Below are 60948 nucleotides of genomic sequence, written 5' to 3' on the forward strand. Positions count from 1 at the left end.
AAGATGGCCGGAGGAAATGGTTGAACCACCCCTAAAAGCCTAGGAGAAGTTCGAGACTGAGATTCAAGAATGGGCTATGACTCAACCAAGGATGTCGCGTTGGCTTACAACCAATATGCCTACCAGATGTGCGCTTTCACGCCTTGCTTAACTTCTCGTTTTGTGTGAACTCTAGCCAACTCGACCTAGTGAGAGTCATGTCAAAGTGGCAGAAAAAGGCTGACAAGTAAGCAACTCAAGCCCCTAGTAGTTGAACCACTCCTAAGACCATAGGAGTGGTCGGTGGACCACCCAACGCCAACCTCTGTTTTATTTTACTTTTTACAATGACATTTAAGATAAAATTTGCACTTTCATAATGACCATATCGAAAAAAATAACTGAATTTTGTACGAAGTGAGTTATTTGTTACACGACCGTAAAACAAAAAATTATTTACCAATTTTGAAAACCCCAAAATTAAAATATCCATTATAAGTATACGAGAAGTTCACACAATGTTGTATTATAAAGTGTTAAGTTTATAAGTAAAAGGAACAAAAGTGTTGGCATCAAAGTTTAAAAGCGTGCTGTAAAAGTGTTGATCTTTTGAAAGCTTTGACAGGGAAAGGAAAACATACAAACAAAAGCAAAACACGCTTTCCTTAATTAACCTTTCTCTACTTCCCACCCACTGTCGCCCGCGGAATGCATGCCCGTCTCCTAATTTCTACTCTTTTTATTTTTCAATAAATGAACAATTATTTCAAAAAATTTAAGTTGATAATAAATAGGACTGTTTTAATTAAAATAAGAAATAAAAGCCTCAACTCCTCTACTTTTATATTAAATTGCCACTTATCTCAAGAATTTAAATTAAAAATAATAAATTTAATTATTTAATTAATATATATATATTTTTTTAATTAAAACTAAGCAAAGGCTGCAACATGCATAAGTAAAAATAAATAAATAAATAAATTATAACGCTTTTAGTGGTTTTCAAGTAAACGTTAAAATTTTGAAATATTTGATAACCACTAAGAAAATGATTTTGTGTTTTTGGTTTAGAAATTGTTTAGAAAAAAAATGTTTGAAGAAACTTCACTTTAGACTCCTGAATTACAACGCGTTTTGATAAGATCCCTTAAATTTTAAAAACTCTCAATTTAATCCCTTGAACTTTTAATTTGATTCAATTGACTTCTTCCGTCAGTTTTTAAACTTTAGAAGTGATAAAATGATGTTTATACCCCTAATTTTTTTATAATATTTTAAATTTACTCTTAATTTCAAATTAAAAAGTTAAAAAATGAAAATCGAAGGGTAATTTAGTATTTTTAGGCATTTTTGTTAAAAGTTAATGGCTAGAACTAATGGAGATTGGAGAGGGTAAATTAATTGAAACTGAAAGTTTATAAGTATAAATTGAAAGTTTTTAAATTTTAAAAATTTTTTTTCTAAATGCATAATAATTCAAGAGCGTAAAGTATCTTTTAAAAATAAGCCCTCAGATTCGAATCCACTTGTTGGTATTGGGGTATGGGGCTCGATTTTTGAGGTAGTGTTTTTCTTTTGTGACAAAGTGAAGGAAGAAGATATATATATAATGGCACAAATTTAGACTGATTTTGCGGTGGCACTTCCCTTGAAGATGGGATGGATGGATGGGTGGGTCTGGTGTGGATAGTTGTATGATGAGTGTGAGGGTTTTAGTCAAGCCCATTGTTTAACTACTACACAGTCGACAATCAATCATGTCCCAATCTTGCAGCCAATCTCGCTGTCATTCTTACAGTGCCAGCCATGAGCCAACATTGGTGATGCCGCCCCCTTTCTTGTCTATCAAGTTTTCTAAAAAAAACACATTCTTTTTTCAATATCATTAACAGATTTAAAAGAATCTCTTACAAAAATATGTGTTTTCGTGGCAGTTTTATAAAGATAAATGTTATGTACTGTATCATACGCTTACGTGACAATGATCATTAATTCTTAGAATACTTATTAGCTATTAAATCAATCATTATTAAAAAATAAAAAATGAATAAGAGTTGATAGACCTTGTCACATTAGTCTAGTAAGATGAATGTGTTGTATGTAATATTACTCAATTGATGATATGACAGTGCTCATCGACCCTTAAATTAACTTCTGTTAAAAGAAAAAGGAAAAAAAAAAATCTGAAGATTGATGAACACTGTCACATTAGTAGGATTTTCGTACGAAAATGTAACTATGAGAGTGAAAGTGTGTATATCATTTACATTTTCCATTTAGAGAAAAAAAGAAGACCCCACAGTAATTATTATATACCACCGCTCCCCATTTTCAGCACTTAAATACGTAATTCGTGTATCTTTATCAAGCCACAAGTTGACAGGCAAAGCACATAAAAGCAAGCAAAAGGGCAAACAAACCCCAAAGGGGAAATACACAGAAAGCAAAACAAAAGCAAAGCAAAAATATCTGAAAAAGGTCATCTCAATTCTCATTTCTCACCCACACCCACAAATAATGGAGGAAGAGGAAGACATCCTCCCACCATTTTGGCTGCAGAACACCAACAATCTCCGCCCCCGCCGCCGCCGCTCCTCCTCCCTCTTCCTCAACTCCGGTCTGCTTCTTGTACTCTTGCTGGTCATCGCCCTTTTCTTCATCTTCGTCCTACTCCCTTCCTTTCTCTCTTTCTCCTCGCAAATCTTTAGACCCCATCTGGTGAAGAAGAGCTGGGATTCCCTAAATCTAGTCCTTGTTCTTTTCGCCATTGCCTGCGCCTTCCTCAATGGTAACCACAACAACGAAGATCGAAGCGTTTCAAATGCATCGCAAGAGGCTAACAAGTCAAACCCTTCGACACCGCATCCATGGTACGAGTATACTGATCGGACGGCTGGCTACAACACCACCACAAACAGGTTAAGGAGCAGCAGTTCCTACCCGGATCTACGTCAACAGTCTGCATGGGTGGCTGAAGATGAGCGGTGGCGATTTTGCGACGACACCCACATCAGCAATTACCGCTTTCCGGGCTCGGATCAGCTTCATCACCGCCAGCCATGGCAGGAGCCTCAAGAAGAAGACTCGGAGATGAAGACGAACACGAACACGAACACTATAGCTGTGGATACTTTCGACGGCGGCAGAGAGGAAGTTTCATCATATTCGCCTCCTCCGGCTCCTTCGCCACCGTTTCCGCCGCCACAATCCACGCCGGCGCGGCCGAAGTCGGTTAAGCGCATGGCAAAGAGAAGATCATATCAAGCTCTTGGGCACCTCGAAAAGACTGAAAATGAAAGCCAACCTCCGCCTCCGCCTCCGCCTCCACCAGCGCCGGTGTTTCAACAGGCAGAGCAGAAGAGTTACGGCGAAAGGAACGAGAAGAAGAGATCACCAGGAGCAAAGAGAAGATCATATCAAGCTCTTGAGCACCACGAAAAGACTGAAAATGAAAGCCAACCTCCGCCTCCGCCTCCACCAGCGCCGGTGTTTCAACAGGCAGAGCAGAAGAGTTACGGCGAAAGGAACGAGAAGAAGAGATCACCAGGAGCAAAGAGAAGATCATATCAAGCTCTTGGGCACCACGAAAAGACTGAAAATGAAAGCCAACCTCCGCCTCCACCACCGCCTCCGCCTCCACCACCGCCGGTGTTTCAACAGGCGGAGGAAAAGAGTTACGGCGAAAGGAACGAGAAGAAGAGATCACCAGGAAGCTCCGCTACCAAAGATTTCTTGATCTCGTTGACGGGGAAGAGGAAGAAGCGAAGGCAAAAGAGCGTCGAAAACCTCGACTCTATTCTAAATTCTCAACCCGCTTCGTCCCTTCCTTTATCGCCTCCGCCACCTCCTCCGCCGCTGCCTCCTCCGCCTTCTTCAGTCTTTCACAACCTGTTCTCTTCCAAGAAGACGAAGACCAAGAAGGTTCATTCAGTTCCACCACCACCACCACCACCACCACCACCACCGCCAGCGCCAGCGCTGCCACCACGAGCTAAGACGGCGCGTAAGCCCCCATTGCCAGCAAAGACAAGCAGTTTCGACGAAAACGTGAGATCCGGGAACGAGTCGCCGCTGATTCCGGTACCACCGCCGCCGCCACCATTCAAAATGCCGGCATGGAAGTTCGTGGAGCAAGGCGACTTCGTTAGGATCCAAAGCAGTACTAGTTCGCGTAGCGGTTCTCCAGATCGGTTGGATGAGACGGACGGCGGAGATCCATCGACGTCGACGCCGATGTTCTGTCCGAGCCCCGACGTCGACAACAAAGCCGATCGCTTCATTGCAATGTTTAGAGCAAAGCTCAAATTGGAGAAGATGAATTCTATCAAGCAGAAGCGAGTCCCAGATACACACACTGTCGGCGGAGGAGCCGCTCCAAGTTAGATCGCCATGGGTTTTTTTTTTTTTTTTTTTTTTTTTTTTTTTTTTTTAATTCTATTTTTCTGTTCAGTATTGACATTTGAATCTGATTATACATACATAGGCAGATACCAAGTTTAATTTTTTTTTTTTTTTCCTTTTTTCATGGAGTTGGAAACAATGTATTTGTTATAGAAGGGAAGTTTGTATATTATTGTTGTTAGAATGTTTTATATTCTCTTTTATTTTATGTTTTTTTTAGGATTTAGTAAGTATTTTTCTTATTAAGTTATTTATCTTTCATTTATTATTGTAATCAAACCTCTTGATTTGATTACCATATTTATATTATTATTATTATATAAATAAGGACATTTTGTATTATATAAATTACAAACTCGCATTAGGTTTCATTTAAAAAAAAAAAAAAATCGCCCTTTTTTTAAGGACATAAATTTTCTCCAAATCAGTTTAGAGAAAATATCTTTCAACCCATTTAAAATAGTGTCAAGTGTCTATAAACATTTAAAACGCACATTAAATTTTTAACGTCATTAATAGCAGTTTACTAAGTTAGACTAACGTTTTTAATATTTATAAACACTTGACACTATTTTAAATAGGTTAGAGAATATTTCTTCCAGGCAAATTTTTGTCATTTTTTTAAATGTTTTATATAAAATTCTACTTGTCAGAATTTGTATTTGTACCAAAGCAAACCATTACCAAACCAAAGGTGCATGACTTTGTTTGGCAAAGCCTTTTCATTGGACAGTTGATATAAATGAATATAAAAAAAAAAAAAAAAATGTAAAAATGTTTGGTATAAAAAAGTAAAAAAATTTTATTTTATAGTGACTTTTTTTTTTAAAATAATAATAAAAAATAAATAATGTGATATAAAAAATAAAAAAAATACAAATATTTTTATGTTAATTTTTTTTTTTAGAAATAATGATAAATAGTAATAAAAGAAAAGGAAAGGATTGCCAAACAAAACCCACGGTGTTTGTTATTTTTGGAAGAAAAAGGGGAATGAATAGGAATACGTGTATGTGTTTGGAGTTTAGCTGCCTTTGGCGTCTTCTTGCGCAAGAGAGAGAGAGAGAGAGTGAGTTGGCAATTAGCATGTGACAGATAAGTAGAAGAGGCGAGCGGGAGAAGTAGCAGTTGGCTCTTTGTCGGCATCTGAAAGATATTTGTTTAAGGTAATGGAGAAGTAATGTTTTATATATATATATAGGGGGCACAGCTGGGCACACACGTTTATGTCATGCAGTTTTGATGTGATAAACCACTGTATGATATGATTAACTTAAGTTAAACTAATTATAGGACATAGAGCGGTTTTAGGAATACTGAGGAGGAACTTGGGAAATTATAATTTGGCTTATTATGTTGGTTTCACTTTAAGGTTTATCAAATTTTAACACGACTTGCAAATTCAACATAAATTCAATACGAAATTAATAAAATAAGGCTAAGAAATCTAAACAAGCCACTCCCTACAGCCGCCATGAGGTAGTTACTACTCTCAAAGGCCTAGAAGGTGGCTAAAGTGCCCAAAAAGCTTTGAGGGTAGTTGAATAGCCAAAATAGAGGTGGCTATCACCCCGTAATTTTTTTTTTAATTATTTTATTATTCATTTTAAAAGTTTTTAATTTTTTTTTATTGGGCCATATGCACGTGACATGTTGTGATTGGTTTGATGTGAAAATCCATTAGTTTTATTAACGAACAATGAACGAAGGTACCATCTCTGTAATTAGCTATAAACGAAATATCATCTATCATACAAAATAAAACTTAGGTGAAAAAAAGAAAAATCGTTAAAAACCCAAATATTAAAAGGGCACTTAACCCTAAATAGATTAGGTTAGAGACTTATACAGTTGGCTAATATGATATTATATGACAATTAAGGCTATCAATTTTTTATACAACCCACAAATCCGTCTCAAAATTAGCGAGTTATAATAGAAAGGTCTTAACACATTTAACTAAATAGATCGGTTACTCATATTTCTACATAACTTGAACACGAAATGTCAACCCCAATGGCACCAGCAACATATTGATACCAGGTTGGTACCTGTTCATGGTCCTACTAAGTTGACTTCTTTAAATGCAACATGCAGTGTCAATAGCTCATAAGTCTAAGAAAATCAAGCTCTGGAATCAAATGAAAAGCTATGCTTTGCTGTGAGCCAATCGTTTGAGTAGGTCTTGTAGAGATTGCTCGCGCTTTATGTTCTCGACCCACCTCGCTTTGATTCTGACTCGCTCAATGCTTCTTTTCAAATTCATACCAAAAGAAGGATGCATACGGCTTCCAAAAAACTCTTCTATCTCATCAGCCTTTTCATTGCTGCAAAACTGCCACATGACAAAACTCAGGGAGTGAGCCATTTGTTGTTAGGATCACTAATGGATACCTTAAACAAATACCATAAATGTGTCGTACACCAACATTGTTTAATCAATTCCATCACTCAACTGAGCACCGAGTGTCAAAGAAATTCAGCAGTTTAACCTTTTTTTTTTTTGTAAAGTCCACTTAACCCCCTCAAACTACCACTCCAATGACAATTTACCCCCTAAACTATCAATTGCGACAATTTACTCTACCAAACTACCAAAACAATGACATTGTACCCATAATTTTAACAAAATGATAAAATTACCCTTACTAAAATAAAAACAAAAAGGCTAAAATTTATTTATTTATTTATTCAAAATTTTAAGGGTATTTTTATCTTATTGAAAATTTTATAGGAGTAATTTCATTATTTTGCTAGCATGGGAGACATTGTCATTGTTTTGGTAGTTTGGGGGATAAATTGTCGCAATTGATAGTTTGTGGAGTAGATTGTCATTGGAGTGGTATTGTGGACTTCACCCTTTTTTTTTTCTTTGAGTGGACTCCAAACTCACCCATTCTAACTTACAAGTGGCTTAGGGCTTGTTTGGAAACACTTTTTGTCCAAGTTTTTATACTTTCTAGCGAAAAAGCAAAACCATAAATAGTTTTGCCAAAAGAACCCTTATGTAATCATATCAGAACATATTTTCAACCAAAAAACAAAAAGCACCCACTAAAAAGTTCTGCCATATGAACCCTTAAACACTCATCTTCCACTGTACTCGTTTCTTGGACATAATTGAGTAATTTGAGGATGGTTCTTTTGCTGGTGAAGAACTTCGTCATAAAAATACAACCTAACTTGTTGAGGTGATCTTTTAACTAATGAATATGCCCTTGAGAAGTCTCAAATTATAAATCTTAAATATTTTATTGCTATGTGGTAATCACCCTGAAAAGCTATATAATACGTGTTAGTTTTAATATTTTGTTTGAAATTGCGTTAGAGAGCTTAAAAAGTACTTTTAGTACCTAAAAAGTTGTGTCAAACAAAAAACTGGCATGTTTGGTAAAAGACTCCAAAAGTTTTTATTTTTTATTTTTTTGACTTTTTTTACTCTAAAAATGACCAAAACGCACTTCTGACAAAAACTTAAAATTGAAACATTTGCCAAAAAGGTCTTTTTGATTTAAAAGCTCGATTTTTTAAATATAATCCCAAACATGTCGTATTGTCCATGCTTTACTGAAGTCAGGGTATAGGTGGACATAGGCAACAAGACTGCTGCCCACCAAAGCTTGACAGGTCCAACTGTGATGCATCTAAAGTACTATTTGTGAGGCCAAACTGCATATGTCAAAATATGATAGTGGACAAATCAAGGTACATAGAACTTCTCTTTACCTAGTCAACCAATGAATCACAGCAAACTGCATTTGTAAATATAGACTAGAGATGCAGGACATGTACTACTGCTATTTAACCAGGATGAATTACTTACCAAAGTGACAATGTTGGTAATGAAATAGTGCATTAGCATTCCAGCACCATATTTGTTGAAGATCAATTCCCAATTCTCCTGCATTTATCATCAAACATAAGACTCACATATCATAAAATTTAAAGCGAAACCTTCCTGATTGATAGATGACATTTAATGTTAAATTAGTCTCTTTCTTAACTCCTATTTGTAGTACTTTCCCGACTATGTCACCAATTGAACATACTCCCAATTATTTCCTCAACACAATACGATAGTAATAGTCAAAAAGTACAAATCAACATGCCGATGTTACCCAGGAACTGCATACCTTCAACCATCTCCATGCTACTTCACGGCCTTCTGAGCTTATCCCGCCAAGCACGTAAATAATATCTTGATGTCGAACCTGAAAGGATAGTGAGATATAGCAACAGTAAGACCGGCATGGAAGATGAGGCTGTTAAGAACCATAAGTTAGTATTCACAGTCAATACCTCATCAGACAACATAAAATTCAGAGCCTCAAGGACTATAGTAGGGTCTGGACAAGATGCAATATGGCCTGCATAAGGCCAAAATGAATGAATTAAATCTAAATGGCTTTCACCGAAAAAAGAGACACAGGATAGTGGATTGTCGAGCTACGCATTTGAGCTCAAATGTTATTAAATCTTACGTAAAACTGGTTCCTTCTCTTGCACTGTATCAGCTTCTCTATAAATATTCAACAGGGAATCAAACCCGTTCCTGTTTGTGGTGTTAGTGTTCAGAATGACAGCAACATAAGCAGCCTGCAGAGCATATAGCACATCTGCATATCAACTTTGAATAGGCCCCTATAAATGAGCTAGTGATTTAGATATACGGGTAAAACTAAGTACCTTTCTAGTGTCAGCTGAAAGGAGTGGAGTATTTCTATCATTCAGTAAAGTCTGAAAGCGTCGTATTGCTTCCTTGTGAGTTTTATCATGGCTGAAAGTAGCCAAGGCAAGAAAGACTCTTCCTCTCAATAGTGCACTTAAATGACTCTCTCCAGATATTGATTCCCAGCCTGATTTTCTGCATAAAGAACAAAAAAATTGATATTTAAGTGTACCGAGAAGCTTAATCACTCTGTTATGCAGTACCAGTAAATAAAATATGACAGTAATGTGATTGTAATGCCAAGGAGACTGCAAAACACCATAAAGATGAAGATACTTATTTTGACAGATAGGTACTCAGTTTGATTGCCATTATATGCACAATTGCAAGATAACCAAAGGAAAGTTCTTTTCAATTTTTCCATGTTGTTTGTCATTTTGCATAATACACCTTGTAGCACAAATTTTGGAAGATATACACCATGCTAGTTCACTCTAGCATACATCCAACCTACTATCTCACCCCTAACCAAGAAACTCGCATAAAGATTAACAAACTCATCTCCACTCAAGTAAACAATCATGAAAAAGAGGTTGGAATGAAGATGGCCATCAGTATATTAAAAATGTATGGTGATTGTTCTTACTCGGAAGAAAACAGGAGGAGATTAATGAAAAATTGTTTCAACTCATTCACCAAATCTGGGATGGCATCACCCGAGATCTTCACAACTTCATAACACACCTGTTGTGTATATCACTTTATAAGTTCTGATAACTATTTGGTGTAAATGGTAATGTTATCAAGTTACAGAAGTTATTCTTACATCAATGAGTTTCGATACCACAATATAATCAAGCTCTTTTCTGTATACATCCATCAAGGAAAGCAATGACGAGAGTGGTTCTTTGCAAGCTTCACAAAGTGCATACATATCATCTAAAACGCCTGAAAAATGAGACTTAAAAGGAGTTATATGCTATTTGACTGTGAATAGAATTAATATTGGCATAAAATCAAGAGGAACCATCTACGAAAGCAACTGCTTATAAAAAGAGGAAATATGTGGTCTTAATATGCTATTTGGTTGATTCATTCGTAGTTAAAAGTAACTGAAATATATAGTGAGAAAATGTCTTAAGTTAGCTGCGTCCTTTTCGTACTGTCATGGGGATGCTTCCTTGCTGTGGTGTGCACCCGCCGAACAAGGGACCTACCTAAGTCAGAAATTAATCATAGTTCACCCTGGTGATTGGTTGTCAATGAACATAGCATGCCTAATGCACCAGTATAAGATCAGTTAATTTAATGTTGGACATGGTACACACCAAATTTATCTATTGCTGACAAGTAATTGCTCTCTACAGCTTTCCTAAGCTGAGCTGCAAGCTCATCTTCATATTTTACCCTGTAGAAACCACTCTGATCAGTATTGACTTTGACCCATAAATGTTCATCACATGTCTCTCTATTCTTTTCCTTGATTGAGCTTGAATTTTCGTCTGAAGAATGAACCAGTTCAGATATATCCAATTCTCTAAACTTTGTTTCCAAAAGGAAAGTCTTGCGCCTGTTGTATGAGCCAATGGACAAAGTTACTGGAATAATCCATAGTCTGTCATCATGAGAACCAGATGAAAGTAATTGCAACTGCAGATCCTAAAACTGTGTCAGATTTCCACAGATAATAAAGATGGTAAAAGATAAAGACTACATTGTACTCTAGGCTTCAAATGCATGCATGTTTTCTTGCTAATAAATGATTAGACCTGTTCAAATTCCAAAATATTGTCTTTGGATTTTACAGAAACAACTGGATATCCTTTTTGCTTTGTCCAAGCATCCATCATTGAGTTTACTTGAACGCCAGATTCCTCTGAAAGAATGCTCCATAAATCTTCAGTCTCCGTATTTTTTCCAGCAAATCTTCTCATGTATGAACTTAAGGATTTCTGGTTTCAACAAGAAGTCACAGCATTAAAGATGTAACTTAAATCAAGGTTAATTTCTATCAACTTGTTACACAGTAAAATGATCACATTCAAGAAGCACAAGTTAAAATGGCTGCATTCTGTAAGACACGCTCCATCCCTTCAGCCATTTTTGTTCATAAATTTATGTGCTTAATATTTTGATTAAAGGAAAATGTTTACGATAACAATTTCGTTGTATAACAAAACTGTGGCGCAATATAGACTCCGGGGATGACTAAGATTCTTATTTTCCTCTAGCTCCAAGAAAACGAGAGACGTACCCATTATTGACAATGATCAGGGGAATAAGTGATCAAAGAAAGCTTCCACAATAAACTGGGGCAAAGAAAGAAACTAACTCTGATTTCTAATACATTATTAAATACCTAAAATGTAGAGTTTCTACCCAGAAAAAGATAAGGAAATACATGGCAAAATTATCCTGCTTAAGACCCTAAGTAACAGAAGGATTTTGAGTCAACCCACTGATCAAAGACAGTAGTATTACTGACATAAAATATGATCAGAAAAGAACAAAACAGTCTCGGGGCTTACAAAGTGGCAGACATCTTGCAAAAAAATGACGTTAAACCATAAATGCCAAATAGTAGTTAACTGTGAATTTTCCAGGAAATGCTTATGAAATAATAATAATGAGACCCACGTAGAAGACTTACTATGAAACTATGGAATCATTATCTGGTCATGCATACAAAATTCACCTGACTCTGTAAATTAAGAACAAGAAGTCACACCTGGAACATATGATCACCAAGAAAACCCTGCAACATTCTTATGACAGCAGATCCCTTTTTGTAGCTGATATCATCAAATACCTCAATTATGGAACGAGCATGGTGTACCTTCACCTGAAAATATGCCAATCAGTATGTGAAGGATAAAACTGAATTGCATAGTGAAGTTGTGCTTAATATAGCATATTGCCTAAAAAAGTTTCTCGATTAGAGTAAGTCATAATTAGGAATTAATAAGATAGAATAAGTATTGGTGCTTCAATTTGGAGATGGATTATAAAATTTCAATAACTGTCACCTCCTTCTGCTAGATACTGCTCCACACCCACAAATGCACACACAGACACACATTCAGTTCACTATGTGTCAATACCTTTACTTTGGTGACATTCGGTGCAGTGTTTGAAAATTGAGTGCAAAATGCAAATTTCAGAAGCAGTTTTTCTATTATAAAATGCTATTTCTCATAGTTGATTTATCAATGTATTCACAAATAAGTTATGCATGTTTGATGTGTTACCAGAAAACTCTAGTACAAGTATTGACTATTATTTACCTCAATTGGATGTGATTGTTCCAGTGCATCCATACATAGGCCATCGGTTGTTAGTTCTAGAAATTGAGTCCAAATTTTCCATTCTGGAAACATACTGTCAACGGCCATATAACTTACCTGGAAATTTAAGATCGAATAGAGATACCAAAATCACAAGAATTCAATTTAGTTCAATACTTAGCAAGTGGAGGCTGCAATATAAGACAACATAAATTTACCCATGTTGCAAATCCCTCATTAAGCCATAAATGAGTCCACCATTCCATTGTTACCAGATTCCCAAACCATTGATGAGCTACTTCATGAGATACAACAATTGCATTCTGAAAAAACAAGAATATGATTTAAAGAACATATACAACTATTAATGAGATAAATGAAGAATCATATATTTCAGATTATTATGATTTCTATTGAAATTGATTTCTTGCTTGTTTCCAGATTTTTCCTATTGCCTTTGCCATATATATCCTTTAATGGGTTGGTTGCAGTCAAGCAATTATCATGTGTTGTGATTTATGAAAGGGGAAAAGAATTATTATATATATACAAAAACAGGCTTTAATTTCCATTTCTGGACAAACAGTAGCTGCTAGGCCTCATAGTCGATCGATAATTTTTAGGTAGCATCATAATGCAAAAGTGAAAAATCAAGCTAAAGGCATGTTTAGATATGTAACTTACGCGTTGCTTCCTGGCAGCTGTAGAAAGCAAATCATCGTAAAGTAGCTCATTTTCACGGTATGTGATCAAACCATAGTTCTCCATAGCCCCACCAGAAAATTCAGGGACGGCAACCATATCTAGTTTTGGAAGTGGGTAAGGAGTTGCAAAGTACCTAAATGATGCCATAAGCAGGTTTGAGTAGCATTGTCACCACAGAGAACATAAACAGTCTTCTCCCAAACTAAAAAAGAGAGAATGTTTAGTAATCTTTTTTGATTATTTGTCACCTATTCTATATTGTATACACTGTTCTGTTTTGTGGGAGCTGGGACCTTTATGGTTTAAGGAGGATGGGGACTCTGTAGTATTAGGCAAGCTTTTTATGGGGAAACCTGTGAGGAAAGAAATGCAAGTGTTTCTGGTATTCACTTTGGGTGCAATCATATAGTTCAGAGGCGCTAAATTGCTCCTTTATGTTTTTCCATTCGCTTGAGAGGGAAAAAACAAAAAAGAGGAAAGGGAAAAAGAAATCCTTTCTGTTTTGGCATAGAAGAAAGTATTGAAAAGTTAACCCTCCCTTGAACATCAGCGTAGACCAAACTCTATAGTTTTGAGATATGTTGTTTTCCTCCCTCATTTCTTACTTGTATGTTAAACTATGTCATGATGGATTTTAATTTTAATTTATTGATCTATGTAACCACAAGATTGAAGAACATAGAAGGTAAAACCTCCTCACGACCAAGAAAAAGAACAGTGAAATTACTTGGTATATAAATCGAGCGCCTTAACAGCAACATCTAAAGCAAACTTCCCTTTATCACTCTTTCCAACAGGGCAATATACATGAACCTTAATCCCTGCATGAGATCAGTTATATTACAAGGAAAAAATAAATGTGAATGAACCCCTGCCATACATGCTTACCATCAACTGTTGTTTCTTCAATATGATCAAACACACCAACAACAAAAGCCACCAAATAAGTTGACATGATTGGAGATTCCTCAAAATAAACAGTCTTAATGTTTCCATTAGGCTTTTCATCAGTTATTGGCATATTAGACAATGCTGTCAACTCTGCTGGCACATCTAGTTTTATCTTGAAGGTGGCCTGTAAAGAATGACAGGGCAATAAAGAACAAATCTCAGTTTCAAGGAAAATTAAATCACATAGAAGAACACAAATATGTGATTATGAACTCACGAGGACTTCACTCATTATTCATTAACACAACTATGTCATTACCATCAAAACATAAGCACAACCTATCACATATTTCTTTCATAGTGAATCAACATTAGTATCATTTTTCATTAAAACAAATCATCAAAGTATCTTCTACAATTTTTGCCACGACTAAGAGTGATGCAGACCAGTTTACTCATGGCTTCATGTAGTCCAGCAAATTGAAACCAAGTAGAATAGCCAGAGTAAAACGGTCATATCCTTTAGTTCCAAAATCAAATGAAGGCGAGCTTCATGGCATTGGAAAGCTGATTGAAAGGAGCCACAATTTTTGTATTTTATAAAAAAAAAAATTCCAATTCTAATGTTTACTAGGTTAAAATGAGCTGTCAATAGAAGTCCGAAAATTTGGTGCAAGACTCTCGCTTGAGTGAGATTGTGACAGAATTTTCATCCGAGAGATCGCTTGACCTTCACTTGAGCAAGTTGCTATGATTGGGAAACCCAAGAGTTCGCTTGACCTTCGCTCAAGCGAAGATTGCGATTAGTCGTGGGACTAAAACTTCGCTCGACCTTCACTCAAACGAGTTTTGCTCTTTTTAATTAAGGCTAGTTATGTAATAAGGACGGTCTAGTCAGCTAGTTGTTGTCTTTTCTCTGTTTTATCAATAAGAATACTCTTGAGAGAGTTTTTCCTTAGTTTTCCGATAATTCTTAAAAGTTTTCTAGGATTTATATAAGGGTTGTTAGTTATTGTGCTTGCATATTCTGCTTCCCATTATGCCATGTTGTATCAAAAAGTTCTATTGTACCTGTTGTTTCTAATTTGGTCCTCTCTTGCATGGGAAGTTAGTAGTTTAGTAGGAATAAATCTTAACAGGGTTGGAATAAAATCCTTGGTTATTTGAATTTGCGTAAACTAGTATATTTGAATTTATGTAAACCTTTGCAACCCTAATTGAGTTATAGTTGTATAAGGATACTAGGAGTTTTAGTAGAGTTGCATTTGGTCTTTGAAAGGGTTGACTATAAAACCTTATTATTGCTTAATGAAAATCATAGTGGAGTCTTATTGAATCTTGCATGATTATAGGAGGACCAGTTTTCTCAAAGTAGTCAAAAAAACTATTCTTATCCTAATTTTCTTCTATCTTAAAAGTAAATATAGGATCAAAACAGAGGTCATATTCCGGGACCATATCAACTGTCCATTAATGTAACGCCATGAGTATCACGCATTTATAAATAAGTAATACTATTTAGTAGACTCATATACAATTGTCATACAGGATAACATGACAGTAAATCATAGTGGAGTTTTATTCAATTATGCATTATTATAGGAGAACCCACTCCCTTGAAGTAGCCAGAAAAATATTCTTACCCCTAATTTTCTTCCATTGGAAAGTAATATAGGATCAAAACCCAATCATCTTCCAGGACCATATCAACAATGTCACTTAATATAGTGTTTCCAAGCGCTAAAATAAGTAAAACAACAAATTATATCAAGGGTAAAAGGACATTCTCAATTATGTTTACCTTAAGCGCAGGTTCATCCCAGCAAGGAAAGCACCTCCTTGCTTCGACAGCTTCAAATTGAGTAACTGCCATGTTCTTCTTCACTCCTCCATCCACATAAGTACTGTAAAAAAAAAAAAAAAAAAGTTAATTCTTTAACATGAATATACGCAAGAAAAACACCTGTCCGTTCATCTCCATAATTCTTAGCGTGTCTGATCATTCTCACTACACACTAGTAACTTAAAATTGAAAATTTTCGCTTTCTTCTTTCTTTTCCCCGATATTCTCAGCTCCCAAACAAGGGAAAAGCTGCACTTATGGACACATACTAGTATCTTATGAAGAAGCTTGCTGAAAATAAGCCATGTCAATTTCAATCACCAAAAAAAAAAAAAAAAAAGAGCCCACCATCTATAGAAACCCTTCAAGTGCTCGTTAAGGGCCGCAGAAAACTCAATCCCCAGAACTCCTTCACCAACACCAAGCACTTGATCAAAGACCAGCACGAGTGTCTCATCATCGCCGTCCAAAACAACATCACACGGCCGATACGTCTGATAAGATAATAAAATCAACGGCCCACGAGTGACGACCATGATGGAGTGAGCAAGGCAAGAGGCAGTTACTTACTTGGTTGTGAGAGCTGCTGGTGTACCAGACTCGGTGGATGACAAGCTCGAGAGTATTCAGGACGAGGAACTTTGTGTCTTCGAGGATGTTAAGGTTGACTTGCACGGTGCCGGAGAAAGTGCATTCCGACAGGTCGGTTTTGAGAGAAATATCATAACGTTTTGGGATTGCGAACTCCGGTAGCCTTGCTTGGCCTTTGAATTGCTTCGTCTCCATTTTCTCCAAAACTCCAATTTCTCTTCTGGGAGAATGGAGATGCTGTTTTGGAGTTATATGGAATTCGGAGATGCATTTCCCAACACCGCAACACGTGCTTACCTTAATTTGAAAGCTGGTTCTTTGTCGCTTTCTACTATGTTTGTACGGATAAGGTTTCTATATTTGTCGCTGTTGTTTTGAGAAAGTCAATGAGTTTGAGAGTTGAAAAGGATGTGTGAAAGCGAAACTTAAGCCTTGTCGCCTTCTAGCAAAATAATTATCTTCTAAGCTTTTAGAAATTATAATTTTATTTCACAGTTATCTTATAAAATTTATAACATTGATAGAAAAGTTCCGATCGATTTTTGAACCTTTTTTTTAATTTTTTTTTTACAATAACTAATTTAAATTGATTTTTTTTACAATAACTAATTCTAAAGTTTATTAGAATTAGTCAGTATTTTAAAATAGTTATGAAATAAAAATGATTATATTCCATTTCTTTTCACAAAAAGAAAAGAATAATATTAGATACTAGATTTTTATTTTAGAATTATTTCACAATCATAATGTAGTAATTCCAACTAATCTTTTTATAACAAAATTTAATCTAAACTTTTAAGTTAAAAAGCGTTTTTTTAGCAAAAATTTTATTTTTAACTTTTTGACAAAAGTGCGTTTTTGTCATTTTTAGAATAAAAAATTAAATAAGTACTTTTGAAATTTTTTATTAAACATTTCAGATTTTATTTAGTACAACTTTTTAGGTACTAAAAATATTTTTTAAGCTATCTAACACAATCCCTTATAATCACAAAGATTCAATTTAGAGTTAATCTTTTTAGCTTCCCAGAATCAGCTCAGCATCCACCAACTCTTGAGGTAGCAAAGGCCACGTCATATACTTTTTTTAAAAAAAAATAAAAAATAAAAATTCTTAGGTTGGAAAACTCTATCTTCCCCATTTCTCTTTCGCATTTCGTCGCCGCCTCCTCCTGTTCATCTCTATTTTCCTCTTTTTCCTTACACAAATCTCTTCCCCTCTCTCTTTCTCCTCTTTCCTCTTCCCTCTCCCCTCACCGACAGCTGGCATCCGGAGACCACGAAGGTGAGCCACCCACATCTCCGATGACAAGCTACATCGGTCAAAATATAAAAATGCCGAATCTCGTCTCAATCATCATTTGTCAAGGCTATTCGGAGTTCCCAAATTTTTGTGACAACAAGCCAACTATATGAACTGATATAGGGTTTCGGTCACCAAAAAGCCGGAAGGTGGACTATATAGGGTTTTGGTCACCAAAAAGCAGGAAGCTAGACAATAGGGTTTTGACGCATTAGCACCAAAGGTGATACTATCCCTAAAGGGTTCACCTTCCACCCTTAGGTTTTAGTTTTGAATCCAGAAACGAGTTGTGAGACATTAGCAACTACTAGTCACCAAAAAGCCTACCTGGAAACACTGGAGATTGGTCGACGATGGTGGGAGGGGGACGAGCTCATCTTCGCCAAAGGGATTTTCTAGATGCTGGTTCTTTTTTGCCATCGTCGGAGTGAGAGAGAGTGAGCAAGGGAGGGAGAGCGGTGGTTTCGATTTTAGGGAGTGAGGGGGAAATTTTAGGGATTTTGGTTTGGAGGAAAGATAGAAGTAATAGGGGGAGGCGGCGATGATGGGGAAGAGAGGAAAAAGAATTTTTGACCTAATTTTTTTTTTTGTTGGAAAACTTCACTTACCTCTACAAACTTTTGCGCTTTTTACAGACCCCACCCCCCCCCCCCCCCCCTCTCAAAATTGTTCAAAAACTCTTACTTTGATGTATCCAACTTTTGTTTCCTTGCACTTTGCCCCTTCTGTTATGATTTTCTGTTAAATCTTAACGGAGGGGTGTGAAATTCCAATCTTGCCCTTATTTTTTTTAATATAATAATTATAATATTTGGAGAAACTTCACTTACCCCTCCTAAACTACGAACCTTTTGCAAACACCTCCTAATCTTCAAAGTCTCTCACTTTTATGTATCAAATTTTTGTTTTGTTTCAGTTACCACATTCTGTTAGGATTTTCTGTTAAATCCTATTGGAGGAGTGTGAAATTTCTAAAATGCCCTTATTTTTATTAAAAAATAATTTTTTATTAAAAAAAACTCTTGACCCATGGGTTCATCGGTGTTCCACCTACTCCTTACACTTTCACAAATTAGAGTAGTACTGCATTCTAACAGTTTAAAAGACCTCAGGTGATCCATGAAGGGTCACTTTTAAAAAAAAATATATATAATAATTATAATAATAATAATTTTTTATTTAAAAATTTTAGAGGTATAAAGGTTTTTTATTCATTCTACAATTTGATTTAACTCCAATATCTAATGGTATGGGGTATTCCCGAGACTTTGAAGATTCAAGGATATTTGCAAAAGACGCGTAAGTTCAAGGGGGATGAGTGAAGTTTTTCCTAAATTTTTTATTTATAAATAAGGGTAAGTTTGAAAATTTAAAAAAATTTAGGGGTATAAAGGTCTTTTTACTCATTGGACCGTTTAATTTAACTGCAAAATCCTAACGGAAGGGAGAAAGTGAAAGGAAATCGAAATTAGATACATCAAAGTGAGAGTCTTTAAACAATGAGGGGAGGGGTGTCTGCAAAAAGCTCGAAAGTTTAAAAAGAGTAAGTAAAATTCCCCTTTTTTTTTTAAGTCAAGTCACCACGTCAATGTTGGTGGACGCTGGGCTGACTCTGGGGAGCCGAATATCACAACTCTTCAATTTATATCTATCAAATTAGAAAGGGAATTCATTTTTATCTTTTTATATACTTGAGATGTTCAATGATTGAATCAAAGTGAGTTTATCCAAGTTTGGCTCATTCGACAAATGAACCGAAATTTCTATCAAATTTGCTTCAGTTAATAAAGAAACTGAACTTGAATCAAGTTTATACAAGTCAAACTCGAGTTGTTTATCAACAATTCGGTTCATTTACGGTAATCTCTCATTGCATAGTGCTGCCTAGGATCAAAGCGATTAACAATTTGGTTAATTCATAGTTTTAACTCACATATGCAACTAGTAGGCCATAAAGGCGAGAAAAATGGACGGGCATAAAAGTGAATCAGTGATAAGCTTTCCTGAGTTTATGAAGTTTACTCGAAGAATTAACTAAACAATCCCAACAAAGAGCAGTATTCAGATTTTGTAAGTGATGTTGGCCAAAATGAATCAGCACCTGATCATTGGTTTCTTGCAGATCTGAATCCAGCTATCCACAGGTAGAATAATAGCGAATCCATTTCCTGCAAGTCGAGATATTTCAGTTTCTAAACTCACACGAAGTCTATTGTCAAATCCGTACCCATTACAGCATCTTTGTAACTGAAGCAAGAAACTGCACAGTTCCTACTATGCAGTTTTATAATACCTGTTAATCAGAACATCTAAGACCAAATTATCTTCCTTACAAAGAGGAAATAAATATGTACCTGCCAACTTCAGACAGCCTCGCTCATCTTGAGAGGTATTCTAATCGCCAAGAGGCAGTAACTTTCGTAGATTTTGTACAACCCATGTGGCACTCCAAGAAATATATATGTGCATTAACACGCAGCGGCAACTTCAGAAATACATCCCTGAATGGCAGTCAAACAGGACCCAGAACGCAAGACGCCAGCAGCGTGATTGGCCAGACAGAGGCTACGGCTGCTTCCTTCCCACAATGTCCTTCCTTGAGTGCTGGAGATGTAAACAATTGCACTGGAAAAGAACGGGAACTGGGTTGATCTATTTTATCCCTAGAGTTGTTATGAATTAGCCCATTCAGGGTGCACAGCCACACCTCTGCAATTGAGCTTACTTTGGGCTAATAACAGAGAAGGAGATCATAATGTGATTGTGAACATAGAATATTTCCTACAAATTGTACTGCTACTTGTAGAAATGTGCTTCAAGAGCAAAGTCCAAACTGAACTGATTTCATTAAAAGTGAGCAAAATTTAAGATAACAGGCCATCAAAGTCACTCCTTAAATGTAGCTCTCACATTTGTATACATTTAAGTTGTTTGATTCCAACCAGTCAAATCAAAGCTAGAAGACAACTAGAAATGCTCATAATGCTGAAAAAAGCAAAATAACAAAGCAAGCAAGTCAGAAGCAAAAATATACGAGTCCAAAATAAGCAGCACATAGAACGCAGGTAAACACTTAAAAGCTCGCCAACAGAAATGTTGTCGAATTCAAATGACAATTCACTTGTCCAAAGTTGAAAATGCTGCCGTACAAATGAACTCCTTCCTACCAAAGCTCACAAAGGATGAAAAACATGTTTTTCCCCAAGCATATTCCCTTGTCCTATAGCCAAGCATCCAAGAAGAAGAGCAAATAAACTAACAACACTAATGCCACTAAAACCAAATCAGCGGAAGACAAAATGCATGAGCAAAACTTACAACGCCACAATCAGGCCTAATACTTGGGCGCCTTACTCAGAAGATACTTCTTCAAAACATCCATAACTGAGCCGAAATCCGCCTTAACATGAACGGGTGGGTTGGCAAACCTGCAAGCTATGTCCTTGATATCCTTGGAGTGATAATCAATCTTCGACTGTGTAAACTTCAACCCATGCGCCGTGCTCACCACCACGGTCCGATCGGTCGGCCCTATCACCCCACTCTTCCTAAGCTTAATCAAGGCCGTCAAAGCCACCCCAGTATGAGGACATATAAACATCCCGGTCGAATCTGCCTGCGCCATTGCGTCCATCAACTCCTCCTCTGTCGCCTCCTCCACAATCCCGTTCGAATTCTTGAGCGCATACACTGCTCTATCGATCGAAACTGGATCACCAATTTGAATGGCGGACGCAAAGGTGGTGTTAGCCTTTATGGACTTGAATTCTTTCCACCCTGACTTGTAGTGCAAGTAAAGCGGGTTCGCATTCGCCGCTTGAGCACAAACAAGCCTGGGAATCCTATCAACAAGGCCTAATTCTTTACACATATGGAACCCTTTGTAAAATGCATATATATTTCCGAGATTTCCTCCCGGAACTATGACCCAATCGGGTACTTCCCAATCAAACTGTTGCAAGATCTCAATAGCAGCGGTTTTTTGACCCTCTAGTCTCAAACTATTCAACGAATTCGCTAAATAAATGGGTAATTCGGAGGTTACCTCACGAATCAGATGCATGCAGCCGTCGAAATCGGTGTCGAGACTCAAAACGAAAGCGCCATTGGCGATGGGTTGAACCAACTGGGCAATCGAGATTCGATTTGCGGGCAAGAAGACGATGGATGGGATTCCGGCGGAAGCGCAGTAGGCAGAGAGAGCGGCGGAGGTGTCTCCGGTGGAGGCGCAGCCAACGCCCACGACGGGGCGGTTCATTTTGCGGAGGCGATTGACCTGGCTGACCAAGACGGTCATGCCCAGATCCTTGAAACTCCCGGTGTGGCTGATCCCGCAGTGCTTGACCCAGAGCTCGCTCATGCCCAGGAACTGTTTGCCGAAACGCTCGGCCCAGAAGAGGTTGGAGTTGCCCTCGAAGGCGCTGACGATGTCGTCGCTGTCGATCTCCGGGAGAACCCACTCCTTCTTGGACCAGACGCCGGATCCGTAGGGCCACGTGGTCTTGCCCACGCGGGAGTCAAAGAGATCGCGCCAGTACTTGCCGTCGTAGTTTTTTAACGCGTCCATGTCGTGCTGGACGTCGAGGAGGCCGCCGGATTGAGAGCGGTAGACGATCTCATCGAGGGAGTAGGACTCGGTGGAGGAGGAAGGGTCTGCGTTGAAGGGGACATACTTGGCAGAGAAGCGGTGGGAGTGGGTAGGGTTGTTGCGGCGGGCCTCGTCGCGGATGTTCTCGTCGGCGGGGCGGCGGGGCTTGGAGACTATGGGCTGCGGTGGGGTTGGTTGAGAGGCAGATGGGGTTGATTGAGCGGAGGCTTTGATTGCAAAGAAATGGGGCTTTAGAGGCGTGTGGGTTTTGGGCTGGAGGGAGAAGAGAGGGGGCGATTGGAAGAGAGAGGAGGAAGCCATTGGATTGAGATGGCTGAACAGGAGATTTTGGTGACCTTTTATTTCTCTTGTTATTGCACTTCGAGTTTTATAGGGAGGGTTTAAGCCATAAGGGGGCGTGGTGACTCTTGTCGTCGCTTGGTTGGTAACGGTTATAAAACTAATTTCTGTTTCCAAATTCAAAAATACTTTTTTTTTTTTTTTTTTTTTTTTCTATTAACAAATAATTAGGCCTTGTTTGGATGACACTTTTTTTGGATTTGTTTTGAAATTAGGTTTTTTCGATTTTGTAAAAATTTTTGGATCAAATTTCTGGAATGCAAAAATTTGCATGTTGACCATGAAGTACAATTTTCATTTTGAAATCCTCATTTTATGTGAATTCCAAAATTGTAGGTATCATTAAATGACAATTATTGGGTCCTGATTTTCACCCAAGTGTTCAATTATGTTGTCCGAACATGTTTCAAAGAAATGATTACCGAAGATCAACTTCGGCTTTGAAAAACTAGCAAACCATTACTTCATGCATGCTGTTGAGTGAGAAATTGTTTTTCTTTTTTTTAAGCAAAAATGTAAACTATCAAGCAAATAAAATGTCCATGCATACGTTTTGATATATTTTTGTTTTTTCTAACAATGACTAATAAATGCATTTTGCTTTCAATTGGGTGAGGTTAGGAAAGATTGCATTTGATAACGATCTATTTTGAGGCAAGTTTTTGCTATGTCATGTATTTTGCTCCTCAAAAAAGTAGCTCAATCGGTTGGGACCACACTTAATAAAGTGGAGATTACTAGTTCAAATCCTTCTCCCCCCTCTTGTTAAGACATGTCAAAAAAAAAAAAAAAAAACAAAACAAAAAAAAATACTAAGGGGTAATTACCTTTTGCCCCATTAACTATAGCGTCATAAAAATTTCTATTTCATCAGTCAAAGGGGTTAAAATTGACGGTCAACAATCATGTGCAAGTCATGTGCAATTCTAATTTTTTTTTTCCCACTTTTGCCCTTATTTTAAATAATAGGTAACTTTTTCAATAATTATTTTGCCTATTTTACTTAGATATGGCATGGAGCGGATATGGGGTTACTTGTGCAGCCAAATTTGAATAGGTGGTCATCTTCTTCGATTGCATTATCACCACCATTCCCGTCTTGTTTTATTGTTCCATGTCAAGTGGAGTAAAAAAGTTGGTCACAGATTTGACAAGTGAGATTTGGAGTAAAACAGTAAGGAATATTGGAGTAAAAAAGGTTCGTCTGAGCTGAGATGGGATTTGATTTGATTCATTTATTGTGAATTGTCCCATTTGATGCCAGAAATCAGATCAAATCTTCATGCAGGGGGCATTGAAATTGCCATCCATTTCGAGTCTTTAATGGGTAAAGCTTCCACAGCCGTCAGGTTTTGATATTCTCCAAATTGGTGTAAACTCATCACATTCTTCAATGCTTTATTGATTGATGATCTTGACAATCCGCAAAAGCAGGAAAATGTGTAAACTCATAATCTTATATTTTAAATAAATAAATAATTCCTCCCTTATTATATTGTTCAACTTGATATGTTGGTTGATTTTTTATACATTCAGTATTGAATCTGAAACTTCTATGTCTCATATTGCTTGGCGTAATGTCATAGTTATTATTTTTTTTTTCAAATCTACATGCAAGCTTAATGAAAACAAAAAAATAAAAAAAATAAAAAAAAATACCAATTGTAGCACAACTACATCAATCATATTGAGACACATTTCAATTACAATTAAAAATTAAATTATAAAAACAGCGAAATAAAAACAAAGGGGTGGTCCCTTCCTTGTTTGGCAAGCACTTTTTTTTTTTTTTCTTTCCCTTTTTCAAATCCAAATTTTATGATTTTGTAAATTATTCTGTTTAATATTTCTAAGTAAAAATAAGTTTACAATGCGCTTGGTCATGGTGACTCCCACTACACGTTACACTAACGGTCAAAAACCATTCCCCTTATTTTTCGTTAAGGAGCTAACATTGTGGAAATAGATATACACATAATACAACAAATAGGCAACCATCTTCAATAGATTTTCAAACAATGGTGCGCCCGAGCTACATATAATATCAAACCATGCATTACCGTGATCCTACTAAAAAGAGATCAATTACCAAAAAAAAAGAAATTATCCTTCCAGCAAATTTAACAGCAAACGACATATAAGTTTAACAGCAAAAGACTAGCAACAACCAGTTCCCATTAATGCAATGCCACCAAAACGCACTTCAAGCAAATAAGAGCACTAATATTAGGAGTACTCCTAGGCAACATAAATAACACAAGATCGAACCAACACAGCATCGTACTGCAGTATTGAGCCACTGGTTGCCCAATGCACCGCTATTACCATGTTCACCCTCTTCTAAGACATCAGCCGACGGTGTTGATACATTTTCCAACTCATCTTCCCAATCTACTCGCCCTTGCTGGGACGTGGGTGGCGGCAAATTTTGTAGTAGCTCATCTTCCCAATGGAAACTACCTCGATGATTCTGCAAGAACACCAATTGAGCATGGATATAATACCAATGTATTAAAAAAATAAATATAAGCATATTAATAGTTGAAGCAAAAACATTGCATACCTTGTAAAGGGGACACTTGTAAAATCGCCTCATGTAGTTTCTGTCGGTCCTAGAAACGAGTAGTTTCATCGGTCTAGCACCACATGGACATTGCATCTCAAGCTCCATAACTAATTTATTTAACACATTCATAAAGCCAACTAAAATGACATACATGTACAATATAAGGAGTACGACCAGATTGCGGAATACAAGAACAATTATTAAAATGGCATAGATATAGGTATGAGACCACAAGTTTTGATAATTATACATAGCAATCACCAAAATGACAGTCATATATGTGTCCGCAGATGGCATAATTATACATAGCAAATACCAAAATAACGTATGCCATCCATAGCGAGCATGTTGGCACACACAAAAGTAGTTTAGCACAAGTAAATGTGCTATAATGGCGAGTCATACAAAGAAATAGTCTCATTACACAACACATACCATAAACTAATAAACGGTACTGTAGGTATCGTAACAAAACATGAACTATATCACCATAGTTCCATTGCAATACCCAACACCACGTCAATTCGGCCCATGCCTATTATCCCACATCAACTGCGCAATTTGGTCCCTAGTGTTTGCCATGTTCAAAGCAGAAGCATCAGAAAAGTCATAGTGGTTGGGGTAATCAGCACCATCGCCAAGAATCACAGGAGGGGCATGTTCAAAGAACATATCATTCCGGTCAGCTTGTCGGATGAAGTTGTGTAGTGTGCAGCATGCATTGACTACAAGGGGCTGGCGACAGACTTTGTACTTAGGCATGCCGTTCAAAACATGGAAGCGTGTTTTCAGCACTCCAAAGCATCGTTCAATCACCATACGGAGTGAGGAATGTCGGTAGTTGAACAATTCCTTGAACCCCTGCGGATCCCCACCATTACGGAAATCTTGTAGGTGATATCTCTCCCCACGATAGGGCGGAAGATAACCCATATAGCATGGAAACCCCGAATCAACCAAGTAGTAGTGATCTGAAAATTACCATGCAATACGTGTCATGATTGAGACCAAAGTTTAAAACATAAACATAGTTAATAGAGTTGGTTCGTGTAGTGAAGAATGCTCACCTTCAGGCGCTGTAGGAAATTCATTTTCAGGTCTCGTTATAGCATCGTAGAAGACCCTCGAGTCATTAGCGATTCCCTCCCACCCGGTATGTGTGAACATCATGTCGAAGTCACATGCGCACACCACATTTTGAGACACGACCCCCTTCCTCCCCCTGAAGGCATTTTGTTTCTGCGCCGGGACCCAAGCTTTGATATGGGTGCCATCAATAGCTCCAACACAATTCTACCATACCAGTAATTGTCAATCAGTGTAATGATAAAGTATGGCCCCAAAGTCAAGCATATAATTGAAATTACATATTACTATTGTTTCATACCTGAAACCAGGGGTAATATTTTGGATTTTCTTGGATGTATGGGTGCACACCGTCAACATTCTTGCCCAAGTTGCATAAAGCCCTCATGACACACTTGAAATGGCGTGAAATGGTCTCGGTGGAGTGTTGGAACCTGTCTGCCGCAACCCTCATCCCTTGGCGGTGCCTAACTATCAAGCAAAATATGGTTAGCAATTCTTCCACACTAACAGTGCGAGTATCTTGTATGTAGTTCACCCTAAGGACATCTGCTAAGGAGATAAAAGTATCTCTTTTCATGCGAAATAGCTCGTAGCAAGTGCCCGGATGCCCATGTAATACCTCATGCACGAATGCAGCACCCGTGAGGGCTGACGTGCGCTGGGGTATCCTGTCCACTTCGTTTTCTTCATCACACAAAGACTCAATGTGAAGCAAATTCAAGAACATCTCCTCAAACCAGTCATCGTCATCCATGACATGGTCAACAGCACCATAGAAAACAAAATTTGGGACATTTGGGTTCATCCTGTTTGGAAAATGTATAAAATGGCAACGTCAAACACAAATGATTGTAATTACATGGTCATTACCAAATATTTTGCCATTTTTAATATTGTTGTTATCTCTCTTTTTTTGTTTTTTTTTTTCCCCCTCTGCACAGTAAGGAGATAGAACAATTTATTAGTGCAAGTATGGTTCTTTCAAATACAACAAACGGTCGGTGTTCCCTTTTGATTGGTGGTATGTCGTGGATTTGTGTTAGTCGGTACTGTTATATCTATCAAGTGACCCACAATTAAATTAAATTATTAAATAATAGTATGTAGTAAGTCATAATGTGACTTGTAACATTAATTTTTGAAAAATATATAATAAGTTATTATTTTATGAATAAATTAATACATAAAAAATTTCTTGAACCGAATTCTTAGACAAAACAGTTGTATGCTCGTCAAATGATCAGTGTAAGTATTGATTATTCAATATTGGGTACAGATGGTTTAACCCATTTTACACAATTTCTTAACTATTCTCATTTTAACACGAGTTAAGGTAATTACAACAATTAAATAAAGTAAAAAAACAAAAAAAATTGAATTAGGTTTTGTAGTGCGAATATAATCGTTAACTTTTTGTTCTTGAACAATTTTTTTAGGTAAAAAGTAATCCTAACAAATGAATATCAAAATAAATTTTTTGATATTGTTATAATATTAATATTAATTAAATAACTTAATTTATTATTTGTTTAGTATTTTTTTGGGGGGGTGGGTGGGTGGTGAACATTGATTTCATGCTATTAACACGTGTTGGGCGTTACGGGTTTAGACAATAATTTTATTTTCCCGTCTTGTAAAATGGGCAATGTAAACACAAGGTGAAGTATACTTTGCCAACTCCTATGAACTTCAACTATTGTGTGGTCATTTAACATGTCTACCTACTAAAATAGTGGAATACAACAAAATCTATTGCAAAGTAGAACTCAAAACAATCACAATCAAAAGCTTAATTTCAAACCACGTATTTATATTAATTTTGGTACTTGGATATTCAATAAGTGTTAATTAGATAAATTTTTTAAAGTGTTTTGCATATCTTTTATTATATATTGTCAATTTTCGTTTTTAAAAATCACAAATATTTTTTTTTTTTGGGTTTTTTAAACGAAGGTAGCAAATCTTTCTTTTTTCTGTTTTTAAGAATTTCTATAAAATTTAAGATATTTTAACATATATACACTTAAGATTATTGATACATTACTCCGTAGCTACAGCCTTAAACTAACGCTTATATTGTTTTAAGCATAAATTAACTAACTCTAGAAATTGAGATACAAATAGGCAAAGTAAACACAAGGTGAAGTATACTTTGCCTACTCCTATGAACTTCAACTATTGTGTGGTCATTTAACATGTCTACCTACTAAAATAGTGGAATACAACAAAATCTATTGCAAAGTAGAACTCAAAACAATCATAATCAAAAGCTTTTAATTTCAAACCACGTATTTATATTAATTTTGGTACTTGGATATTCAATAAGTGTTAATTAGATAAATTTTTTAAAACGTTTTGCATATCTTTTATTATATATTGTCAATTTTCGTTTTTAAAAATCACAAATATTTTTTTTTTTGGGTTTTTTAAACGAAGGTAGCAAATCTTTCTTTTTTCTGTTTTTAAGAATTTCTATTAAATTTAAGATATTTTAACATATATACACTTAAGATTATTGATACATTACTCCGTAGCTAAAGTCTTAATATAACTCTTATATTGTTTTAGATAACTCTTATATTGTTTTAAGCATAAATTAACTAACTCTAGAAATTGAGATACAAGGGATAAAATAAAATGAGAAATTTGAACACAAAGTGAAGTATATTTTGCTCTTCCTATGAACTTCAACTATTTGGGTGGTAATTTGTGTTTAGCTCTTATATTGTTAAATAGGCATAATTCCTATGAACTTGACATATTCCTAATTTGTGTTTAACTCTTACATTGTTTTAAGCATAAACTAAGTCTACAAATTGAGATACAAGGGAGAAAATAATCATTACCAGACAACAATGTTCATTCTAATATTAATATAATGTACTAGAAGATAGAAGGATACAAGTATTATTAACAATAATCATAGGATTTCCAACCAGACAAACTAGCAAACCATAACAAATGGAGAAAGTTGAAGATAAAACAGGAGGTAAACAAGAAGCAGGGTATAGAAGATAAATCAAACATGTCACATTAGTTAAGTGCAAGAAGTTCAAGCAAATATAAAAAAGGTGCCAGTGGCACTAATATTACATGCCAATTGTTCTTGGAAATAAGCAAATATAAAGGTGCCAGTGGCACTAATATTACATGCCAATTGTTCTTGGAAATAAGCAAATATAAAAAAGTGCCAGTGGCACTAATATTACATGCCAATTGTTCTTGGAAATAAGCAAATATAAAAAAGTGCCAGTGGCACTAATATTACATGCCAATTGTTCTTGGAAAATAACATAATTAAACAAGCCAACAAACCCATAGAAACATGCTGAAAAAACAAACAATGCCATAAGTAGCATTACAAACGGTCCAACACTGGACTATGCAGTCAGCATGCATACAAACTTAAACCACAAGCCTAACATAGTTACAGCTTCTCAATCCAAGCCTTCTTCCTTTCTGGAGGTAGTGCAATAAAACCATTACGGACATTCTCATCCCTAAAGAGCTCAAATGCCCTAAAATACCTATCATCATCTAGGTTGGGGGCAATCTCATCCAACATGCCAATGGCCCTACTCATGCCATTGGAAAAAGATGCACCACTACCCCCAGCACCTGCACTACCTTCCCCACTACTCATTCGCAGTTGATCTTGTAACAAGATTTCTTTCTTCAAACGGCTAACCTCGGTAAACTCTTTTAATGCATCACTACGAAGAGAATCTATATGAGATTTACCCTTACCTTTCCTCTTGTGTTCTGTGCTAGGCCCAGAACTATCAACTGGACGCTTACCACATCCGTTACCCCCAATGACTATACCCCTATTTTGAGGAGGAGGTTGGCCACTCCCCTGACTCGAACCACCCACAGAACCAAGAAAATCCCCACTCACACTGTTATCAACAGCCGCATTGGTTTCTTGACTAACATGCATTCCAAACCGCAAGAGTTGCTCATTCAACTCGTCCTCTTCGTCACTACTCGGTGGTGTCCTAGCGGATGAATGGCGGAGGACCCCAGTGGCTGTTGAGCCATTGAAGAGTAGACCCAACATTTCGTAGTTTGGACAGCCCTTCCTTCGAAAACGACTAGCTTTTGGCTTGATCTAGGACAGACGAAAAAATAAAAAATAAGAACGCTTCTGTGTGACCTAAAATTAGAGTGTGGGAACTGATATATTAGGCAAGGGTTACCGAACTTTACCCTAAGATACTGCTGCCACTGGGTCTCCGTACCCTGGACTGTGTTTGATACTGGGTCCCAACCAAATCCAGTTCTGTGCTGGAGGAGGTCGGAGAAGTCACGGTGGTTCATCCTAAGTCTGGAAAATTTAGTCCGACACTGTACGACAGTGTAGGTCCAACCGGTCATTGTAGAAAGCTGGGAAGCTATAGGCGACCACAAGTTCATATTAACTGACCCATTCACTATTCTCCCCGTATTGGACAATTCGACCAACATTTGCACAAACATACGTTCAAACTCAGGAGACCAAAGTGATGGGTCCTCGCCTTCTGCGGGTTCCATCTATGCATAAATATACCAACGTAAAAAAAAAAAAATGTTCATGTCTACATCTTATGAAGAATTGCATTTCACTGCCAAACAAAAAAAAAAAAAATCCGAATAGCTCGTGTGAGGCATACCTTACGCCTTTTGTAGGAGATGGGTGTCTCTGGATCCCGAGATCGCTTGCTACTCCTTGTCCAATACGCCTGCACAAATATAGGTCACAGTGTGTGTAAATGATATAGAAACTAAACAAATTGAACGAAAAAGAGCATAGAAATTGAGAGGGAGTAAGATTATAACCTTCCAAGACCGTGTCTTTGAAGGGGTGCCCGTGTCCGTAGATGCTGAAATGATACAAGGTCGCCGTTGCTTACGAGGTGACTGCGGAATAATTGTAACGGAGTAGCTATCGGAGGATTTCACAGACCCCTCTGAAGAAAGGTCTATGAAGATGGCCTTCTGCATGTCGTTGTGGAGGAGGATTATATGGACGGGTGATTACTATTCACATATCAGCTCAGCTCCAGGGAAAGTGTACTAGGTATTGATGAGGACCCCATTAGCGCGCGGCTCGGGGTGGAAGAAGTTGAGGGCATACGTACTGCAGAGGACGCTGGAGAAGACGGGTGTAATTGCCCATTGAAAAAATGCATCGCAGCTCTGGTTTGTGGAGATAAGCCAAAATGGTTCAGACAATGGGTAAACAGATCAACGATGATTGAAAGGGCACGTTGTGCTCACATATCTTGTATGGACGGCCCACATTTGTTCAAAAAAAAATGGACGGTCTGATGAGCATGCACAAATCAAGATGCCACTAGACATACGCGGTTCGCAATTCACGCAATGGGTGTGATTCGGTGTGGTGTAGGTGCATGGCAAAAGTCTGCGCGAATAGATCACATACGTTTGTTAGGCACAAGTTACATGATGGGTGAGGTGGCGTCCATCCACGAGTCGATGGTCAAGAATTTCATCCCTTTACCGTGAGTGCAAGTCCATCCTAAAATTCTCTAACTCTGAAAACGGACGGTCAGATGAGGTTTGAAAGAAATCGGACGATGCTCAGCTAATGTTGGAATTCCCGCACATCAGTTGTGCTTTTCGTTGGATTCGCCAGCTTTCACGGCAACCAATGCATGGAGAACGTGCGTTGGTTGCCGTTGTAAATCTTGCAGTGGATTTTGTTCAAGCTTCTATTAACTTTTGACAGCAGTGGCGCATGATTCCATGGGTTGGGATTTGAATGGAATTACAAGGACCTGCCACATGTCACCCTTAGCATTACCGAATACCGACTGACGGTTAGGATTAAAGTACCTTTTTTCTTACAGATGCATCTTGTCTCCCAAGCCGAGTTCAGCGTGACATTGGGTACAGGTGATTTTAATTCATTGTTGCAGAGCCGCCTGACCAAATTTTGATCTTCACGCCAAGTAGTAAATCAGCTGCAGTGGGTTGGTGTGTCGGTGCGTGTGAGTCGGTGGGCAGTAATTATTGGGCCTTGTTTCTGAACCCCTGTAGGTACTGTAGAGCACTGGCCTTAAAATCAGGGCTGGTCGTGCTTGGGGTTCGAGTGTGCGAACGGGCCGGTTTTGGAATTTGGACCTGGATCAAATTTCGGAATTAAATTCCAGTTGGGTTTTGAGACGAACGGGCTAAACACCAAATCTGCATGGGTTTTTTAAAATTTTCAAAACAAAAACAAAATCTGGCCCATCCAAACAAGGCCTAAACATTTGGTATTTGGTAAAGTTCACGTAGTACCATCTAATTGAACAATATTTATTTCAAAATTTTAATTACAACGATGTCTCACCTAAATTTCAACCAAATTACCAACGTCCTTTCCGTCAAATAAAACCATCAATGCCTAAAGACATGTGTATAGTAATCCTTTCTTTGAAATATTCAAGGCTATTTAAGGTTTGACTCGGCGAGACGGTTAATACAAGATGGCATGAGAGACCCTCATGGGGGAGTCCATCCCTCCCTCCCCCTCCCCCTCCCCCTCCCCTTTTTTTTTTGTTCTTTTTTTCATTTTCTTCGCTATGGTTTAATTTTGGAACTCAGCAGCAGTGTTTAGATTCAGCAATAGCAGCAACCGTCCCTTCCACCTCTTCTTTTGGCTTCTCCTCACGCTTGGATTTTGTTGATATTTTGCTGAGAAACTTAAATCGACTCCTTGTGTTGCCGATTTACTCTTTTGCTGCCGGCCCAAGCCCGTTCGCGCCACTACACACTTCTTTCTGGTGCTACTGTGGCTTGTAGATACTAGACTTTTTCTCTCTTCTTTTTGGCACGCACCGGATGTGGTTTGTGCGAGCCAAAGTGTGGATCGTGTGGATCTCACACACCAAGTTTCCTCTGCCATTTTCTTGCTGGATCTTGCCATTTATGGTAGTTTTCTTTGTTTTGTTGTGTTATCCTAGCCTTTGTACTGAGCAGGAATCATTTCGATGTGAGGGGTTTGTCTCATGGCCGAGTCAATAAATCTTTTTTTTTAGGGATAAGATCTACTCATGTATTCATACATAGTAGGGGTGTCAATGCGCCTTATAATATATTTTTATAATTATAATTATAATAATATTTATACATATAACATAATCAATTGATCATTAAATCACAATTTGAGTATTAATATATTATTACTATAATTTATATGATTATATCACATGATCAATTGATCATTAAATAATTTGATTATATAATAACAAATTATACATATATAATATGACATAACTCATAAGTCATAAGTATGCAAGTTCATACTAATACAACAATTAAGTATCTAGAAACTTAGTTTCAATGTATGTTATAAACTTATAAGTCCATATATGTTATAAATTATAATTATACATAATACATATATGCAATTATGCATATTGAATAATATAAATATATAAGACCAATACTTAATCATATGATTTAATAACAATTCAAATACTTATTAAAGTTAATCATATTATTAATGTACAATGATAATGTGATTTGTAAAAATGTATTATAATTATAATTTATTTGATTATATAATAACAAATTATACATATATAATATGACATAACTTATAAGTCATAAGTATGCAAGTTCATACTAATACAACAATTAAGTATCTAGAGACTTAGTTCAAATGTATGTTATAAACTTATATCCATACATGTTATAAATTATAATTATACATTATACATATATGCAATTATGCATGTTGAATAATATAAATGTATAAGATCAATACTTTTTTTTTTTTTTTGATGAAATTTCACAAACATAAAGCTTTTAAACCTGTGAAAAATCATAGCCAAAAGCTATGAATGTTAAAAAGTCATAAAAATGACTTTAAGTTTCCGCTAATCCATGTATAATTATATTTAAGGAACAGATCTGCTTCATGTAGACTAGATTTAGGACATGGGTAACCCAAACATAAAAAACAAAAATAAAAAACAACTATAAACTAAAAATCCGGCCGTGAGAATTAAGCCCCCACACCGGTCTACTCCATCCTCAACCCGAAGGCCAAGACAACAAATCCATCATCAACCCAAAGGCCAGGACAAACAAAAAAAATAAAAAACAAAAACCCTACAAGCAGTAGTGGAGGAGTACGGCATCGTAAACATTCCTTCGGAAGACACACCTTGGCCGAAGAAGACGATTAGATATAAGGTTGAAGAAAGTAAATCTGCATCTAGATCTACAAACTAGATGTAAAGCAACCCGCAAAAAACGGAGACCGGAGGAGCATACAGAGAAGACACTAAGCACTGCTACTGTGAAAGGGGAGGAGGAAAGATCTAGATCTAGATCTTCCCTTCTCTTGAAATTTTTCTTGGTATTGTCTAGAAGAAGAGAGAGAGAGAGAGAGAGAAATTCTAGAGAGAAGGCATAACCTCCGTATAAGATCAATACTTAATCATATGATTCAATAACAATTCAAATACTTATTAAAGTGAATCATATAATTAATGTACAATGATAATGTGATTCGTATAATGTCAAATTAAGTAATTGACATTAGATTAAACAATGTGTTACTTATAAATACATTTGAAGTATTAATGTATTATCATTCTAATTTATATGATTATATAATAACAAATTATACATATTGTTGTGCATACACTCGTGAGGTTTGTGTCCCTCATTGAGAAAGTGTAAAGAATAAGAGTGATTAATATATCTAAGTGGACCCAAGCCCATTAGCTTAAGCTTTTGAGATAGAAGTAATGTCCTAATATGTATATTAATTTACTCTTGTTTAACTCTCCTTAGTGTTTGTCTCCCCAACAATATTTGTTGTGTAGTGCCTTGAATTACTCAAGTCTTGAAGTAGGGCCTGCCTGACTTTGGAATGCCAAGCTTGTCATGGAGTCTTTGGGCTATTCTTTTGGAATTTTACGAGCCACACTTTTCTTCTTTCCATATTGGCTTTTGTTGGTTTACTACTCCCATTTGAAGTTCACGTATCTTTACTCCAAGCTGTACAAGGAGTTGCTAGCCAACTTTGAACCTCCATAAAAGGGAGGCTTTGCAACATAGTGATGGGGGAGAAAAAGATAGAAGCCGCATCTCATTACAGTGTTCTCACTTTGTTGTGCCTTATGGCACTTAGAGAAGAAGAGAGTTTTATTTGTTAATTTTGTCTCTCTTTTGTATTTTTCTCTTTTTGTAAGAGTGAGATTTTGGTGTATTGGGGCTTTGAGTTTTGAGTGGTTTTCTCCCTACTCCTTTATACTCTATTTTTTGTTAGTGAATTTCTTTCGGGTCGTCTCCGCCAGTGGATGTAGGCTTGTTAAGCCGAACCACTTAAATCTTAGTGTCTTGTATGATTGATCTATTTTCTATGCTATTTTCTGATTCTTTGGGATCCTGTAATTTTAATTTTGTGCACAATAAGTGGTATCAAAGCAAGGGATGGCTTCTGCAAAATTTGAAGTAGAAAAGTTTGATGGTCAGAACAGTTTCAGTCTTTGGCGTATCAAGACGCGTACTTTAATGCGACAACAAGGTTTGGGGAAGATTTTACATGGCAAGGTGCCATCATCAAGGGAGGAGCATTTCATGTCGCATCTATATTATTTTAGTGCGTTTGGGAGCATCATATATGCTATGGAGTGTATTTGTCCAGATATTTCACATGCAGTCAGTGTTGTTAATCCTAGCAAGGTTTATTGGCCGGCAGTGAATTTGATATTTCGTTATCTACGAGGTGCTACAGATGTTGGTTTAGTCTTTGACAGAGACAGTGGTATCGGTTCCAGTGTCATTGGGTATGTCGATTCAAATTATGCTAGTGGTCTGGTTGTGATACGAGGAGATATCATATTGAAGAAAATTGCTTCTAAGGAAAATCCAATGGATATGTTGATTAAGCCAGTTCCAGTTCTCAAATTCAAGAGTTGCTTGGATTTGATTGTTGTTTGTAGCTTGTGATTGCCCGTGTGGGTGTTGGAGGAGACGTCATGAGGAGATTTGCATTAGGAACTTGATGGAATTAAAGTCAAGGTGGAGTTTGTTGTGTGGTGCCTTGAATTACTCAAGTCTTGAAGTGGGGGCCGCCTGACTTTGGAATGCCAAGCTTGACTTGGAGTCTTTGGGCTATTCTTTTAGGATATTACGAGCCACACTTTTCTTCTTTCCATATTGGCTTTTGTTGGTTTACTACTCCAATTTGGATTTCACGTATCTTTACTCCAAGTTGTACAAGGAGTTGCTAGCCAACTTTGAACCTCTATAAAAGGGAGGCTTTGCAACATAGTGATGGGGGGAGAAAAATTTAGAAGCCGCATCTCATTAGGGTGTTCTCACTTTATTGTGCCTTATGGTACTTAGAGAATAAGAGAGTTTTCTTTGTCAATTTTTTCTCTCTTTTGTATTTTTCTCTTTTTGTGAGAGTGAGATTTGGGTGTATTGGGGCTTTGAGTGGTTTTCTCTCTACTCCTTTGTACTCCATCTTTTGTTAGTGAATTTCCTTGAGGTCGTCTCCGCTAGTGGATGTAGGCTTGTTAAGCCGAATCACTTAAATCTTGGTGTCTTGTGTGATTGATCTATTTTCTATTATGCTCTTTTCTGCTTCTTTGGAATCCTGTAATTTTAATTCCGTGCACAACACATATATAATATGACATAATCATTAGTATACCAATTCATACTAATACAACAATTAAGTACTTAGAGACTTAGTTTCAATGTATGTTATAAACTTATAAGTCTATATATGTTATAAATTATAATTATACATATATGCATATGAATAATATAAATGTATAAGATCAATACTTAATCATATGATTCAATGACATTTCAAATATTTTATTCAAGTTAATCATATGAAATTTTAACAGGTTATGATTTATATTTAAGAATTTTTTTTTAAAGTACAAGTAAATGTAAATTTGGGGTTAAATATTTTTAATTTTTCAATATGGGCTCTTTTTATAGCAATTTGGCCCAAGAAGACACTAAAAATGCGAAAAAAACAAATGAGGTAAAAATGCTACAGTGGTTAAAAAAAAAAAAAAAAAAAAAGCTCAAAACTGAAAATTGGTTATATGTTTATCTTGAGAAAGCCCAATTTTAAAAAAGCGGTTATAACGAGTGGTTACATGTTTTACTTACCGCTAACCGCTAGGCGGTTACAGTTGCGGTTAGTGAAATTTAATAACCGTTAAGGCGGTTACAGTTAGCGATTTTTATCAATAACCGTTAACCGTAACCGCATTGACACCCCTAATATCTAGTCTGCCCAGAGCATATCTACCCCTTAAATAAAGTGTGCACATGGGTTGGATCGGAGGAGGTAGACACATTTTTAATTGTTAGATTTTCAGTGTATCTACGATGTCTCTTCTTCTTAAACCCAACAAATCCTGCAACTTATTGAAAAGTGAGCCGAATCCTGTAAGTCATGGACAATTAATTAAATGGCACGTAAAAACACAACCCTAGTTTATTATGTCATTTTTGGTAGATTTTCCCTGTTATATATTATGTGCAAGAAACTCTGTATTTTGTTATAATAATTAAGCTGTGTGTAGTGTTACATAGTTTTTAAAGTAACTTACTATGTTTTAATTGAGAATACTTTATAGATTAATTGATAAATACTTTATAGATTAATAAGTTACAAGGTTCAATTTGATCGGTGTATTGTAACCACACTAATATATTATTCAAAAGTCTTAACTTACATCATCAAGATTCAAGATAGATCATCATAATTGATATATTATAGTCTTGTTAAATGGAATGCTCAATTTCATTGTCAATTATAAACTAGGGTTTATATGTTATAAGGTTTATGCCTTAGATCTTCTATGTGATAATTTCATTAACACACATAAACCATATTCAATGTAATTTAAGGATTACATGTATATATATTATGATATGCACATGTATACTAATGTTTTAATAAATTTCAGAAAATAAAAAACTTTATTAATAAACAAAAAAATGTCATACAAATAAAATTGGCTTATACGAATGGACAAAGTTTTTCGCCAAATTGGGTTGTAGGAATTTTCTTCAATTTAGTCTATAAAAGTGACATGTGTCCATGAACATGTAAGATGCATATGTTCTTTTAATAGTAGGGATAAAGTTGGAATAAATTTTAAGGTTAAATACTATTTCAATACATGTGGTTTGCACCAAAATCAACTAGCCACCTGAGTTTTCAAAAATATCGTAAATGGTATACGTGGTAAGCCAATGAACTCACTTGGTACCTCTATCAAGATTTCGTTAAGTTTTTTAACGGAATGTTGCGTCACCCTTACACGTGGGCACCACGTGATGTGGTACCTGGATTTTTTGGTGCCACGTCATATTTTATTTTATTTTATTTGAAAAAAAAAACAAAAAAAAAACATATTTTATTTTATTTTAAAAAAATCCACAAAAAAAAAAAAACACTGTCATAGGGGGTGGCCGGCCACCCCGTTTGGCCTGGGGTGGTTCAGTGTACTTTCTTTTTCTTTTCTTTTTTGATTTTTTTTTAAATATATGTTTTTTTTGGTTTTTTGTTTTTTTTTTAATAATAAAATATGATGTGGCACCCAAAAACTCAGGTACCACACCATGTGGCACCCACGTATAAGGATGACGTGGCATTCCATTAAAAAACTTAACAGAATCTTAACAGAGGTATCAAGTGGGTTTATTGGCTTACCATAGGTATCATTTGCGATATTTTTGAAAACGCAGTTGGCTATTTGATTTTGGTGCAAACTATAGGTACTAGAATAGTATTTAACCCTAAATTTTGTTAAAAACTCATGTGCATGTCACATGTTATTAAAAAAATAGACACATGTCACTTTTATAGATTAGGTTGAAGGAAATTCCTCCAACTCAGTTTGGAGGAAAACTTTGTCCGGAATGGAATGTAGTCTATAACATATGATGACATGCGATTGTGAATGATATTATACTGGTTTAATTATGAGAGCCTCTACCATGCGGATGGGCTGCAAAAGTAGTGTTTTGCAGCATCCAACCACCTTGTGACACATCATCCATTTAAGAAAATTGCAGAAAACCAAAATGAGAACAAACACAACAAATTAAAGTGAAAAAATACCAAAAATACCCTTGGTCGCCGAACCCAGCAGACCCACGGCGTGGGTCTGGCCCACGCCGTGGGTCAAGCAATGGCGGAGCCAAAATTTTAGCTCAGAGGGGTCAAGATTTAAATAAAAAAAAACAAAAGAACAAAAATTAATTAAAAATATTAAAAAATATAATTACGAAATAAATGAAAAATTCAACAAAATTTTAAACATATAAATGCATCTTACAATTTATTTTCTCACACCTAGCATGAATATATTTAGTTGTCATCGATGAGTCTTTGAACCATGATGGGTTAAAATAACACCATGTGTTTTCCAAATTGTGTTTTTTGAAAATCATGGTTAACTGGTTGGCAAGATCATTTTTGTAGATATGCTATTCGGATGTCGTCTATCATTAGCATAGTAATCATAATTTTTTTTTTCTTAAATAAGTATCTACTGGCAAAGTTGCTAAATCTACCTCAATATGACTTTCGTAATTTCAATGGAATCATTGATAGTCTTCATAATCTTTGGTAAATAAAAATTTATATATTTTATACAATTAAAATATGTAACAAAAATTATATATATTTACAGAAAAGTAATTTAAAAGAACAATCTAAATATAAAAAGCTTATTCAGTGTAAAAATTTATTACACACCTAAAACTTTTTAAGAAAGATTAATTGTCAATTTGATAGATGTGGTATAATTGTTAAACGGCTTGAAGAATAAAAATTTGCTTGAAAGAACTATAGTGAGAACACTGATAGTTTGATGAGTGTAGTATAAATTAAACTACAGTGAGACCCATGGCATGGGTCTGCGGGGTTCGGCAGCTAGGGGTATTTTTGGTATTTTTTTAACTTTGATTTGCTGTGTTTGTTCTCATTTTGATTTTCTGCAATTTTCTTAAATAGATGAGGCGTCAGAAGGTGGCTAGATGCTACAAAACACCACTTTTACAGCCCATCTGCATGGTAGGGGCTCTCTTGTTGATTTTATGACCATGTCATTCTAAGGGTCTGTTGGAGGGGTTTAAAAGTGTGTTTAATACTCAAAAAGTCCGTTTGAATAACAAAATTATCGGTTTGGTAAAAAAGATTGAAATCGCTTTTAATGGTCAAAAAAGCCTAAAAATAGCCAAAAATCGCTTTTTGATTTAAAAACTCTAATTCTCAAACACAATCTCAAACATGCTCTAAGTTAATAATGCTTATGTTTTTCTGCTTATGATGCCCTGCGATTGTGAGCGATATGAATTGATGTTTGCCTTGTTTCCTTTTTAATAGGTTTCCTATATACTGTTTGGTGACTTAAAGTAAAGGTCTGTTTGAGGGGTCTAAAAGTGAGTTTAACACTCAAAAAGTGTGTTTGAAGAAAAAATGCTTATTTGGTAAAAAAATTTTGAAAGCACTTTTAATGGAGTACTTTTTTGACTTAAAATCTCTATTTCTCAAATAAAATCTCAAACATGGTCTTAGTGATTGTTGAATTTGATGTGTTTGATATGCCCAATAAGTTACTATAAGTTAATGAAAAAAAATATACTTTGAACTTTCTTAACTATTACCCATTTTACACTTAAACTTTTGAACTTTAAACATTGATATTGGGACCTCTCAAACTAATACCGCGTATCAAAATAACCTTTTTTCATTTTTACCCCTAAAATACTTTTGAAGTTATTAAAAAATAATTATTTTAAAAAATTAAAAATATTAAAATTTAAACAAAAAATTGAAAAACGCCAAAAAGGGTGGCCTTTTCATATTAGCACCCTTAATTTTACTTTTTTTTTTTTCAAATGGTTATTTATATATATATTTTTTAATAACTTCAAAGGTATTTTGGGGAAAAAAAATGCAAAAATGTATGATTTGACACAAGATTGTAGTATGCGGGTTTCGATGTCACTTTTTAAAGTTGAGAATTTAGATATAAACTTCTTAAACGCGCCTTCATTAAAAACTCCTTAAGTATTTTTTTCGAAAATTGAGTCCCTTGGTCAATTGAAACTACAAGAAACTCGTTAGGGCCACTCAAAACTCTCCGTTTTACCTTATTAAAATATTAATTTTTTATTAAATTAATTTTAAAAGTTAAATCTAAAAAAAAAAAAATTGAAGGGTGGTCAGGGGTGGCACCGTGCCACCCCCCCAACCCCTATGGGGTGGCTTGCGGCCACCCCCAGGTGGTTTGGGGTGGCCCACTGGCTTGAGCCACCCCTTGGGTGGTTTGGGGTGGCTCGTGGCCACCCCTTTGCACCCATGGGGTGGCCGTGAGCCACCCCATGGGTGGAGGGGTGGCCTCAAACCACCAATGGGGTGGCCGCGAGCCAACCCCATGGATGGAGGGGTTGCCGCGGGCCACCCCAAACCACCTAGGGGTGGCTTACGGCCAACCCATAGGGGTTGGGGGGTGGCGGTCAATTTTTTTTTTTTTTTGTTTTTTTAGATTTAACTTTTAAAATTAATTTTAAAAAAATTAATATGTTAATAAGGTAAAAGGGGAAGTTTTGAGTGTCCCTAACGGGTGTTAAAAATTTTTAACAGTAGGGAGTTTCTTGTAGTTTTGATTGACCCAGGGACTAAATTTTCGAAGAAAAAAAATACCTAGGGAGTTTTTAATAAATGTGCGTTGACCTAAGGAGTTTATATCTAAATTCCCTTTAAAGTTTAGTGATGCAATTAAAAAATAAGCGATAGTTTAGGAAGTCAAAGTATATTTTCTCGCGAGTTAAAAATGTTTAAGTTTTTTCTGTCTATGAATTATGATGTCATGAGATTGTGAGTGATATAAATTGATTTTTGGATTTATTGCCTTTTTAATAGGTTACCTTTATATTGCTTGCTGATTAGTGATTGTTGAGTGTTGATTGTTGTTGTTTTTTTTTTTTTTTTTTTGGTTCTAATTTGGATTTGCTGCCTTTTTTACAGGTGATTTGTTGACTTGGTGATTGTTGATTTTGAAGTGCCATTTGGTCACTAATAGCATGTTTGAGATTGTGTTTGAGAAATAGAGATTTTAAGTCAAAAAGTACTTTTTGGCAAAAGCTTCATTTTTAAGTTTTTGCCAAAAGTACGTTTTGACAATTTTTAGGATTTTTAGATCTTTAAAAGGGTTTTTAATTTTTTTACCAAATGAGTACCTTTTTTCTTCAAACGGACTTTTTGAGTGTTAAAAACACTTTTAGGCCTTTTAAACGCAATTTTAAACAGACCCTAAGTCACAAACCATGTAAGTTAATAATGTTTAGGTGTTTTTGGTAATGAACTTATGATGGTATGTTGTGATATGAACTGTCAAATTGACTTTTGCATTTGAAAAAATCTGTGTTTAACAGGTGCAATTTTATTTGGAGAATTATGTTGTAATTATGAGTTGTAGACTAAGGTTCGTTTGGTTTGCAGAATAGACCTATGAAATGGGATGGCTTCCATAAGAATAGTTATTCATTTGTTTGGTGAAAGCCTATTCCTATGAATGATTATTCATGTGAGAATCACTAATCTCCTACACATAGGAATAACTATTCCTCAAAAAAATTAGAGAAATAGCTATTCTGGAAGGAATAGGCTGCACTTTTCAAAATAATGGCCTGATTTTTTTCTTTTTATTTTAAACTTACAAATGAAAAAAAAAAAAAAAAATTAGTTCCACTTAAAATATGTGTTGTTACCAAATTAAGGAATATGAATAATTATTCAATTTCACTATCCTCTATTCATAGTAATAGCTATTCATTTTCCTAATGAAATACCAATTTTGCAAACCAAATGAGGTCTAAGAGTAAATTTTGAGTAGTTGTAAATTGTAATATGTAAAGTTGTAAATTAGCTCCTGTTTTCAAATTGATGTTCACGTCTAAGCGCTATAATTTGTAAGTTATAAGCTTTAACTTAATTGATTGAAGTTAGCATTTGTATAAACTTGCAGTTGCTTATTCTGAAATTTGTCAGGATTTATTTTTTGATGGATGAATTTGATCACAAATTGTGTAAAAAAAATTAAGACGAGCTCGAGCTTGGTTCAACTTCGACTCGTTTATTTGGCTTTTGTTTTTCGGGTTTGAGCCAAGCTAGAATTCTTTGAGAGAAAAACGAGTTGAGTTCGATTAGGAGGTTCCAAGCTCGAATCGAGCTTGAGCTTGGCTCGACTTCAACTCGTTTATTTGGCCATTGTTTGCCGGGTTTGAGCCAAGCTGGAACTCCTTGAGAGAAAAACGAGTCGAGTTCAATCAGGAGGTTCCAAACTTGAATCGAGCTCGAACCAAGTTAATGCCATATCAATTTTCATTCAGACCATGCGAGTAGTCTACAATGTACATGCTCAGTTTGGCCCGGTTTAGTTTGAGTACAACTATGTATGTATTATATTTTCAAGAATTCGGCTTACATGCTGTTATTAAAATAACAGCACATAAGCCGTAGTTTGAGCAACGGTCAATATTAAATCTCTCAAAATATTTCTTCATTTTATCTATTTTATTAAAAGTTTCTCAAAGTAATTCAACTTTGATATTCAATTTTAACCGTTGTTTACACTACAACATACAAATAACAGCATGTGAACCATATCGTATTTTCAATGTCCTTTTAGTTAATTGATGAGAAAAAGAAAAAGAAAAAAAGTACATATACCTCCCTCAAATTAAAAGGCAATTTGCAATGTACCCCCTCCCCAAACTATCAATTGAAGTAATGTTCTTCTCAAACTACTAAAAACTTGCAATGTACTCCAAATGACTAAAATACCTTAATAAAAAAAAAAAAAATAATAACATTTTAAAAATATATTTTTATAAACAAAGCAGCCACTATGGGTCTCGTGGTACCCTGTTTATTTATTTTTTACGGAAATTATAATGATATTTTTGTCTTATTGAAAACTATTTAGTCTTTTTTGTCTTTTTGTAAGACAAAAGGGGTTCATTCTAATTCCCTAGTAGATTGAGGGAATATTATTTCAATTAAAAGTTTGGAGATGCATTACAAATTGTGCGGTAGTTTAAGGAATATGTATATTTTTCAAAAAAAGAAAAAAAAATTTAAACCATGATATGAGATTATTTCATATAATCATACCATATGAATCATAAATGAGTTTTAAATTTTTGTGAGAGAAAATTAGAAAACAATTAATTAATAACGTGATAAAAGAAATTTTGCTTTAAAAAAAAAAAGAGGGAGAGAGAGAGAGAGAGAGAGAGTCGGAGAGAGTTGCCATATATGGCAAAATTCATAACAAGGATATAACTCATAAGGCCCATTAATGGTTTGCTTAATTAGTCAACAATGACGATGTAACGGCGTCTTTTTGAGTTCACGGAGAAACAATTTAGTGGCGCTCTGGGGCCGTGTGTAGCTGAGTGCTGTTTGCTCGCCACTCTTTGGACATTGCAAACCCTCTTGGCCAAAGTTTAGAGAGAGAGAGAGAGAGAGAGGTTTGGGAGGGAAGAAAGTGTTTTTGTGAATGTATTTGAATTTGAAAGCTGTATTTGATTCAGACTCTCATCTCTGATCTTCTGGGTTTACTGATTCAGACTGTTAGTGCATTGCGTTTGCTTTGGATGAGTTGAAAAAGCAAATGGTAAATTTGCAAAGAATGCTTGTTCTGTTGACTTAATTTGACCCCTCTCTCTCTCTCTCTCTCGCGCGCGCGCGCTCTCTCTTTTGTGTTGGTGTGCTTGCTGAGGTTTTGTTTTATGTGACTCTTCTTGCTGGGTTTCTACTATGTGTAAATGGGTCTGTTTCTTTTTTGTTAGTTTTGCTTCGTATACCAATTTGTTATGTGCACGAGTAGCTTTCACTGCAATCTCTTATTCATTTCTAGCTTGCTTCTCTTGTTTTTGTTGTTGTGCTTGTTGAAATTTGTTTTCTTTAACCACGTCTTATTGGGTTTACATTTTTTTTTTCCTTCCTTTTTCCTCCTTTTGCTGTTATTTTTTTGGAGTTGAATTTTTGTTTACTTTATGTCGTTTGCGTTTGAGGTACTGGCTTTCTGTTATTTTTCCTAATTCTACCTTGAAGGCTACTCATTGCGATATCTGGGAATATGGTGATAATTTCAGTTAAAATTTGAATGTTGGGTAAATTTCTTTTTTGGGTGAGGAATGTTGGGTAACATTCATTGCAAAGCTTGCTCTGTTTCATTTTCCGAAGACATTTAAGTGACACTCTTGGGTTCAATGTTCTGAAAAATAGAGCCTCAGTTGGCGAATCTATAAACACTGCTGAAGTTTTTGTGGTTATGGTGCTGGTTACCGTTGTGTAATATTGATTATTGTTCTGTGAATGTCTTGAGTAGTAGGTTTATAAATAAATAGGTTTTCTGCTTGGCTATTGCAAGCTGATTTAGGTTTACTTCTTGGCTTTAGGGGTCAAATAAGAAGTTGATCAAGATATTGTTCTACATGGCATGCTCACTCATGAATCTTTGATGAAATGGTTGCTCTATCCCCTTTCTTATGATTCTTTGCAGCAATGTATGTTTTGCTTTCTTTTTGATAAAAATTTCTGTTATGGGATGTTGAAATTACTTTTTGGTGCTCTGTCATGGTTTAAATTTTCCTGTTAACATCATTTTTCATGAAACACTTGTAATTTTCTCTGACTGGTCTTCATTATTTTTCAAAATTTGATGTTTGTTCTGCATTCTTGCTATATGCAGGCAGCACCTGTTAACATAGTTGTAGGTTCTCATGTCTGGGTTGAAGATCCAGTTGTAGCATGGATAGATGGAGAAGTTACTCGGATCAATGGCCATGAGGTTCATGTCAACATCGCCAATGGAAAAACAGTAAGGGCTCCGTTAATTAGTTATTTTTGTATGAATGGACCCTTTCCATTTAATCAACTACTTCAATATGCAAATGGAACTTTCGAGAACATTCTTGGCTTAGGACATCAGTGAGAATGATAAATGTTAAAACAATGTGAAGTTCTAGCAAATCTATTGTACTAAAGTTCTGTCTTAAGTATAGACCTAAAGTATATTGCAAATCCATTGTCATTTTTGGTTTGCATAGCCCAAAGAAAAGAGAAAGCAGTTTGCTTGTCTAAATTTAGGTAATTCCTCCTCTTCCTAGCAAAGACTTGTAAAACAATGTGATGGTAAGAGTGCAAAGAAAACCTTGATTCAGAACATTTTGCAAGTTTTGCTATGTCATGTAACATACTATAGAATACTATATCGAGAAATCTATTCTAGTTGTGCGATCTTATTAAGTTGAATTTGCCAATATTAGCTTCTAGGATTTGCTGTCCTAGTCTAAGTTGAATAAGCAAACAAATCTTATAGAATTTGTCCTCGTGCTTCCTTTTAATTTCATGTTTTTCTTACATATAAGTGTGGTCCTAATCAGCTGGATGGATTTGCACAGGTCATCACAAAGATATCAAAAGTGTTTCCAGAGGATATTGAAGCTCCTCCTGGAGGTGTAGATGACATGACGAAGCTTTCCTATTTGCATGAACCTGGAGTGCTGCAAAATCTGGCTGCTAGATATGAACTCAATGAAATCTATGTGAGTTATTTTACTTCTTATCTTTCCCTTATGACATGTCAATATGCTGAAGTAACTGCTCCTGAAGAAAGGAAGATCTTTAAAGTGTGTTTTTGATGCTAATACTTGTCATTACCTACTCAGACATACACAGGGAATATCCTGATAGCAGTTAATCCATTTCAACGATTGCCTCATTTATATGACACACACATGATGGAACAATACAAAGGAGCTGCTCTTGGGGAGCTAAGTCCTCATGTTTTTGCAGTTGCAGATGTTGCATACAGGTGAAATTCAGAGTAGTCTTCTGTATCTCACAACTTTTTTGTTTCCTTATGGGGTAGTGTTCTTATCTGATGTTATGATTAAGAAAATAGGGCGATGATTAATGAAGGAAGAAGCAATTCGATTTTGGTTAGTGGAGAAAGTGGTGCTGGTAAAACTGAGACAACAAAGATGCTCATGAGATATCTTGCGTACTTAGGTGGGCGATCTGGAGTAGAAGGTCGGACAGTTGAACAACAAGTTTTGGAGGTATGATTAAGTTATTATTAATTGTATTGTATTTCTGACTCCCAAATTTCCCTCTACAAGTGTAGCTTAACATGCTATCTCAAAAATTGAGTAAATCAAGGGTTATGTCCATATTGACCTTACTTTATTTTTTATTTTTATTTTAATATACAGTCCAACCCAGTTCTTGAAGCCTTTGGCAATGCCAAAACAATTAGGAACAACAACTCAAGGTGTGTATCGGTTTGGCATGGTTCATTCCTCATTGAAAGCTGTCTTAGTCATATGGAAATTCACTTTATGGTTTCATTCAAAGTAGGGCTGAGCAAATTTCCAAAAAACAGACTGACCCGACTTGAAACTAACCAACATTGGTTGGTCTTCTATGATCGGGTCGGTGTCAGTTTCAGAATGTAAAAAACTGACACCTGTTAGTTTGTGTCTCAATGGTAGGTGTTAGGGTTTTAACCAGTACAAACTTGATTGAGTCCGTTATATAAAAACCTGTCTCTTCTCATTTCTCACTCTTAAGTAGAACCCCCCTGACTTGACTATACTGACCCCAAAACCTAGCTGTTTTGGTCAATTTTCAATAGCCCATGTCAATCGACGAGTACAAGCGTAGGGTGTTGGTAAAAACTATTTTCAGACCAACCAGCCAACTACTTGAATATATATACTTTTTTTTTTTTTTTTTTTTTTTTTTTTTTTTCGGGTGTTACTCATGCTCACACACATACTGCCTCTATTTTTAAAAGCCTCTCATCTCTCTTTCAATGGCATTGACAAGTCGACAAAAAGCAGAGTTAATCTGGAAAATGCTGGGAGCCACAGCCTGTGGTGGGCTCTGTGGTTGAAGAACCACACCCATTGATGAGGACGATGATCGCTTGCCACCATTTTGAAAATCCTAAAACTCATTTCAACCTTTGGCTAGCTTAAGTGTTATCTAGTATAGTGTTTGGATGGGAAGAAGATTTTGATTTATTTATTACTCAGATAAAAAGGAACAATGAGCTTTGATTTGATTAACATGGATGAGCATAGACCTCTATCCTCCGGATACTTTTCCTCTCTCTCTCTCTCTCTCTCTAAACTCACTCAACTGTACTAACTGCCTGAAAACTGATTGGCCCCTGTCGGGGTCAGTGCAGTTTGGTGGCCAGCCACGGTTCGGTCAGCCTTAACTATTAGTGGTCGTCGGTAGTGGTTGAACACCAACTCAAGGGGTGGTGGGTGCTAAGCCTAATCCCAACCTGCCAAAGTCATCGTTCAAGACAAATAACGTAGAGTTGTTCACGAGTTCCTGGTTCCTAGATACAATGAATTCTCCCTCCCCTCCCCCCATTTGGTGCCTATAAAATGCGGGAAAACGTAAAGAAAATCAAAATGGTGTTGACTTGTATACACTTTTAAATTGTTTGGCTCAATTAAATTTTTCTCTTCATCTTACAAAACAAAAATTTCCTCTCTCTCTCTCTCTCTCTCTCTCCATTTTGTTAGTTTTTTTCAATAACCAAATGGGCCACCACTTCATGTGATGGGTCCAAGTGGGTGAAGTGAAACTGAAAACCTGATCCAACTGATTAACCAAACCGAAACCAACTGATGGCAATCGGTTTGGCTTGGTTTGGTTTCTAAGGCTGATTGGTTTGGTTTTGGTGGCTGGATTTCACCTACAAATATAGTCGGTTAGGGCACCAAAATCTGGTGAACATTGACCAATGCATGGGAGGTCACCTGGAATAGAAAGTAAAACTTTAAGTAATCTTCTTCATTTGAATTATACTGCATTTTATTTCTTATCATGCATATTTTGTTTGGTATCCTCTTTGAAGTTCTCATTTTAATGTCTCTTTCGTGTCATCGTGACATTATTGTGTAGTCGTTTTGGTAAGTTCGTCGAAATCCAATTTGACAAGAATGGGAGGATATCTGGGGCAGCAATCAGAACGTATCTGCTTGAAAGGTCTCGTGTTTGTCAAATTTCCAATCCAGAAAGAAACTACCATTGCTTTTACCTCCTTTGTGCTGCACCACCTGAGGTATTTTACACAATACTGCTTGTCAGTTCGTGTCTCACAGTTTACTCTTTAAGTCGAGCAAATTAATACTGGTAGTTGCAATATGAATGCTACTTCAAGATTTTTTTTTTTCCCACATGTTTGCAGGACATTGTGAGATATAAGTTGGGGAGCCCGAAATCTTTCCATTATTTAAACCAATCAACTTGTTATGAGCTGGATGGTGTAAATGATGCCCATGAATATCTTGCAACCAGAAGGGCTATGGACATAGTTGGAATTAGCGAGCAAGAACAGGTTTATCTTTCTGTAATTCCAGACCATGCATGTTCTTGATGAAGGTTTAGCAAAATTTCTGATCATATATAATCATTTTCAGGAGGCAATATTCAGGGTTGTAGCTGCAATTCTTCACCTTGGTAATATTGATTTTGCCAAAGGTAAGGAAATAGATTCCTCAGTCATTAAGGATGAGAAGTCTAGATTTCATCTTAATATGACAGCAGAACTTCTTAGGTATGTTTCTTCTACTTCATTGTTCAAACCCTGTGTCTTGTTTTGAAGCTATTTAATAGTCATATTTTGCTATTACTCATAATTGTTACACAGGTGTGATGCCCAGAGCTTGGAATATGCTTTAATTAAACGCGTAATGGTGACACCTGAAGAAGTTATTACAAGAACTCTTGACCCTGATAATGCAATTGCTAGCAGGGATGCATTAGCGAAAACAATATATTCTCGCTTATTTGACTGGTAAGGAGACCAGTTGACAAATTCTGTTTTCCCTGGGATGTATTAATTTGCATCATTGTTTATGTTTGGTTATAATGGATTTTACCACTTTTCTTTTTTGACAGGCTTGTGGAAAAAATTAACATTTCGATTGGACAGGATCTGAACTCGAAGTCAATAATTGGAGTTCTTGATATATATGGATTTGAAAGTTTTAAGTGCAATAGGTACAGTGTTACAAGCTTTTTATATCATTGGAATAAGAAATTTAATTTCCTTTAAGGTGTTGTTGGGTTGCCCACGGGGGGAGCACTATGCACATGCGATTTATATCATTATACGTCAAAGTCTACACATGAAGTTTTGCTCTAATAACACTGCTAACCACCCCCAGCCCTAACAAATACCGCCAACAAACAAGACTTATTGGTTCTGTGTTGACATCTGTTCTCTTAAAACAGCTTTGAGCAGTTCTGCATCAATTTCACAAATGAAAAACTACAACAACATTTCAATCAGGTCAGCTTATGAATTAGTAATCAAGCAGGTTTGGCTCCTAACTTTTGAGAAGATTATAGACTAATTTTGATTATTTTCAATTGCGCACTTGCAGCATGTGTTTAAAATGGAGCAGGAAGAGTATTCCAAAGAAGAGATAAATTGGAGCTACATTGAGTTCATTGATAACCAAGATGTGCTTGATTTGATTGAAAAGGTTTTTAGCTGTTGCCTTAAGCAATCTTTCAACTTCAGAATTTGGTGTTTCCCATTTTTGGATTGCTCCAAGGGACTTCATGGATTAGTAGTTAGACTCAGACTCATATTGGGATTTAACATTTGAACACATATCATTACCATAATATGTTGTATGCTGTTTGTATAACAAATGAGTAATTTGATCTTCTACAGAAAGCTGGAGGAATTATTGCACTACTTGATGAAGCCTGGTAATATGTTGTTTGTGCTTAATGTACTATGTTAATTCTTAATTTCTATCTCGATCATAAAACCAACAGATATTTAAATTTAACTTTGCTTATATGGCCGGTCTACTGCATTCTATTACATCTGGGCGTTTCTTCCTTTACTCTGCTGTTCATTTTTGTCTGATTCTTCAATGCAGCATGTTTCCTAAGTCTACACACGAGACATTTGCACATAAGTTGTACCAGACATTCAAAACTCACAAGCGTTTTATCAAACCAAAGCTTTCTCGCACTGATTTTAGCATATCACACTATGCGGGGGAGGTAAACACATCTTGTTTTGTTATATTAGCTGTTTTGCCTTGAGAAGGTTTAGTGCATTTTCTCTAGTTTCTGAAAGCTTTCCCAATTTCAAAGGTAACTTATCAAGCTGATCAGTTTCTGGACAAGAACAAAGATTATGTGGTGGCTGAACATCAAGCTTTATTAACTGCCTCAAAGTGCTCCTTTGTCGTGGGTCTGTTTCCCCCACTTCCAGAAGAATCATCAAAGTCATCCAAATTTGCTTCCATTGGATCACGCTTCAAGGTGTTTACATGCATTTCCATTTCATTATCTCTTGTTTGGATGGGGTTAAGGTATGATGTGTGTGAAAGCACGATGTGCAAGTTAATTTAATGCTGTTCTGTAAACCAGCGTACTTGATGTCTGTTTAACTGTCATATGTGATGATGTAATTGAGCTTAATTCTGTCCATATATTTTCTTTTGTTAAATTGCCTCAATTTCTATATTTGTTGGGCTTGTGGTCAGTCTCATGTTTTTTATGCTTCAAATTAGCTGACAACATACCCAGGTCAATTTTTTTCATCGCATGTTCACAATTTTCTTTTGACGACCTAAAGGTCTAGCCTTTCCTTTACAAGAGCCCTTTATCATATATCAATTACTTTTAGTAATGGTATATTGGATGCTTATACAAGGTTATTGATTTTTATGGACTAGTATGCTCTCTTGTTGACGAATTTTCAAGTGTTCATTATGAATATTACTTTGGATTGTGATTATACACCACAAGAAATGATTCAATGGATCAGATTCTGTTAATTGGCAGCTACAACTTCAATCTTTGATGGAGACCTTGAGTGCAACAGAACCTCACTACATCAGATGTGTGAAGCCAAATAATGTCCTGAAACCTGCTATTTTTGAGAATTCGAATATTCTTCAACAGTTACGCTGTGGTGTGAGTATGATTTTGTCGACATGCACCATTTTTTTTTATTACTTTTTTTACGTTATTTCTCATTGGAACTTATGTTATTTTCAATTTTGTATGATGTGAATTTTTTATTTCTACTAGGGTGTTCTTGAGGCAGTTAGGATAAGTTGTGCTGGATATCCTACGAGACGCACATATTATGAGTTTCTTAATCGTTTTGGTATTCTGGCTCCAGAAATTCTAAAAGGAAAGTAAGTCTAAATTTCATTTTTTTTGACCTGAGAATTTCATAATGAAATTTTATTTTTATTTTTATTTTTATTTTTTATTTTTGTGGTACTTACTATTTAGATTGATATAGATCTCTAATGGTACATAAATGGTGCTCTCTCTCCCTCTTTACAGTTATGAAGATAAAGTTGCTTGCCAAATGATTCTTGATAAAAAGGGATTGAAAGGATATCAGGTGATTTAGCTTTTATATTTAACTTCTCAACCTCACCATGCACCTTTTATGATTTTTTTTTTTTTTCTTAAAAAAAAAAAAAAATTAATGTCCTGTGTTTTTCAGTGGAATCATGTACATTTTCTTTGTATCTGTATATAACAATTATTTTCTGTAATACGTACCGGCAGATAGGCAAGACCAAGGTTTTCCTAAGAGCGGGTCAGATGGCTGAGTTGGATGCTAGAAGAGCAGAGATACTTGGAAATGCGGCTAGAACCATCCAATGGCAAATTCGTACATACGTTACTCGTAAAGAGTACATGTCATTGCGCAAAGCTGCTATTTGGTTGCAATCTCACTTGCGAGGTATCTTTATGTGCTGTTTTTCAAATCTCTGCACATAACATTATCAGTAAGAAATGAGGTTTTATCATGCTCAACTGGTTTGTTTCTTCAGAATGCATGAAACTTGAGCCCATATTAGAAATTAGAATGCACTGAAGTAGCAAAATATGTGATTTACGTAAAAGCAGCAACAGTTGAAAAGAATAATGTGTTAATATTTGTGACATGAAAAGTGTTTATTTATGAAATTATGACTGTCAGACGGAAATTTCCAACCAGGTCTCGTGCATGTGGATTTGTTAGTGAGATATGTGGTTTCTTTACATACAAATAAGATCCAAAAAAAAAAAAAAAAAAGGAAAAAAAAGCATAATGTTGAAGCAATCATCTTTTGAAAGTGCTTAATCAAATAATCATATATTTTACAGACTGACTCCTGTCCCGAAACTCTGACGTTTCCAACTTTTTGTAGGTATAATGGCCCGCAAAAATTATCTGCAGTTGAGACAGGAAGCTGCAGCCCTGAAGCTTCAGAAGAACTTCAGGCGATACAGTGCCAGGAAATCCTACCTAATAGTACTGTCAGCTGCAATCACATTGCAGACAGGCTTAAGGGCAATGACAGCATTCAATGAATTCATATTACAGAAGCAAACTAAGGCTGCCATCATCTTCCAGGTATTATCAATATTCAGTGGCATGATATTTTATTCATGTACACTATTATTCAAAGGGCTTGATGCAATTTACCACTGAAGACAAGATTGTGATATTGATTGCTCTTGTGCAGAATCAACGCCAACACTCTTAACTTATGGCATATGTTAAAAGTAATGTCTAGATACTCTTCTATTTGTGTTTTACAGGCAAATTGGCGGTGCCATCAAGCTTATACCTATTATAAGAGTCTTCAGAAGGCAGTTATTGTTTATCAGTGTGGCTGGAGATGTAGAGTTGCAAGAAGAGAGCTCAGACAACTCAAAATGGTATGATCTTATTTGTTAAATATAATTATATCTTTTCAATTTTGTTCAACTCAATGGAAATTTGTGGTGTATAAAGAATTAGAGCACGCGCTTACTGTTCCTTTAAATTAATATAGGCAGCAAGAGAAACTGGGGCTCTTAAAGAGGCAAAAGACAAATTAGAAAAGCGTGTGGAAGAACTTACATGGCGCTTGCAATTTGAAAAGCGATTAAGGGTAGTGATTTTTACTTTTCCATCTATCAAAATATAAAACTTTACTTTGTTTAACTAGTATTTTGGATGCCTACTGAAGGTGCCGTCTGAGTTTACTTGTTTGCTGTGAATACAGACTGATCTTGAGGAGGCAAAAGCCCAAGAAGTTGCTGAGTTGCGGGATGCATTACATGCAATGCAAGTACAAATAGATGAAGCAAACTCCATGGTCATAAAAGAACTAGAGGCAGCCAGGAATGCTATTGAAGAAGCACCTCCTGTCATTAAGGAGACTCCTGTTATAATACAAGATACGAAAAGGGTTGATTCATTGACAGCTGAAGTTGAAAGGTTGAAGGTACAGCTACTTTGTGGGATAATTTTTACTGGTTGTTTGAATGTTCTCTTTTAAAGCATTTTTGGTCCTATTTTATACAACTTAAAAAAGTGTAGAGTTGCTACAATTAGAGCAAGACAAAGACACTAATAGAGAAATAGCAATATTTTTATCTTTCTTATGTTTGCTTCATTCAGTCGAGGAAACATATGCCATCAAGTTGAATGTTGAATTCAAATTGACATGTAGAGTGTTTGAAACCTTTAGAAGTAAATTATAAATTTTCACACGTGGGCACTCTAACCGAACTCAATTCTAACCGGAATTAAGTGGTGTGGAAATTCCCATGGTTGACAATAATTGTTGATTTTATCATAACTACTGGTTGAGTTTATGGGGACAACATATGATAATTTTTTCTCTTGTATAGGCCTTGTTGCCATCAGAAACACGGATGGCGGAAGAGGCGAAGCAGGCTTACGCTATTGAGCAAGCCAAAAATGAGGAATTGACTAGGAAGCTTGAAGAGGCAGGGAAGAAAGTGGATCAGCTTCAAGATTCAGTGCAAAGGTTTGTAACAGAATTTGTGGAAGTTCTCTTAACCTCTTAATTGAGAATTAACTGCCTGGAGAATCTGAACAACTTTCATCCAAATTCCATGAATTCCACCTGTTCTTATTCTTTTAAGTACATGCATAGTATGGAAGTGTTCGAATCTGTGATTTCCATTTAAAGTTCCTTATTACTGCCTTAATATGAAAGTAGGAGCAGAGGCTTAGACAAATAGGGGAAGGCATGGATGAATATAGAGTCACTCATGATGTGTAAAATTTTAAATCATTTTGAAACTTTTCTTCTATCTTTGGTCCAGGCTTGAAGAGAAGCTCTCTAATTTAGAATCTGAGAATCAAGTACTTCGGCAACAAGCCCTAGTCATATCACCAACTAGTAAAGCTCTATTTGCAAGATCAAAAGCAACAATCATTCAGGTAATCTCGCCTGAAAAGTTATTCATTTGTACCACCACATATGTTTCATGGAAATATTTGTTGAGTCGTTAATGAATTGCAGAGAACTCTGGAGAATGGAGATGTTCAAAATGGAGAAATGAGAAAAGCATCGGTAATTTTATTTAGCATATGTCAAATTTAGGAAAAGCCATGTGTATTTGTCACATCATCTTTTAAATGTTTCAGGATTCAATTACTGCCGTACCTAACTCACAGGAATCTGAAACTGAGGATAAGCCACAGAAATCTCTAAATGAGAAGCAGCAAGTAAGTAGTTGCAAGAAATTTATCAGGCAAACATTAATCACACAAAGATGTGCTTCACATTTTTTGACATTCCTTTTTGGATTTGTTCTCCAAGACATCTTATTAATTTGCCTAGCATTTGGCTGAACTAACACTGGATTATGGCCTTTTTTGTTTGTTGCCTTTCTCCTGAGTGCAGGAGAACCAGGACCTGCTAATAAAGTGTACTTCACAAGATCTAGGTTTTTCTGGGGGCAGACCTGTTGCTGCTTGTCTGATATACAAATGCCTTCTCCATTGGAGGTCTTTTGAGGTTGAAAGAACCAACATTTTTGACCGTATCATTCGAACAATAGGCACAGCAATAGAGGTATGGCTAAACTCTGTTTTAGTTGGAATAATCTTGGACAGGTTTCATCATTTGCTATTGATGTTTGGAAACAAGGACAATTGCATTAGCCATTCAACAGTGAGACCAGTTTAATAAATGGGCTTAAGTCTTTTGACAGGAGCAGTTAAGAACCTTATAAATTAATCTGTGCTTAATGATTTTGATGTCTTATGCCACTCACTGAGTTCTCTACTGCAATGAAGGTCCAGGATAACATTGATGTTTTATCTTATTGGTTATCAAATTCATCCACGTTGCTGTCACTCCTTCAACACACACTGAAAGCAACTGGAGCAGCAAGCTTAACTCCACAACGGCGAAGATCAACATCAACTTCTCTGTTTGGAAGGATGTCTCAAGTAAGGAAAGAGTCATTTTATCTTTCGTAGTATTGTGCAGTTTGATGTACTTTTAACTGTTTATGATCCTTCGGTTTTTATTTTATTTTATTTTTTGAAATGTCAATTTTAGGGGCTTCGAACGTCTCCACAAAGTGCTGGGTTCTCATTTCTTAATAATTGGATGCTTGGTAGCCTGGATGAAGTACGACAAATTGAAGCCAAATATCCAGCTTTGCTTTTTAAACAGCAACTCACAGCCTTCCTTGAGAAAATATATGGAATGATAAGAGATAATTTGAAAAAAGAGATCTCCCAAGTCCTTGAATTGTGTATCAAGGTAACTGCTAGGCTATTTTCTCTTACCTTTTTTAATTACTTCTTTGTACTTCCATAAATTAGTTATTTGGATATTTCATAATCAACAAAATGACTTTATCCTAACAACAATGCATCTGCTGACAAATGGACTGCTCGCCACATGCTTTTCTGTTCCATTTCCATGATTCTCTGGAAAATAATTTATTTTTCATCAAAATTTCGAGTTGTTTCCTGCTATAAACTTATCTCTGGCATAATGAGTAACAAATGAACCATGTACAGATTTCAAGAAACTTAAGTCATGCATCTGTTGATAAACACTGTTTCTTACACACCTTTAATGCATTTTTTTTTTTTTCAATTTCTATGTAAAGGAAATATGTTTCTGATAAAAAAAAAATTGGACATCTTCCTCGTATAAACTCATCCAAGTTACAATGGGTGATAGTGTAACCATGTGCAAGTCTTGAGGCATTCCAGCAGGTTAACCTGAGTTCGCAAATTGCAGGTTGATATACATTTGCTTATACTATGTTGTATGTCATCAATGTAAGGGTGCATGAGTACCAAGAGGAAAAAAGTGTGCATGCATGTGTATATTCGTTTTACAAATGTTTCACATCTACTATCTGTCTGCTTTGTATTTCACGTCCAAATTATGACACAGGCACCTAGGACATCCCGAACTAGTTTAGTGAAGGGACGTTCTGAAGCTAATGCTGTGGCTCAACAAGCTTTGGTTGCTCACTGGCAAAGCATTGTGAAAAGCCTAAATAACTACTTAAAGATTATGAGGGCCAACTATGTAAGTGGAACTTACAAGTACGATGAGATAGTGTCATTATTTTGATCTTTAAACAGCATAACTCTCTTTAAAATTGTGACAATACAGGTCCCTCCATTCCTAGTTTGCAAAGTATTCACTCAGATATTTTCCTTTATCAATGTTCAGTTATTTAACAGGTAAAATCATCACTCAAGGTTTCTGGAATCCTGCAACTTTGACCCTAAAGTATCTCACTCTATTTTTCCTGAATTTAAAATCCAATTTTGCAGCCTTCTCTTGCGGCGTGAATGCTGTTCATTCAGCAATGGGGAATACGTGAAGGCCGGGCTGGCTGAGTTGGAACAGTGGTGTCATGATGCGACAGAGGAGGTAGGGGCCATCAGTCGCCTGTATTCTTTCTCCTTAGCTCTCTTTCAGAAGACTTAAGTTTAGTACCTTCTTTACATTTAGTTTGTAGGTTCGGCTTGGGATGAGCTGAAGCACCTCAGACAAGCAGTTGGCCTCCTGGTTTGATTCATTTATCTGGTCTTCCATTCGTACTAAACTTTTACTACCGGATTTTTCTTATTAAGTTTGTTTTCTTTGCAATTTTTTTCTGCAATATTAGGTCATACATCAGAAGCCAAAAAAGTCCTTAAACGAAATAACAAATGATCTTTGTCCAGTGAGTTTGTGCCACCTTTTCTCCTTCCTCTCTCCCTCCCTCCTCTTCTCTCTCTCTCAACTATACTTTGCTGCCTCTTTCAGGTGCTTAGCATACAGCAATTGTACAGGATCAGTACAATGTACTGGGATGACAAATACGGTACACACAGTGTATCTACAGATGTAAGTTTGTGTACCGAACTTTTAATCAGTTTAAAGTTGTGTCAGTCTTAATTTACCACTGGGGCCTGTTTGCTAACGAGATGCTGATAAAGGAACATCTTTGGAAGTATCAATTCCATGTAAAAGTTTTATGGAGACTTTTATACACTATTCATTAGCTGTATTTGAGAAAAATTGTTGGACCCAATCTCTTTTCAGCGGTTACATTCTGAATTGGTTTTGGCCCAAGTGCAGCTTCTATACAGTCGCTTGTTGTGTTTACAATTCAATTTGTTTAAAATTCAATCCTGTTTATGTGATTTGACATTTTGAATTCCATTTATCTGTAAACGGTCGATCAAGCTGCGGCAGATTAATTTCTGTCTAAACCTCACTCAAAAGTTTTCACTAAGTGCAGGTTATTTCGCGTATGAGAAATATGATGACTGAGGACTCCAGCAATATTGCTGCCAGCCCTTCTTTCTTATTGGATGATGACTCAAGGTACAAAGTTCTAGCAATTGCATGATTTTTTTTTTTTTTTTTAATCATTTCTTGATTTCAAGCCTCCTGTCTGTGGCTAAAACCAAGACCCCATGTTTTCCAAATGCAGCATTCCATTTTCTGTGGATGACATTTCCAAGTCAATAAAACAAATAGAAGTTGCTGATATTGATCCTCCACCTCTTATTCGCGAAAACTCAGGCTTTACATTCTTATTACAACGCTCAGAATGATATCAAGTGGTCTTTTCCCATGTTTTCCAAATGCAGCATTCCATTTTCTGTGGATGACATTTCCAAGTCAATACAACAAATAGAAGTTGCTGATATTGATCCTCCACCTCTTATTCGCGAAAACTCAGGCTTTACATTCTTATTACAACGCTCAGAATGATATCAAGTGGTATTTTCTCTCCCCTAGCATTACTCTTTGCACCTCCAAGAACCAAGCTTGATGTGCTGCAAAACCCTTGCATTCATTTTATTTCCTGTAGCTCAATGTGTAGTTATATACTTATATTAATCAATTTTTTCACCCAGGCTATAATTTACTGTCTGGGCCAATCCTTTTCTTTTCTCCTTTTTTTTTTCTTCATTGACGTAGCTGGGTATTTGCTCTAGTCTTCTTACTAGTTACACTACATTAGGCTTCTTTTTGTTATTTGTTGGCCCTTTTAGTTTTGTAATATATTTTTTTTGGGCTAATATTTGCTGTAGAATAGTTTGTGCTAATATCATGTAAGCAGGCTTCCTTATGGTCTATTTCCAGTATATATCTTTTGTTATCAAAACACTCAAATACAATGAAAATCCCTTCTTTGTTTTTACTACTGGCTTGTGCAAACTCTTGCTTGCTATGGTTCTTATTCTACTTTCCAAAAAGGACACATTTTTTGTCTAGACGATAACTCCCTACAATTGTTTGCCAGAACTGCATACAGTCCAACCGTAGGGGATTCATATCCTTCTTTCTTATTATGATATATTATTATTTTGAGTAATGTTATTTAATAGACTACTATACAATTGCATACAGTTGAGATGATGTGATAGTGAAATTCAACCTTTGATTTTTCTTACAAGTGTTGATCCAAGGGTTATCTTTACTGCCACATTATTAAGTTGTATAACAGTTTATTAAATAACATTACTCTATTATTTTATACAACAATTTTTTTGAAATATGACCGGTAAGTTGAATGAAAAAAATTTCTACTCAATCATATGAGGAAGCAAAAAAGTTTTCTAGAGACTACTTAAGAGCAGGGTCGGCTCGGTAGATTTTGAGGCTTAAGGTGATAAATTTTAGTGAGCCTTTATCTTATATTCAAATATTAATTATATATTTTTATTTAAAAATCACTGTTCTCGCTTTTTGGAATGCAAAATTACCAAATTTTTTATATTTTTCTTACATCTTTTTATTTAATATGGAATTTTTTAGATTAATCTTGGAGTCAATGTGCCATACAAAACACACCTCATTTTTTTTTTTTTTTTTTTCAGTTTTAACTGCAAAAGTTTTTTGAAAAGGTGAAATAGATCAGTCTCGAAATTGTGCCGTCCATTAGTGCTATGTTAATATTTTTGCCATATCACATTAAAATAATAATTTTAATAATTTAATTAAAAAATAAATATTTAAAAACAAAAACAATTTTTTTATAATGTCTAAAAATCTTTTACATGTCTAAAAATCATTAAACCAATATTAAAATCTTATATTCCCATAATTTTATCATCCTTGATAACAATTTATTTCATCGTTACCTTTATTGATTCAAAACCCTAACTAGGGTTTACTTGAATTGATACCTATCATCATGTGGGTGATGCCCACTGATCAGTCTTCTTATTAGGTAATTAAGTTGGGGTATCATAGCTGTCTACCCCTTGGGAGTTTTCGGGGGTGGCATGGGGGTAGGGGTGTATGCAGGCATATATTAACCACATGCG

At 35.9% G+C, this 60948-nt stretch overlaps 4 protein-coding genes across 9 annotated transcripts; 2 read left to right on the forward strand and 2 right to left on the reverse strand.

Annotated features, from left to right (window-relative positions):
- The first annotated feature begins 2279 nt into the window (after positions 1-2279).
- LOC132187038 (uncharacterized) lies at positions 2280-4394 on the forward strand. Its single transcript, XM_059601191.2, has one exon. It carries the CDS (start codon positions 2497-2499, stop codon positions 4360-4362), a length of 1866 nt encoding a protein of 621 aa, XP_059457174.2. The 5' UTR covers positions 2280-2496; the 3' UTR covers positions 4363-4394.
- A 1894-nt stretch (positions 4395-6288) lies between these two features.
- LOC132187579 (aminopeptidase M1) lies at positions 6289-16650 on the reverse strand. Its single transcript, XM_059601929.2, has 19 exons — positions 16343-16650; positions 16121-16266; positions 15731-15833; positions 13927-14113; positions 13766-13859; positions 13018-13171; positions 12552-12656; positions 12334-12450; positions 11778-11891; positions 10819-11001; positions 10378-10699; positions 9876-9997; positions 9696-9793; positions 9067-9244; positions 8862-8976; positions 8680-8747; positions 8514-8591; positions 8204-8281; positions 6289-6715 (listed from the first exon to the last, which is right to left on the reverse strand). Exons 1-19 carry the CDS (start codon positions 16556-16558, stop codon positions 6530-6532), a joined length of 2664 nt encoding a protein of 887 aa, XP_059457912.2. The 5' UTR covers positions 16559-16650; the 3' UTR covers positions 6289-6529.
- A 4082-nt stretch (positions 16651-20732) lies between these two features.
- Positions 20733-22634, reverse strand: LOC132188265 (threonine synthase, chloroplastic). The gene has a single exon (XM_059602685.2). It carries the CDS (start codon positions 22573-22575, stop codon positions 21001-21003), a length of 1575 nt encoding a protein of 524 aa, XP_059458668.1. The 5' UTR covers positions 22576-22634; the 3' UTR covers positions 20733-21000.
- A 22080-nt stretch (positions 22635-44714) lies between these two features.
- Positions 44715-59768, forward strand: LOC132186037 (myosin-17). 6 transcript variants are annotated; one of them, XR_009440692.2, is made up of 39 exons: positions 44715-44943; positions 46024-46152; positions 46703-46879; positions 47003-47148; positions 47239-47395; positions 47549-47607; positions 49260-49419; positions 49546-49695; positions 49778-49914; positions 50008-50154; positions 50259-50360; positions 50595-50652; positions 50747-50848; positions 51043-51080; positions 51257-51383; positions 51477-51647; positions 52173-52304; positions 52422-52531; positions 52686-52746; positions 52917-53094; positions 53546-53751; positions 53940-54059; positions 54176-54274; positions 54389-54610; positions 55020-55159; positions 55461-55578; positions 55661-55711; positions 55786-55866; positions 56045-56215; positions 56440-56595; positions 56708-56914; positions 57563-57700; positions 57788-57858; positions 57952-58051; positions 58133-58189; positions 58290-58346; positions 58430-58510; positions 58892-58993; positions 59103-59193. XR_009440692.2 is itself a non-coding variant. In XM_088517465.1 (39 exons), exons 1-39 carry the CDS (start codon positions 44941-44943, stop codon positions 59384-59386), a joined length of 4629 nt encoding a protein of 1542 aa, XP_088373591.1. In that variant the 5' UTR covers positions 44715-44940; the 3' UTR covers positions 59387-59768. The 6 variants fall into 6 exon arrangements, 5 of the variants coding, with proteins under 5 accessions (XP_088373591.1, XP_059455797.2, XP_088373590.1 ...); XM_088517465.1 differs by lacking the exon at positions 59103-59193 and adding an exon at positions 59263-59768 and having other exon boundaries at positions 58908-58993; XM_059599814.2 differs by having other exon boundaries at positions 58908-58993; positions 59103-59362.
- The last annotated feature ends 1180 nt before the right edge of the window (positions 59769-60948 follow it).

Source organism: Corylus avellana, chromosome 6 (assembly GCF_965113065.1).
Source record: "Corylus avellana chromosome 6, dhCorAvel1.hap1.2, whole genome shotgun sequence".
Lineage (NCBI taxonomy): Eukaryota > Viridiplantae > Streptophyta > Magnoliopsida > Fagales > Betulaceae > Corylus > Corylus avellana.

Excerpts from the sequence above, each read along its gene's own strand:
- LOC132186037 (XM_088517465.1), top strand. Across the intron at positions 53,095-53,545 it reads GTTGCAATCTCACTTGCGAG|GTATAATGGCCCGCAAAAAT; the intron begins GTATCTTTATGT and ends AACTTTTTGTAG. Across the intron at positions 55,160-55,460 it reads CTTCAAGATTCAGTGCAAAG|GCTTGAAGAGAAGCTCTCTA; the intron begins GTTTGTAACAGA and ends TCTTTGGTCCAG.
- LOC132187038 (XM_059601191.2), top strand. The coding sequence starts at position 2,497 with ATGGAGGAAGAGGAAGACATCCTCCCACCATTTTGGCTGCAGAACACC.
- LOC132188265 (XM_059602685.2), bottom strand. The coding sequence starts at position 22,575 with ATGGCTTCCTCCTCTCTCTTCCAATCGCCCCCTCTCTTCTCCCTCCAG.
- LOC132187579 (XM_059601929.2), bottom strand. The coding sequence starts at position 16,558 with ATGGAGACGAAGCAATTCAAAGGCCAAGCAAGGCTACCGGAGTTCGCA. Across the intron at positions 9,998-10,377 it reads GTCAGCAATAGATAAATTTG|GCGTTTTAGATGATATGTAT; the intron begins GTGTGTACCATG and ends CTCATTTTTCAG. Across the intron at positions 8,592-8,679 it reads ATTTTATGTTGTCTGATGAG|GTTCGACATCAAGATATTAT; the intron begins GTATTGACTGTG and ends CTATCCTTTCAG.